We start from the raw sequence: 72,089 nt of genomic DNA on the forward strand, positions 1-72,089 counted from the left end.
TTTTGGTTGGTTGGCTATTAATTATTGCCTTAATTTCAGAGCCTATTATTGGTCTATTCAGGGATTCAACTTCTTCCTGGTTTAGTCTTGGGAGGGTGTATGTTTCCAGGAATTTATCCATTTCTTCTAGATTTTCTAGTTTATTTACATAGAGGTATTTATAGTATTCTCTGATGGTAGTTTGTATTTCTGTGGGATCGGTTGTGATATCCCCTTTATCATTTTTTATTGTGTCTATTTGATTCTTCTGTCTTCTTTATTAGTCTTGCTAGCTAGCAGTCTGTCAAATTTGTTGATTCATGTCATGTTTTTTGTAAAGATCAACACGACATAGTTTTTAACCTCCATTTGACTAAATTATTCTTAGTCGGTATGAAATAACACATATCTGAGCATTGTCTAGAGAAATTTAAAGTTTAAGGAGAAAGACAGGCCAAAGAATTTATAGAAAACTGAACAAACTGCATAGACTATAAATAAACTGATCTAACTATTCTAATGGAGCTTTAGTTTTTATTAACAGTGTACTAATCATCTACTATTTTTGTTGTTTCACTTATTTCACAAATAATTTTGAGTTCTTTTTTTTTTTTTTTTTTTTTTTTTTTTGAGACGGAGTCTCGCTCTGCCGCCCAGGCTGGAGTGCAGTGGCAGGATCTCAGCTCACTGCAAGCTCCGCCTCCCGGGTTCACGCCATTCTCCTGCCTCAGCCTCCCGAGTAGCTGGGACTACAGGCACCCGCCACCTCGCCCGGCTAGTTTTTTGTATTTTTTAGTAGAGACGGGGTTTCACCGTGTTAGCCAGGATGGTCTCGATCTCCTGACGTCGTGATCCACCCGTCTCGGCCTCCCAAAGTGCTGGGATTACAGGTTTGAGCCACCGCGCCCGGCAATTTTGAGTTCTTAAAAGGTCTAGGAGCTCTTCTAGGTGCTGGACAGAGGGGCATTGGTAAGGAAACAGTATCTCTACTGTCCTGAGTTCATAGAGTGGTAAAACAGTTTAAAAACATGTAAACAGATTCATACAAGACTATTTAAGCCAACAACAGGTGTTTTGAAGAAAGTCAAAGCAAAGTGATAGACATGATAGAGAGTGACTGGATAGTGCTGAGGTTGTCTTACTGTAGAGTCATCTGACAGGACCTTTCTAAGGAGGAAACCTTTGAACTGAAACCTGAATGATTCAGAGTCAACATTACCATAACTGAGGAAAAGGGTGAGTATTAAGTTTTCTGGTTAGATGTAAGGGGGAAAGGAGCTCAATAATTTGAGGAACAGATTAGGGCATTGTGCTAGAGGGTAAGAATGGGGATTGGAAGTGGATGGTAGGAGATAAGATCAGAGCTATAGACAGGAAATGTTATTTCTAGATAAGGAATTCATATTTATTTTTAATGTAGCAAGAAATAAGGGGAGTGACATTATTTGTCTTCTATTTTTAAATTGTGATTCTCATTTGTCTCTCACATCTGTAGACATGTCCTATCGCTGAGCTTCCTATGAACAACCCTTCTAATTAGCTAGCTGAATATTTTCATCTTTCATCCAGATATTTTGCTATTAAACTGCAAGGAGAGGACAGGTGATAAAGAAAAATAACATTTCATTGAGATATTTTAAAAATATTCTATTTATTGTGATAATGATTTGGGAGCCTGTTAAAAAGTCATCCAAAAATAATCACTGTGCTTGTGATGTCTCAAATGAGAATAGTTTAGCACCTCTGATATTTTCACTCACAGTTAAAATGTCTTTGTTTTCATTTGCTTCACAAAGTATAAATTGGTACTATCAAAATTATCACAAAGCTTTATTGATGAAGAGAATTAGAAGTAAATGGAAACTTATTACTACATTATGCTTGATTTGCTTTTGACACCCTAGGTCTTTTGGCTCATAGTACCTTTTTGAGAAAAATATGCTATTAACAGCTTTAGGTAGTTTAGTATAAGTAGCTATCCCCTCAGTGAAAAAAGAAAGTTCTATTTTAGGAATCAGAGATTCAAAAGCTAAATACTTATTAATCAAATAACAATGAACTCAATATTTTTTTCTCAGTGTATAATAGAGATTTTATGTCCCAACCTAAGATGAGTATATTTGTGTGCACACATGTAGGCTTTTCAGGCACATGCAAGGGATTTCAAGCATGATGTTACATGTCACTACCATGGCTGAAAGGAAAGGTAGCAGCAGACTATGCATTTATCTACAGGATGTCAGATACTCTATTAAATCTGTTAACAGTATCAATCAATTAGGTTATTTTGATGAGTAAATCCAGTCATTTACACAAGTAGCTGTAGTGATAGTAATGATAGTATTAGTAGCATTAACTCCTAGATAATTACTTGTATGACTGGCCCTAGGAAGAGTCAAAAATAATCTGATAGAAGACCTGCTTCAGAATCTTTTCATTAGGAGATTTTTACCATATATATTTATGGTGACTAATATTTTCCCAGTGTTTCCTGAAAGTGCTTCTCTACTTAGATCCTCACAAATTTAGAAACCTGGCAAAATATGAACTTTTCCTCGTGCATAATATGATCACGTTGCATAACTTGACTCTGAATTGCTTCATCTAAAGGCATGAAACAGAATATTTAATATCCTTATTTGGTCCCAGCAAAATGTGAAATATTCAAGCCAGCAGCCTTTATCACAAGATAAACAGCATACTTTCTACCAGTTGTTTGTTTACCTTCTGATAAATTTGGATTCCCAGAAGCATGATTCTTTTTATTTGAGTGTCAGATTATGAAGTATGTGTGAATGCAGAAATAATTTGGACAGCTTTGTGGGGAGCTTGACTTGTAATATCATAAAATGAAATAAACAGGTTGATTTGAGCTCTGTTAATGTGATTTATAATGTTTATGGACATCTGTTGGTTCTACTTTTCAGTAAACCTGCCAATTAATTTTAGTAATACAAGAAATATGCCCTCTTCAAAAGAAACACATATACAAATGCATGTATATACAGAAAAAGAGAGTAATTCTCCCCATGTCCATTCTTTAGTGCCCTACACCTAGTATAAGGGAAAAATGACACCATAAAATTCTATTAGGCAGGGAGTTTCAATGTTTATATAAAATTATATTCTCACTACCACCATGACAAGTGGCAGATATATTGTTTCAGAATTGAAATGTGAGAGGAAAAAATTGAGAAATTAGGAATGTTCAGATAGAGTATGCCACTGCTTTGTAATGACTTTATATGACACTGCTAGACAAATTTTACTGGCTAAGAGAAACTGTATTTTATAAAACATCCCGGTTTTTTAAGTTGTAGAAAGTATTATTCAGAAAATTATTAGGAGAGTCTACTTATATACATTTTCAGTTAACAAAAAATAGAGACATAGTAAATTATAGAGATTGGAAGTATGGATTTTGGAGTCACACAAGTTTGAGTTGACAATTTACAAAATGTTCCCTTGGGCAATTTGAATAAATGTTCTGAAACTGAGGTACTGTAAAGCCAATATGAGGCTCGTAATGATGGGATTCAAGGTGATATGTGTTTCATAGGGTTGTTTTGGAGATAAATGAGGCAATTCACATACATCTTTTATTACAATGTCCAAAAATATTGGCCACTATTATTTTAAAGACTTTTTTTTAGAGCAGTTTTAGACTCACAGCAAAATTGAGAGAAAGGTACAGAGATTTCCCATATATCCCTGCCCCGACAAATGCACAGTCTGAACGACTACCAACATCCTCCACTAGAGTGGTACATATGTCGCAATTGATGAGTCTATAGTAATACTTCATTATCACCCAATGTCCACAGTTTACCTTAGGGTTCATTCTCAGTGCTGTACATTGTATGGCTTTGGACTAATTTATATTGATATGTGTCTACCATTATAGTATCATACAGAATAGTTTCACTACCCTAAAAATCTTATGTGGGCTGGGCATGGTGTCTCAGGTATGTAATCCTACCACTTTGGGAGGCTGAGGCGGGCGGATCACGAGGTCAGGAGATCGAGACCATCCTGGCAAACACAGTGAAACCCCATCTCTACTAAAAATACAAAAACAAAATTAGCCAGGCGTGGTGGCAGGCACCTGTAGTCCCAGCTACTGGGGAGGCTGAGGCGGGAGAACGGTGTGAACCCAGGAGGCAGAGCTTACAGTGAGCAGAGATCGCGCCACTTTACTCCAGCCTGGGTCACAGACCGAGACTCCGTCTCAAAAAAAAAAAAAAAAAAAAAAAAAAAACAAAAAAAACAACAAGAAAAAATCCTCTGTGCTCTATTTATCCATTTTTCCCTTCATCCTCAGGAAATTACTGATCATTTCACTGTCTCCATATTTTTGACATTCCCAGCATGTCATATAGGTGAAATCATACAGCATGTAACATTTTCAGATTTTCTTAGTAATAAACTTGCTTATTTCTTTTCATAGCTCATGTCTTAGTCTATTCTGGTGGCTATAACAAAATACAATAGACTGGGTAGCTTATAAACAACAAAAATTATTTCTTACAGTTTTGGAGGCTGGAAAGTCCAAGATAAAGGCACCAGCAGATTTGATGTCAGTGGGACTAGCTTTCTGATTCATAGAGGGCCCCTTCTCATTGTGTCTTCATATAGTGGAAAGGACAAAGGAGTTCCCTTGGGAGTATTTTATAAAGGCACTAATCCCATTCATGAGGGTTCCACTCATGACTTGATCACTTCCCAAAACCCCACATTTTAATGCCATCACAGTGGGGTTAGGATTTAACATTTGAATGTTGACATTTTGGGGCATAAAGATTCAGTTCATTGCAGCTAGGTAGCTAATTTTATCTTTTTAATTTTTTTTATTATTATTTTTTTAGAACGAGTCATGCTCTGTTGCCAGGCTGGAGTGCAGTGGCACGATCTTGGCTCACCGTCCCGGGTTCAAGCGATTCTTTTTCCTCAGCCTCCTGAGTAGCTGGGACTACAGGCACTCGCCACCACGCCAAGCTAATTTTTGTATTTTTAGTAGAGATGGGATTTCACCATGTTGGTCAGAATGTTCTCAATCTCTTGACCTCGTGATCTCTCTTCTCAGCCTCCCAAAGTGCTGGGATTACAGGTGTGAGCCACCGCGCCTGGCCAGTAGCTAATTTCATTTTAGTGCCCTGAGTAATACATTCCATTGTCTAGATATAGCACGGCTTATCCGTTGATCTGCTGAAGGGCATCTTGGTTCCTTCCACATTTTGGTAATTATGAATAAAGGTTCTATAAACATCTTTGTGCAGGTTTTCTATGAACTTAAGTTTTTAATTCCTTTGGGTAAATACCAAGGAGTGTGATTGCTAGATCATACTGTGAAGGCTATTTAATGTTGTAAAAAGCTATCAAACTGTCTTCTAAAGTGGCTGTACCATTTTGCATTTCCACCAGCAATGAAAGGGAGTTCTTGTTTCTCCACGTCGTTGCCAGCATAATCAATGTTCTGGTTTTTGACCATTCCAAAACGTATATAGTAGCATCTAATTGTTGTTCTAATTTGCATTTCTTCTGTGATATATGATGTGGAATATCTTTTCATATACTTCGTTGACAACTGTGTATCTTCCTTGGTGAGTTGTTAAGGTTTTTTGCTTTTTATAAATTGGATGGCTTACTTTTTGTTGAGTTTGTAAAGTTTGTATGTATACTTGCATAACATTATTTTATTAGATATGTCTCCTCAAATATTTTCTGTGGCTTATATTTTCGTTCTTTTTCCATTGTCTTTCGCAAAACAGAAAATTTTAATGTCAATATAGTACAGTTCATCAATTTTTTTAAATAGAATTTGCCTTTGGCTTTGGATCTAAAAAATCATTGCCAACCCCAAAATTATCTAGAATTTCTCCTATATTTTCTTCTAGGAAGTTTGCAATTTTGCATTTTACATTTAGGACTATGATTAATTTTGATTTTGTTTTTGTGAAAGTCTAAGGCCTATGCCTAGGTTCTACTTTTTTTTTTTTTAAATGATGTTGTGTTCAGTTACTCCATAACTGTATGCCTTTTGTTAAAATGGCTATCACTTCTTCATTGTATTGCTTTTTCTCTTATATCAACTACTATTAGTTTTATTTTTTCAAGCATACTATCAAATACTATTAGTCCATTGGAAACTACTTAGCATATGAAATCGTGTTTTTGAAAACAATTGTTTTCTAATTTTCTTCTCATTTTATTTTGCTTTCCCTATTATCCATCTTTCTTGTGAAAGATATTAATTAAACCTATTTTTGCTGGCACTTATATGAAATTCAGGGAAATATGAATTATCTATTTTTTTTAGAATTTTGTGATCTATAATATATTGTATAAATCAATTATACATAATAGTTGGTCCTTTCATGAAATTAGCTCATTTGACTTTGAATATAAACCCGAACTACATGTTTGTGTTTTCCTTTCAATTTAGAGTTGTGGAAACTAAGGCATTGCTTGGTTATGCAGATAGTAAGTGAACAATAGTAAATGTAGTCCTTCAGATGTCAAACCTAAACCTTCCTAATGTGATAAACTAAATCAATTTAGGAAAAATGCCATTAGATTAATAATATCAATAAATACTTTTTTTTTTTTTTTTTTTTTTGAGACGGAGTCTTGCTCTGTCACCCAGGCTGGAGTGCAGTGGCCGGATCTCAGCTCACTGCAAGCTCCGCCTCCTGGGTTTACGCCATTCTCCTGCCTCAGCCTTTTGTGCACATTGAATAAAGTAATGATTCATATATGGTATCAGTGCTTGGGTTACCCCTCCTTGCCCAGATTGATAAATGCAATAATAGGTGAGAAAATTGAAAAGGAAATTTCCAAAAAGCATAATATTTTCATTAATCATATGAGACTGTTAGTGCTTTATTTTATGCATATTCTATTATTACATTCAACTCTATGGTGACAAAATCTGCAGTAGAGCTGAAATATGTAATCAGGAATAAGTTATTCCAATTCAACTAATTTTTTTAAAATTTTTTATATGCCACTACATTCAGAAACATTTGCGTTACCAAGTGGATATTTAGCCTCAGTTTTATGATATTATTTCTATTCATCTATTCTATTTAAAATTACGTCTATAATTTTAAAATCACGTGGAGTATTGTTATTATCATTGTTTCAACAAGATCATTAAATAACATTTATTAGGTGCTTATTGTATGTTCAGCAATATTTATCAGTGCCTGTGTTTCAATTGCTAAGTATTTTACAGGCATTATGTTCTTAAACTTCATTACATCTCTCTCAAATATAGATTAATGCCAGTAATGTCAGAAAATATCAGAATTATAAGCAAGAAAATGTGTAACTCTAAACAGGCATTTAGCCTTCCTAAGATCTTCACACAGCTGGTAAGAGACATACACTGGAATAAACCGTTGTGACTTTGCAGATATAGATTTTAATTGATTTATCTGTTGTTCATCTGAGTTACCCCTTGCTTTCTCAAATAACGTATTTTGTTTAGCATAATTGGTGCTAACAGGCAACTATAATGGATTAAAATTCAAATAATGGCATATTTTGAGTTGTCCATTTGTTAGATAATAACTTGGCATTTATTATATTCTCTCCATAGAATTAATATAGTGGCAGATAGAAAAGTGAAACATGGATTGTCTTTGAGCAACATAGACAGTGGACATAAAGTGGGCATTATATATATATATATATATATATATACACACACACACACACACACACTCTCACACATATATGATGACAACATTTGTAGTAATTAGTCACTTCAAATTTTTATGTGTTGCTAGGAAGGTTTTTAAAGTACTGTGGCCTCTTTTTTTATATAGTCACATGGCCTTCAGCCACACATTTCAGAACTTTCCACATATTAACTCTTAAAAGCCATCTAACTTTGGGTAAATCCAGTATTGACTTTATTCCTATGCTCCAGTGACTATGTTGCAGCAGTAGTCACAGAAAGTAGTAATTAGCTCCAGCTCTAGAACGTGATTTCAGGGACCATGATTTAATTACCTTTGGAAACTGCTCTGCTTTGTAGTTTTATGTGATTCAATACCTGATTTAATGAGTGATTCATGCCATCAACTGAAATGTTCTCATAGACCAGCTGCTCTGGGAATCAAACATTTATCAAAATTTAATCCTATATCTAACTAATGTAAGTGAAAGACAGGGTTTTGTGAAGTTCAATCCATCCAATAGGCAGAATAATGAACACTGATAGCATGCTTTCCAAAATGAATACTAGCCTCTACGTGTTCCTTTCTAGAGCACACATGATGCAACATGATATAGGAGAGAATATTTCCATTTTCAGACCTGCCCATAAAATTAGTATGAATTTGAAATTTATATACATACATAACAAAAGGATTAAAAAAATACATTATGTGTATTAATTTCAGTTGTATGTGTCTCTGTGTGTTGTAATATTCTACACAGTACACATTAGAACAAAGAAGGGAGAGTGATAAGTGGATGTTTGCAATTTAAAATAAACTAAATAGACCGGGTATGGTGGCTCAAGCCTGTCATTCCAGCACTTTGGGAGGCCGAGACAGGTGGATCGCTTCAACTCAGGAGTTTGAGAACAACCTGAGCAACATGGCAAAATCCCATCTCTACAAAAAGTACAAAAATTAATCAGGCTTTGTGAGTGCACTTATTGTCTCAGCTATTCTAGAGGCTGAGGTGTGAAGATCACTTGAGCTCAGGATGTGGAGGTTACAGCATGTTGTGATTTTGCCACTGCACTCCAGCCAGGGAAACAGAGAAAGACCCTGTCTCATAAAATAAAATAAAATAAAATAAAATAAAATAAAATAAAATATGCAGAACAAAATATAATTAAAGATAATTATTGCTTAAAGAACAAAATTATACATGGATGCATTTGAATGAATATGCAGCTTTTATTTTGTATCTGGCATCTTTTTAAATCCCTTTCATAATTGTTAATACACTTGAATGAGTTAAAATATTATAAAATGTATAGAATGCAAAAGATTAAACAGAAGATGTAGTTAAGATAAAGAAAATATAAGGCCTGAGTTAATAAAACAAAACATTTAAAACCTGGTAATATGAGCCCTAAAATATAAAGGACAAGCATTAATTGATAATAAGCTTAAAATGTGTAAACGTTAACAAATGAAAGATCATTTAAAAAATGGAATGCAAATAAAAATAAAATAGGTATAACAATAAGATGAGGAAGGATAAGTAGAATCTAGTGAATGCAACTTGAGTTCTTTTGGCTTGAATATCTCCTGTAGGAGGATTGAAAAGGAGAAAGAAAGTAAAGTAGTCTAAGTTGATAGGACAAGGTTTTAAGTCAATGGCTTATATCAAGGAGAAAAGGGAGAGGAAAAGAAAGGGATTCTAGCATTCAGAATAGAGGAAAAGGTTAGGAAGAAAAGATTGGGCCTCAGGTCTGAAAACACTGCAACTGTACTTTCTATACTTCAGTCTTCAAGCTTCCCACAGCAACTTGTAGGGTGCACTGTCAGGGAACTAGGAAAGGAAATCAGGGCTCAAATTGCTTCTTGAGTAAAAACAAAGTCCTGAGAAACATAAGAAAAATTGTTCAACCTTATTAATAACTTGAAAAATGGAAATAAAAATAATGACAAAATTCACATTTATCCCCAAATAGAAGTATTACAGGAAAAAAAGCATCAGGATGTTTTTGTTTGTTTCTTTAGATTTTATTTTATGTTTTGTTCTTAACAATTGCATGAAATACCAAAATACAGATATCAAGGGAAAAAAAAATGCAACCACTAAAAGAAAGAAATAGCTGAAAAGATTAAAGACCAAATGAGAAATCAGAAGAAGGAATAATACAAAGTTATCTGAGATTTTGACTGGACCCAGGAGTCTCTACAATGTAGGGCCCTTGTCTGATGATAGCACAGGGTAGCCAACAATATAAAATCTATTTATCTTTTGTTCATTTCCTCAGACCTATTTGATCATTCATTCATTCATTCAATAATATATTAATTGAAACTTACTAATCAATTGTGATTAAATATAGGGGATGCTATGGTGAACAATAATGATAAACAAATTATTGTATAAATGTAACTTCAAATAGTGATAAAAATGGCAGGGTGTAGTGACTCATGCCTGTAATCCTAGCACTTTGGGAGGCTGAGGCGGATGGATTGCCTGAGGTCAGGAGTTTGAGACCAGCCTGTGCACCATAGTGAAACCCTGTTTCTATTAAAATACAAAAAATTTAGCTGGGCATGGCGGCGTGCACCTGTAAACCTAGCTACTCGAGAGGCTGCGGCAGGAGAGTCGCTTGAACCTGGGAGGTAGAGGTTGCAGTGAACCAAGATCGTACCATTACATTCCAGCCTGGGTGAGACAGCCAGACTCCATCTCAAAATAATAATAATAATAATAATAATAATAATAACAAAATAAAAATAAATAATGATTAAAAACAATGAAGAAGCAAACAGAGTCTTATTGAGTGGCAGAGAGAATGGAAACTTAGATTTTGAAGTCGAAAATTTCTATAAGGAGCACCTACTTAAATTGCAAGTAAATGGTGACTCAATAATGAAAATTTTGAGAAGTAGATTTTCATTAAAAGAGGATTTTAGTAAAAGGTACAAAAGCTTACAAGGTATTCTGAAGAATAAAAAGACATTTGGCTGGACTATAATGATCATGATGGAGTATAATAAACTAGAGGGAGAGTATTTTGAGATGAAATCAGACAAATGGGAAAGGATTGATAGCTACGAGGCTTTAATATTAACTAGCTTGAATGTTTAGTGTTGTTGATTATTTATTTTTCTCTTTTCTGATTACAGTGGAAAGTTAATAGAGCATCTTTAAGCGGGGGAATCACATCATGAGATTTAAGTTGCTAAATTAATGCTTTGACTTATATGTGGAATTTAGATGGTAAGCCAACTAAAGTAGAAGCATTTAGGAGGGTTTTGCATGGTGGTGCCTTGGGTTAGCATTGTGACAATGGAGATGGGAAGAAATGTAAAAGGGCACTGATGAATCTATTTGGGTATGAATGAAAGGTACATCTTCAGGTTACACTATTTTACTTATCTTTATGTTAGAAATGGTTTTCTTTACATTGAACATTATCAAAACAAAACATAGATTTGCCAGTCTATATTTTATTTCTGAGCCAACCTCCTTTTTATTTTTTTATTTTTTTGAGACAAGGGCTCATTCTGTCACCCAGGCTGGAAAGCCATGTGACAGGAACTTGGCTCACTGCAACTTCTGCCTCCCAGGTCTGGGTTCAAGTGATTCTCCTGTCTAAGCCAGGAGTAGCTGGGACTACAGGATCTTGCCACTGCACCTGGCTAATTTTTGTACTTTTTGTAGAAATGCAGTTTCACCATGTCCAGATTGGTCCCGAAATCCTGGACTCAAGGTATCCACCTGCTTCAACCTCCCAAAGTGCTGGGATTACAGGCGTAAGCCACCACACCCAGCCTTAGCCTGTTTTCATGCAAGAAGAATATCATATTGTTTCAGAATGTTCACTGGGGGTAAGCAGATGGATATATACAAAAGCTAGTGTAGTTCTCCTTGCAGATAGCAAGAGACACTCTTATGTAAGCTTGCTTTGTTGTCTAGTGAGTAATATTCAGGATTTGTTTCGTCTGCAAGTACTCATTTGTTGAGTAACTGAGTTACTACTTCTTACATACATCCCCAATTAACTGAGCTAATCAGTCATTAGATTTATTTTTCTAAGTGTTGCTGGGATAACAGGCTAGCCATATGCAAAAGATTGAAACTGGATCCCTTTTGTACTCCATATACAAAAATTGGCAAGATGGATTAAAGACTGAAATGTAAAACCCAAAACTATAAAACTCCAGAAGACAACCTAAACAATACCATTCTGGACATAGGAATGGACAAAGACTTCATGATGAAGATGTCAAAAGCAGTTGCAGCAAAAGCAAAAATTGACAAATGGGATCTAATTAAACCTAAGAGCTTCTGCAAAGCAAAAGAATCTCTCAACAACATAAACAGACAACCTGCAGAATGGGAGAAACGGAAACGTTTTGCAAACTATGCATCCAACAAAGGTGTAATATCAAACATCTATTAGGAACTTAAACAAATTACAAGAAGAAAACAAATAACCCCATTAAATATTGGGCAAATGATATGAACAGATACTTTTCAAATGAAACCATATATGTGACTAACAAGCATATGAAAAAAAGCTCAACATCACTGATCACTGGAGAAATGCCAATCAAAACTACAATGAGATGCCATCTAACACCAGTCAGAATGGCTATTACAAAGTCAAACATAACAAATGCTGCCAGAGAAAAAGAAATGCTTATACTGTTGTGGAAATGTAAATTAGTTCAACCATTGCAGAAAGTAGTGTGGTGATTCCTCAAAGACCTATAAAACAGAAAAACTATTTGACCCAATAATCTCACTTCTGGTTATATACCCAAAGGAATATAAATCATTCTGTCATAAGAAACATGAAAATGTATTTTCATTGCACCACTATTCACAATAGCAAAGACATGGAATCAAATTTAATGCCCATTAAAGATAGATTCGATAAAGAAAATATGGTACACATACACCATGGAGTACTACGCAGCCATAAAAATGAATGAGATCATGTCCTTTGCAGGCACATGGATGGAGCTGAAGGCCATTATCTTTAGCAAACTAATGCAATAACAGAAAACCAAATGCCACACATTCTCACTTGTAAGTGGGAGCTAAATGATGAAAACACATAGACACATAGAGGGGAACAAAAAACATGGGGTCTATTGGAGGGTGGAGGGTGGGAGTTATGTCAAGACAGTACATGAGTAGGATTTAAATAAACCCTCCAACAGGAGAAAAGGGTCAGAAAAAAATGGGTGAGTACTAGGCTTAATACTTGTGGAATGAAATAATCTGTACAACAAACCCCCATAACATAAGCTTACCTATATAAAAAATCTGCACATGTACCTTTGACTTTAAAATAAAAGTTAAAAAAATACTTATTATTCCTCTCACTGCTCATGGCTTTTAGTTTTCTTTGCTTTTCTCTAATGGCTATTAAAGGAATAAAATACATCTAGGTAAATTAAGGAACAAATACCTTCTGAAGAGAAGCAATGATTCTTTCATTATTTGAAATTGTTGAACATTTTCATGATAATAGTTAACATTTTCTGAATACTACCAGTGTGCTAGATACTTTGCATGTGTTTTCTTAATTAGCTGTCATCAATTCTGTGAGGAGCTTGTACCATTATGACCTGTACTTGCACATAAAGAAACTGAGGCTCAGAGTAACTAAAAATCTATCAAATAACCGAAAAGCAAATAAGTCAGCCAGAATTCAAATTCAAACAATTCCAAGTCAATGAGATCAAGTCTATTGCCTCACCATGTTAGATCCCAGCATTTATAGTATATTCAACATCATTTCTATGAATATACATGCATGTGATTGCAGCATTTCTCTTCTCTTAACAAAGACATTTTTGTCCCTTATGTTAATGTTGAGTTCAAATATTTTCCACAAATACTTTGAACAAGAGAGTGATTTCTCCTGTCAGAGGGTTTATTTGAATCTTACTCATGTACTGTCTTGATGTAGCTCTGCTTCTGTCGGTGCTGGGTTAGCATGCTTTTATACAAGTGGAATTGGAAATGAAATGCTATGAAATTGAGACTTGAACCCCTTCTAGACCTTCAGAGCACTACTTTGTGCTAAGATATCTATCATATGAACTTCAATAGTAGTTTGCAATTAGGCTGACAGTCAAATGTGAGGTCTTGAATAAAAAACTCATGTTGAAAGATGTTTTTAATCTTGTAGGTTACAGGCTCTGGAAGGTTTGAAATTTGTCAGCCACATATAATAGGATTATAATGCCCTTTGGTGAATGCTGTTTGAATGCTAGGTTCTTGTCATGTACGTTTAGAGATGAGGTGCCTTGTGTCTCACCAACTTGGTTGCTTACATTCAAACAATGTCAATAAACATTTATAAACAGTCCTTTCCTAAAAAGTTCAATTTCAGTCTTTGCTCTTGCATGTCAAATTTCATTATTATCAGTCTGAGTTTACTGTGATGCTCTTTCTATTAAGGTTTATGTATCCATAGTCACTTTTGATTTTGACGACGGGATTTATTAAATTGCTATAGTTAAACAGTCTAAATATCATTTGTGATGAACCACTAAGGACTTGACCTTAGGATATTTTGTTAAATGTATCTTTCATATGCTTATTATTTTATTATTAATTATTTTGAAACAGGGTCTCACTCTGTGGCCCAGGCTGAAGTGCAGTGGTGCAATCTCGGCTCACCGCAACCTCCACCTCCCAGGTTAAAGCGATCCTCCCACCTCAGCCTCCCTAGTGAGTAGCTGGGACTACAGGCATATGCCACGATGCCTGGCTAATTTTTTTTTTTTAGACACGGGGTTTTGTCATGTTTCCCAGGCTGGTCTTGAACTCCTGAGCTCAAGGTATCTGCTTCCATCTGCCTCCCAAAGTGCTGGGATTACAGGCATAAGCTACCACACCCAGCCTCATATACTTTTAAAATCCTATTGATTATTTTGATAAAGTCACTGCCTATTTTTACTGTGACTTTGTGACATTTTTATTTTTTACAAATTCTTATCTTTTACACTATCCTCACATTTATTTTTTCATTTGATCCACCCTCTCTATGGGTATAAATACATCTCTGAAGCAGGCTGAGTGAGGCAATAGTCTATTTCCCCAAGGCTAGAAACATAATGAGAAACCAAATGAGCACTGGAGTCCAAGTATTCTGGCTATATGTTCACATGCTTAAATTTCTCTTGTTACTAACAAATGATCACACTCAAGTGTGAGAAACAATTGAATACATTTCCAGGAAAATTCTGAGCTCTGTCACTATCTGACTTTGGGCAAATCATTTAACATTTTTATGACTATGCTCTTTGGCAGATGATGAGAGTTGTAGTCAGTGATTTTTATGGTTTCTGTATGCTGTAAAAATCTATGATTTTGTTTCCAGTTAAAATGAAAGTCAGACAATAGTCTCAAACTTGAAATGAAAGGAGTAGAAACTGATAAGAAGTGCTTAGGACTGGAGAGGGAAACAGGGCAACTGGAATTCAGGAATAAGAAAGATTTACTTTTAATTTATACTTTTTTGTATAATTTTATACCTGGTACAAATAGATGGATTAAATTATTTAAATAATAAATATTTTAAAACAAACTAATAGAAATGAAGAATGGTATTGCTACTGTTTACTATATTAAAAATACATTAATGCAGTCATAACAAAAGTTTCATGAATCTAATTATCTGACTTGAAATGCTTCTGCATTAAAGACTATATCTATTTCTTTATGTTATAATAACATTTCCACTGGATATTACTTGCCGCATAATGCAATTGAGCTGTAAGGAAGTTAGTTATTTCTTAAATAGTTCTGTTTGTATTTTTAATATATCATTATAATAATTGCATTATTTAATATGTGAAAGGTGAGCAAGAATCACAGTGTTGGGAATTGAGACTATGTCAGTAGGAGAAAGGTGTAAATCCAGATAATTTCAAGCAAAGTAAGATATATGATCACTATAAATATGTGGGATATTGTACACAATTAGCAGTAGTTACATGGCATGAAATTCTAGTGATGTAGCCTTTCTTAAAGTGAAAATTATGAAGCAAAATTATGGAAAAGCATTTCATACTATTATTAGAAACATTACTGATAACCAATGCATTCAATGTTGACAGTACTACAAATATGAATTATTATCATGATAAGCTGAAGAAATTTGCAGTATGAGAAGTTCTTGAATTTGCATCATGAATTTGCAATACGAAAAGTCCTTGAAAACTTGAATTGACTTTGGGTACTGTAGGATTTTCAGACTGCCTACGCAGGAACCATCAGTTATTCCTTTTGGCAATATATAAAAGAGATAAGAAGGGATTTTAAGGAGAAAAATAAAGCATAATGTAGAGGATATATCCTCAATGTAGAGGATATGCCAATACAGCTTTGGAATAAATACAGAGAAATAAAGCCCATAGGTCAGTGTTTTGCTTTCTTTTGATGCACTTTTAACTAAATTTATCATAAAGAATGTTAATAATAATTACTGAACTATATTGGACATATACAAGGTACTTCATTATTATATTACAAACTCTCATAGGACACAAGCTGATAGGACAGTGTTTTGCTTTGTTTTGATGCACTTTTACCTAAATTTGTCATAGAGAATGTTAACAGTGATTACTGAAATCTATTGGGCATTTAATATACAAGGTACTTTGTTATTATATTAGAACATCTAATTAGATACAATTATCAGTCTCATTAGTGTTGCTAACCCATAATGTTGAATGAAGTTGGCCAAAATCTCCTATCTTGCAAGCGGCTAAACTGAGAATCAAACCTAGGACTTCTAAACCTGAAAGCTCACAAATAACTGTCATTTTTTTTTATATGGGTTAAACAATACATCCCATGCACTGGAGAATAATGTTGATAAATATTTTCAAATGGACATAGTGTTCCCCTTCAATTATACCAAACTGAATAGACTACATAAAATCTATCTAAATATTTTGTTTCCCAAACTTCCAGGTAAACATATTTGTAACTATATTGGAAAATAGATCAATGACTGCAAAATATACATTCAAAAGACCATTGAAATTTCCAACTAAAAAATCAAAGGGAGCGGTAGAGTTTTTAAAACTCTGTTTCAATGCAAAATAGTCTTACCTGAATTTTGCAAAATTGCCAGGAATGTCAGCATGTCAGCAGATTTTCTGCTAGATGCAAAATAGTGATACAATTCTTATTATTATTTAAGATACAAGAATGTCATTAATATTTTCTTTATTCAATATAGTAGGTTTAGGAAAATTTAATTCAAATAGATTTTTAAATTATGAAAACACTGTTTTATAAATTAACTAACCTGTGCAGTAACCACGTCTGTTTGTCTGTTTTAGTCAAGATTTTTTTTATTACCTACCACATAGCTGCCAATAAATAGTTATGTTTTCAATAAATTAATACATAAAAAAATGAAAGAGTTCTCTATTCATGTTTTTTCCCAGCCCTGCACTTTTCTCCATGAGGCTATTAAAATATAAGATCTCCATAATCTTTATTTTTTTTTTCGTGAATGCAGCCTCCATAATCATGAAAAACTAAGATGTTCCTTTTTTTGTCTGAAAAAGAGATGTAGCTCAACAGTCAGTTTCCTCACTGCATTTCTGAGAAGAAAATATTTAAGCTTTCATGTTGTCTAAAGATGCAGTTTGTGTGACTGAAGTGTTCGTTGCATACTGTGTTCAGGAAAGTGACATGTACAAATAAGCCCAATAACCCAATGCCCCTATTGCATATAAAGGCATTATTTTTAGTGCTATATTAGAACTTACTTTGCAGTTCACAAGCCGAACAACAGCTTGGGTCCTTTGAAGATATAAACAACATCAAAAATGTAAGACTTTGTGACCACAAGACTAAGAGTTTCATTTGAAAATTTATTCTGATCATTTGTACTCACTCTGGAAAGTCACTCTAAAAGTGAGGAAATTTGAGTGGGTGAGTGCAGAAATGGTCTCTCTGTCTTAGGCTGTTTTGCAGCAATTAGAGCAGCATGACTTAGCATGTAATAAGTGTTCACAGTTACTTGTTAAATAAACTATTGTATAACAAGACAGACTCACAATGAATGAAAACAGTACAAAAGCATGAAAACTTCTATTTATAACCTGTAAGCTCTTGCTTTTTACCTTACATATAAAAGGGATATTTCTGTGCTGAAATGAATAAAAATTAAGCTGTGCCAAAAACTGAAATAATACAAATGCTGAAAGGTAAAATAAATATCATTTCTAAGTTTAGAGGCAGTTACACTGAAATAAAAATATATTACTAAAAACCAGTGATAAATATCCGCTGATTTAAAATTAAAACTCTGTGTAAAAATGGCTTAGAATATGTGTTTTAAATCTATAAAATTAGGAAAAGTACAGATTTGGGTTAAAAATGGCCATGCCACACCACTTGACTGAGAGTTCACAAGATGCAATTAAGATATGTTATTTTCTCAGTTATGATATTGTGTAACTTTTTAAAATCAATTAATGCTATGAGAGGCATAAAGTTTTCTATAAAGTGTTATTTGCTTTATTAATTATTTTATCTATCTACCATCTCTATCTTTTCCTACTATTCTTTCTTAAAGTATTTACTGGCCTTAGATAGTTTTTTCTATTGAACAAAATTCAGGTTCAAAGTTTAATGCATTGGGCCATATGTTTATTCCTTTATCTTATAGTTTTCACTGACTCTCCTTTAGAAAATGTTGTTCTTTCTTATTTACCGGCCTTGTATAATTATTTCTATTGAACAGAAGTCAGGTTGAAACTTTAAAGCATTGGACCATATGTTTATGCCTTTATCTTATAGTTTTCAGTGACTCTTTTAGAAAAGAGACTTTTTTCGTGATTCTCCGCCTTTTTTCTTAAAAGTGCAAGAAGTATCAGGGCATTCAAAGTGCCAGTATTGATGAGCACCTGTTACTTTATGGTATCTTTCTTCAGCTAATGTGTAAAATACTCTTATTTAAATAGTAACCCTGCATAGTACTTATAAGCTATTGCTTGTAAGATGAAGGTTTAGCTATTGGTTACCACTTTTCAACTTAGTAACACAATCAACACACTTATTTACTGATTAAAATGTATCCATGTTTTTATTTCCAATACCAAAGAAAATAAGTTTCCTACTAGATTTCTCTGATAACTGAAATTATGATGAAGGTTCAACATGGAAATTCAGATTCTAAAACTGAAAAAAAAAATGTAGGTTCAGAAGACATTCCATTAAAAAATAAAAAGGAAGACATTTATTTTTTTGGAAAGTAGGGGAATTGTATGATAAAAAAATGTGACCTACAGTCAATTTCCCCATCTCATTCTCCATAAATACTTTCCTATTCAAACCTCCTAAAGAACCCTTGTGTCTCTCCAAACCTTGGTGCTTGTCACTTCCCCCTCTTTATTCCTACTTTTTCCTGACTACACTTTAATTTGTTGCTTATTTTTCCTCTTCCCAGTTAGCTATGAGTTCTTCAAAAGTAGAAGTTACTTTTATAAGAAAATATCTGAAATACGGAGGATAATATATAAGTTTAAGAGCAATCTGATCTGGTTAATTCAAATGAATTGAAGTCTTTACATTTAAGCAACAGTTACAAAGTATTTACATAATTTTATTAATAATCGATGTAATGGATATATTTTGCTCTACTTATAATACTTTAATTCAAAGATAATTTTAATTACTGTTAGTAACCAAATTTTTTATATTGATATCTATTTCTCTTACTATATATGAATGAATCTTTGCTGTGTACCAAGAATTAAATAGTATTAAATATTTCAACCATACTAATAATGGACTAGCTTATTCAAGTTTAAATACAATAGAGCTTGACACTTTTGATGAATATTTATCAGATAACATTTTGTTCCTTCATGTAATTTTCTAAACAATTTCTAATTAATCTTAGATATTCAACTGAAGCATGAGACTGTCTAGAACGTAAACGAGATTAAAAAAATGCTGCAAGCTGTCATGTTTTTACTAACAAGAACAACATTGAATATAGATGAATATGTAATTTTAAAAGAGTCATTTATTTTTGCTTTCAACCTCATTACTTTAAGTTAATAATGTATTGAGATGTGATCTATATTAGCCTACTCATATAAGAGTCTGGGAAATGAGTGATGTGATGTTTTAGGAAGGTGATGAGGCCATGTGATAAAACTGTGCGCAAGAGATGCCATCATTTATGCACTGCTTCCTCACATTATCTTCACTTCTATAATTGTTTCAATTAAATTTCCACAAAAATGTCAAATCCAAAGTGGTTTCAGATTCCTCATCTTCCTTTTGTAAAGTGATTCAGTTTGTGTGCTGTGGGAGCTACTTATTATGAAATGTTGCTGAGCTTGCAACTCCAACGCAGTCAGCAGTCTGGAAATTTTCTCAGATCTATATCATTTAATGTAAATTATTCTCTGCCTTTTCATAACCTTATTTTTAATTATGTGCTTGCCAAAATTAGGGTTGAGTCCCTCCTTTAGATCAGGCCCAATGTCAGTTTCTACAAAATGTATAATGAAGTTGAAATTTTCATTACCCAGAGCCTTACAGGCCAGTTAAAAGAGATTTTTATTACCTTTTTAATCTATATTTAAAACAATAGTACACACCATTCAGATATCACCACGTGGTATTTGTGAAATATTTGTGAGATTTCTTTCATTTTTCGTATCCCTGAGGAGCTTTGAAGCTCCTCTTTGGGGCTGCTAGATACAATTTTCCTCACAAGCAGGTATCCTTCCAAGGAGGTCAGACTGTATTTTACAAGCCCTTTTATGGCAGAAGTGAAAACGATTATTTATAATTGAGCACAATAAAAATCTGTTTTGCTTAATTTGAGGAAGCTACAATGAGCAAATCCCTCTGTGTGCTTAGTATTATTAAACAGAGGCTGGCAGAATTTGTGAACAAGAATTTCACTAAAGTACTTTGCAAACATTAAATATACCATTTGATGCAACAAAACTTACATGTCTGGGAAAGTTTCACACATGTTTTTATGAGTCCTACTGGAGAACAATTATTTTACAGCTACATTGTATATTTCTACCTTTTTTTCCAAGAGAAAAGTTGGGGGGAAAGGACATTAACCTTGTGGTGAGAGTCATGGTGCTTCAGGATGACAGAGGAAAATTATCTCCAGTATCTCTGAATTTTTCTCCACCACCAATTGACATTACTGGTATTACTTTTTCTGAAAATGCTCTATCATGAGCTGCTCTTTATAAGAACATGCATTAATTTTATCATTCGTTTGTATGTGCCACACTGCAGAATTTTGTTCTCGTAAATAATTAAAGAAGTAGATAGTATTGGTTAAACTATATTGGCCAACTTTAACCTAAATGGCAAACCAGTTATCTTTAGTAAATTCAAAAACCAATCTGAATATTGTGAACAAAAATAAAACATGCAACATTTGAAGTAAATATAAAGGTATGTCATGATTGTGTATCCACAAAGATCTTATGAAACAGATTGACTTCTGAATAAAGACTCCTCCTCCCTATATTTCTCATGCTTTATTATAGTACTTAGGACATGAATAAGTTATTTGATTTTCAATTACAGATTATATTAACATTGACATCAAGGAAGTGTAAATTTTTCCACAACATCTGACACAGACCTAAGAAAATGTTTGTTGGATAAAATGAATAAAGAACAAAATCAATGGTAAAACGTATATTGAGTCATCTAAATTCTATAAGACATGAGGCTTGGGTACAAAGGAAATGCAAAGATCAGTATGACATCAATACTTTGAAATACAGTCAAAATGGGGGAGGGATGAAATTAAATATACAAGTAATAATTTTATCAGAGAGTTTAATAAGACAATATTTGGTGGTTTTAGAGCAGCATGTATTGTATCTAATAGAGAAATATCAGAAGATGTTTTGTAAAAATGTGTCACTTAAGAGGTGTTTAAAGAATGAGTATGATTTGCAGGCTTAGATATGGGTCAGGTAAGCCCAGTAATAAAAAAATTAATATTTTGTGAAATTATTCAGCAATATTCAACAGCTTGACACTGATAAGGCTGGGGAAGCAATGGGTATCTAATGTTATCACTGGAAGATGAGTCCACTGAGGGTGGGGATTGTGATTTGCTCATTCCTTATATTTCTAGGACATTGAATAACACCTGACACATGGCAAGCCTTCAATATGTATTTGTTTAGTGATAAAATTAAATTTTGGAAAACTTATACTAGGCATTTTTTAATGGGAATTGGAAGGATCTAGTGTAGACTCATGTACAGAAAAATAATGAGCAATAAACATATAGTACATAATTAAATTTTGAATTGTGTAAGGTAATTATAGTTTATTTGATTGCAGATCTCATGGGAACTGAACCTTTTACATTGGCTAAGAGTCTAGAGAATGTATAGGTACGTCAATACCTCTGATTTCCTATGAATTGGCATGATATGTAAAATTAATATGGAAGTAGCAGGTTTTTTAGGGAAATCGCTAGGCTAAAATGAACTAACTCATTTTGTTAAATACTGAAAACAAGTGAAGTCACAATGTTGAAAACCTTAAATGTTATCATATGTGTTAGGTTTTCTATCTGATACTAGCAGGTTATTGCCAATTGTTCAAAGAAGAAAAATAAATTGAAAGTTGTGTTTATTTCTGTGACATGACTACATACACAGAATAGATTTGTAAATTTAAAAACCGGTTAGCTAAAAACTAAAGACATCTGAAGGAAAGACTATGGTACAGTTTTTCTAGTAACTCTGTGCAATGGTGGTGGTATTACCATAGTCGTTCTTGTGTATGAGGAGATTAGCAACTGCTTCTGGACATTATCACCTTGTTTAGGCATCAAAAATGTCCTTTCATATCTCCCTCACTATACAGGTGTTGAAGTTCCAAGATGTCTGATCAGAGAGACTTTTAAATATCTTTGATGGATAGTGGGCTGTCCACAAGCAGTTTGTTATTGGAGGATATATATTCTGAGTCTCTTTTATTATTTCTGGTCTTTATATCAAATGCTCTTTACCGTTCAATCTTTGATGTATCTTGTCTATATTTTTTAACCCATTCAAATACCCTCTCATAACCCCCCTCTTTTCTGCTCCTCTTCCCATTGCCATCAACTCTTTGCTATCCAGATAGTCTTTACCTGCACTCACATAAGAGGTTTCTTTGAGGGGTTTTTCTTTTTCTTAATCTTTAATTAATTAATTAATTAATTAATTTATAGACAGGATCTCACTTTGTCACCTAGGCTTGAGTGCACTGGCACAATCATGACTCACTGTAGCATCGAGCTTCCAGGCTCAAGTGAACCTCCCACCTCAGTCTCCTGAGTATCTGGGATTACAGACATGCACCACTGTGCCAAGTTAAATTTTTTATTTTTATTTTTTATAGAGATGGGATCTCACTATGTTGCCCAGGCTGGTCTCTAACTTCTGGGCTCAAGTATTCCTCCTGCCTGTGTCCTCCAAAGTTCTGAGATTACAGGTGTCACCATGCCCAGCCTTTTGTTTTATTATTATTATTATTATTATTATCATTCTTTTATTTTATTTTATTTGAGACGGAGTCTCGCTCTGTGGCCCAGGTTGGAGTGCAGTGGCCAGATCTCAGCTCACTGCAAGCTCCACCTCCCAGGTTTACGCCATTCTCCTGCCTCAGCCTCCCGAGTAGCTGGGACTACAGGCGCCCGCCACCACGCCCGGCTAGTTTTTTTGTATTTTTTTTTTTTTTAGTAGAGACGTGGTTTCACCGTGTTAGCCAGGATGGTCTCGATCTCCTAACCTCCTGATCCGCCCATCTCGGCCTCCCAAAGTGCTGGGATTACAGGCTTGAGCCACTGCGCCCGACCTATTGTTATTATTTTTAATGTACACAAAGAATACTCTTAAGAGAATCAGCAAGAGAACAGAGAAATTAGTCAGGTGAGTGCATCCAGATATAATCCTGCAACTCAACTATAAAAAAAGGACAGATGACTCCAAGATAAAAATCTTGTGGAAACTTGAAAATAAGGTAATAATAAAGAAACAGTAGGAACTGAGAGGAAAGTTATGGAAATGTATTGGCTTCCATGCAATATTCTACTTAGAAAAAAATCTACTTCCCCCTCACCAAAAAAAAGTTCTACACACAAACAAACAAAAACAGAAAACAAAGGTTCTAAAAACATTCTTTAGGAGCAACACATAAGATATTTTAGATTACCAGCAAAGAGGTAATGAACAAAGTCATGAAAATGAATGAGTTCTCAAAACAGAATATAGACAAGACAAACAGAATGTCAAGGACTGACATGCAATACATACACACACACACACACACGTAAAATTATTTTTAGCTTACACATATAGACCAACCACGCATTTAATTTTCATTTAAATTAAATATGGCTTCCAGGAGTCTTTAAAGATCAAAATACATTAAATAAATTTATATTGAAAGACTGGAAGGTAGATCGTACCATGGGTTTGTACAATTATGTCAAAAAATAGGTGGCCTCTTCTCTGTCAATGCTTTGATCCAGCACTTCATTTTCTTATCCAGTTAGTGCCTGTGCATAAATTCACTGAAAGACATGACTTTGAATGACTTTTAATTAAAAAAAATATATATCCCTTTGACTTGTTTGGGTCAAAACAACAACCATTAACACTAATGTATTTTGAATTATTGTATGACAGAGTAGCATAACTTGAAAAGACTAAAAACATGCCTCAATACAGAAATAATGTCTCTTACTTTTAATCCAGATTTATGAATACATTTATTGCAGCAAAATATATATCACTAAATCTTTCTTTCTGTTACATATCTCGTTTTACTGCAATGATCTCACTATATACTGTATACTTCATCTCTCCTCCAACACCACTTCTTATCAACTTTTCTTAAGCACCATACTCCTTATATTTGCAATATAATTTGTTGAGCTCATGTTGTCACCACCCTACAAGGTCAGCATGCCTATTCTTCCTTCAGAGGGTTATAAGTGTGGTTTCCTTCACTCTGAATTTCCTAGAGTATCATCTTCATGTCTAAGAATCTTACCATTTGTTAAGACCCAGCTCAAATCTTAGCTCAAATACTCAAGAACAGCTTGCTCACCACACTGGCTGTGCTAACTCTTCCCCTCTTGTATCTGAATAAGCCTTATGGTAGAGTGAAGACAAAATTAAATCATGAATAGTAATGCACTGTATAATATTATTTTGGGTATGCTAGTGTAGTATGTTCAGTTAAATGAGGCAGTCTCATATAAGAATGATGATTTATGTATTTGTATTCTATTTAGCACCCAAGCAATGAGTGCTCACTGTCTGCTCAGTTTCTATGAAGTACTTGTTTATAAGTTAAAAAAAGAAAAAATAAAATCTGGTTTTCTAAAAATATTTTTTTTCTGAATCCCAATTCAAGCAAAATTATGTTGGGGCACCACAAAATTAATCCCAATGTATTTATATTCTCAAATAAGAAGATGGCAAGTTATTAGACGAAAGTTCTGTTTAACCAAGACACCAGGATCAAATGAACACTAACCAGTATTCCCCCTTGCTGTCCTATTTAGAATAGATTTGCCTGCTGCCATTCTTAAACATTTATGATTCAGGAACACTCCAAACAAAAAAAAAAAAATCAGGACATTTCACAAGATTGCAATGTGATTGCTTTCAGAAAATATCAGGAGATTTCTATTTTTCTTGTTGATTTTGGAAGTAGGGTATTAAAGACTTAACGAATGCAATTTCAGTTGTATTTGGAGTAAGAACCCTTCAGATTAATGATGATTCCCTACATGATTCACACATTTGTTCTAGCTCCAAAACTAGATGGAAATTTCCTTGAAAGATATAGATGCATTGTTTTTGTCACTACAACTTTTAGCACTGCTCTTGATAAGTAATTTAGCTAGATTTTCATTACATATTGAAAGTGACTACTTGCATTTTTGCCTTTCTGTTATGGTGAAGATGGTGAGAATACATATTTTACTTTAAATAGCTGATATGTAAAATGGAAAGGCCTTTAGTCATATTGGCTGCTATAGGATGATAGACATGGGGTTATGGTTAAACATTAGTAAAATAAAATATTCTTAAACATATTATACATTTTTCATATACAACATAAATCATATTTAAATGTAGGTTTAATAGTATGAGAAAAATATTTATCCTGTAATAATTGGATTGCTAATTAATATAATCAAGGAATCTACTGCCATTTGTTCTTTATGTGTTTCTTTGAATTTATTTCAAATTATTTACATAAAGAACATGGTTATTACTTCACAATGTTGATCTCATCTCTCTCTGCAGATAAAAATAAAGTAGAAATGGAAAATAGAAAAAAATCATACAAGTAGAACTAGATAATCAATTTACTTTAGTGTTACAGAACATGAAAAATAAAATAAAACTATTATATACTGAAATTTAGAAATATTTTTCTTTGCCTCAGACATTATTGTCTAAGTAAGTTTTTAAAATAATAACATTGTTCTTAAAGATTGTGTGTATGTGTGCATGTGAATGTCCATGCATATGTTTAAATCACAATTTTTGAATATGTACAGCATGGTCAGTCTTCCCTATGGAAAAAGAAGGCAAGAAAATATAGAATGCTAATCCCTTTTGAATTCCTTTTAATATTCTTACCTTCCTCCTATGTTTTTTTTTTTTTCTTCTACTTTTTCTTTTTATTCATGTCATCCAGCTGCCTGTCAAGTCACTCACTGCACTGGGAAATCTCACTGCCCCTTAGACATTTAAATGTAAAACAAGGAAGAAGAGTCTGAGCCTGTAGTTCTCAGTCAACCCCATTAAAACAACCAGGAGAGTATCCACCATTCTTTCAAGCCTGTGTCTGCCTGTCTGTTTTCTTTCTGGACACAGCTTGAGTGTGTAAAATATCCTTCAGTTACATATGAAATTCCTATTGCTGCCATTGACAAATTGTAGCCTACTTATTGGCTTTTAAGAGCACAACCACAAGACCACATGATCTTACAGTTCTGGTTCTGTAAATTAGACACTCAGTAAGGGTCTCAGAACATTATTTCTATTATTATTGCCATGAGATCTTATTAGAGTATTTAATGTATTTTTATAATTTAATATTTTTTTCTTGGTTATGTTAAATTTGGATAATTCTGTTTACAGCCATTTGCTCTAAAACACTATGGATGAATGCTCCATTACTCCTTTTCCACCATATAGGATACCTATGGTTTGATGGTGGGTTTTTTGTTTGTTTGTTTTGTCACTTTTATGTAGACTTGATACTTACTGAGTGATGTACAGAGTTCTGTGCTTTTTGTCTGGTCATTTATTTCAAAGTCACTTCACTCTAAATAAGGAATTGGCATAATTTACTAAATCATTTATAAACACTGTAACATATCACTCATCAAAACTTGTCTTGGATTGTATGATTTCTCCTTTTCACTAGTTTATCCACACTTGCCACCCTTACTTTCTCTTCCATCTCCCTCAAATTTTTTCAATACAAAAAAGAAAATCTGCTTGGTGCATCTTTGTTAAAACTTCTCTTCCAATTTGGAAGTATTCATGAGTTTCTCAGAATTTGCCTTAATCATAGCTTCTGAGAAGCAGGCAAAGCATTAGGAACTATGTTAAAATTATCAGCATCTCTGTTCCTTTTTATATGCATAACTACTGGAAGAGGAATATTCTTAGAATTTGCATCACTCTTTCAATTTTCCTGAAAATTGGTAGCCCTTATTGATTTATTTAAAGATTCATTTTTTTTCTCGTCTCTTTAAACTAGTCATTGCTCATTTCTGCTCATGTCTTTTTTTTGTTTTAGTCTCTTCTTCAGGAACACAATTAAAATAAGCGCTTTCTGATTCTGACTTCAGTATCTCACATCTGCTTCATTTTTTTAGCTTTCTCTTTTTTTTCTGTATTCTGGGAGATATTTACACTTTTTTTTTCCAATTTAATTTCTAATTTAGTTTTCTGTAGTGAGGTTTGGATTGGAACTTGGGCAGGGGGTGGAGAGAGGGAATATGCTGGTGTGGATGGTAGAGAAGAGATGTTGAGATATGGGGTAATTAATCAGAAAATTTTAAAAAGATAGCCTCATTTAGAATTTAGAACTGCACCTATAAGAAATGAAGAAAATAGAAATAACAATAATGAAGAAGTCTATATAGTGGTTAAGGTGGACAAAGCAGAATAAACTATTCTTTCTTTACTCTTTTATTCCCATTTCTGTAAGATCAGAGAATTTTTACATTGTGGAATTCTCTTGTTTAGGTCAATATGGCTTCCTACAGGTAAGATTTCAGTAATTCCTGCCTCCAACCTTGAAATATGATGATCATAGTGAATCCCTTCCAACACTGTTGCTTTGAAAAATTTCAGAAGGTTTCACCACCCAAATTGGATGGACATGCCACTCAGCAGTGGTGATCATTACTACTGTAGAGTCCCTGTCCCACAAATGCCCATCAGAACAGATGATCTTGATGACCCAAATGGTTATTAAGGGTTTACTCACTTCTCAGAAGTTTAATTAAGGGAAATCCTGATATAACCAGACTTATATCAAAAGAGTTAAATTCTGCCTTATTGAATATTTTCTAGTTTTGCCTCACTTTAAGTGTGACCCACAACCATTGGTTAGCACAAGAAAACAAGTTAGCAATTTTTGATTCTCCTTGACCAGTACAAAGTATACTCTGATCCATACAGGTTTAAAATGTTACATTTTAAAACAAAATAGGAACTGTTGCAGGAAGTCAGGGACCCCAAATGGAGGGACTGGCTGAAGCCATGGCAGAAGAACATAAATTGTGAAGATTTCATGGACATTTATTAGTTCACCAAATTAATACTTTTATAATTTGTTATGCCTGTCTTTACTGCAGTCTCTGAGCATAAATTGAGAAGATTTCATGGACAATTATCACTTCCCCAATAAATACGCTTGTGATTTCCTATGCCTGTCTTTACTTTAATCTCTTAATCCTGTCATCTTCGTAAGCTGAGGAGGATGTATGTCACCTCAGGACCCTGTGATGATTGCGTTAACTGCACAAATTGTTTGTAGAGCATGTGCGTTTGAATAATATAAAATCTGGGCATCTTAAAAAAGAACAGGATAATAGCAATTTTCAGGGAACAAGGGAGATAATCTTAAACTATGACTGCCGGTGAGTTAGGCGGAACAGAGCCATATTTCTCTTCTTTTAAAAGCAAATAGGAGAATATCGCTGACTTCTTTTTCTCAGCAAGGAACATCCCTGAGAAAGAGAATGCGCCCCTGAGGGTAGGCATCTAAAATGGCTGCTTTGGGGGCAGCTGTCTTTACGGTCACAAAGGGATGAAATAAGCCTGGGTCTTCTGTAGTGCTCCCAGGCTTATTAGAATGAGGAATTTGCTGCCTAATAAATTTTAGTCAGAACAGTTGTCTGCTCTCAAACCCTGTCTCCTGATAAGATGTTATCAATGACTATGCATGCCCAAAACTTCATTAGCAATTTTAATTTCGCCCTGTCCTGTGGTCTTGTGATCTCACCCTGTCTCCATTTGCTTTGTGATATCTTATTACCTTGTGAAGTATGTGATCTCTGTGACCCACACCCTATTCGTACACTCCCTCCCCTTTTGAAAATCACTAATAAAAACTTGCTGGTTTTACAGCTCAGGGAGCATCACAGAACCTGCCAACATATGATGTCTCCCCCAGACACCTAGCTTTAAAATCTCTCTCTTTTTACTCTTTCCCTCTATTTCTCAGACCAGCCAATGCTTAGGGAAATAGAAAAGAACCAACATTGAATATCGGGGGTGGGGTTTCCCCTATAAGGAACTAAGATTTTACTTCTATTTGTAAGATTGTGTACTTTAAATATCTATTATGAATTATTTTGCAATTTATAGAAAAGTTTACTCTTGGAGAAAATAAAAGTTTTCTTACTTTGAAATTATTAATCAAATTCCAAAGAAGACTATACTCACATGCAAACACATAAGCATAAATGTTTAGTTATTTTTTTGCTCTTTTGAATATGTATATAGATAAATATGGTACATATATGTGTTATGTGTGTATAAACAGGTAGCTCAGTGGCTACTGACAACCATATCATAAATTCAGAATAAATTATAAGTAATTTGAAATCCAGATGGGTGTTTAATATATTTTATCTAGATAATTTCTGTGTTGTTGTGTGGCCACATTATACTCAATTTAAAATTTACTTGTGGGCTTTGCTTTTTAAATTTAATTTAAGCAGAATAAATAATATGGGTACAAACTTGTAAAAGTCACATGCACTAGATATCACAGAAGATCAACATGATAATATATTTAATTCCAAGATAACACTATGATAAGAATAAATATATTATGTTCAAGATGACAGATAATTATCTTAATGCTAAAACTAATAGATATTGAACTAAATAGTGTAACTGTAAGACAAATCATTAGGGCAAACAGCACAAATTTTAAGAGTCACAAATAAAGAGTAACATTTCCATGAGTCTGCAGATATTTTACAATCTTCAGAAACAGAACTTTCTAAGCTAATACTTCAGCTAGTTGTCCTTAATTTCAGATCCATGATCTCAAATACATATCTGTAAAGATATTTTTCTATGGTTTTCAAATACATTTATGATTTCTTAAAAATTAGGATGTTGTTGGCCAGGTGCAGTGGCTCACGCCTGTAATTCCAGCACTTTGTGAGTCTGAGACGGGCATATCACAAGGTCAGCAGTTAGAGACCAGCTTGGCCAACACAGTGAAATCCTGTCTCTACTAAAAATACAAAAAATTTGCCAGGCTTGGTGGTGGGCACCTGTAATCCCAGCTACTCGGGAGGCTGAGCAGGATAATTGCTTGAACCCAGGAGGCAGAGGTTGCAGTGAACCAAGATCACACCACTGTACTCCAGCCTGGGCAACACAGCGAGACTCCATCTTAAAAATAAAATAAAATAAAATAAGATGTCATTAACAATTGACCTACATATTTAAAACTGAAAAGATCAGATCCTTTATGATATTTTTATTCTTTCTATTGGGAAGGGATAATTAGTTTTGATTAGCCTGAATTTTATCTTCCAACACTGTGGAAAATAACATTATGTCTTCTGATTCTATGATGGGAAAAATGTCTAACTATTTCTCTTCAGGGGTGACAGGTTAATTTTCAATTTTCCATGTTTTTGATAACCAGAAGTTTGATCTGAAAGACAAAAAATTATGTTGAGTGAATATTTAATTTTTTGAAAGCAAAACAAAACAAGCTTGCTCAAACTAGTTCCTAGGTATACTAACACAGATAAAGTGCCTTTTAATTTCTCTCATACAAGGTGAATTTTATACAATCCATCTAAAATAATAGATGGATATTTCATCTAAATTCATTAACAATATGCTTGTTTTTTAAGTTTATTGTTTATAGTTTAGATAAATATACAATATATTTTTTGAAAAACATATAGAATGCTAAAGTTACACATTGGTTAACAGATCTTCTGAGGACAAATATCCTTTTATGACTGGATGCAGCAAAAGTCAAGGATATTGTAGTTCTTTTCAGAGTAGAGAAGTTGAGAAGGAGTGGCTTAGGAGGGATATACTGCCACATATCTTCCACAGGCTGGTGCCAGCTGACATGTGAACTAGACCACAAACACAGAGCTCATATTTTCTAGTACCTGGAATGGATCAAATTTCCGTACCACAGAGTAGGGAACCAGAATCTGTCTAACCTAAGACTCTTATACCAGAGCTTGTCTTATCTGGGGAAATTGTACATTCTAAAATAAACCAGTATGGCTTTAGTGCAATTTGTGCATAATAAGTATAATAGTTATTTCAGTGTGTTTTGTGCTGCTATAACCAAACACTACAGTGTAGGTAATTTATAATTAACAGAAATTTATTGATTCATGATTTTGGAGGCTGGGAAGTCCAAGAATAAGAGGTCAGCATCTAGCAAAAGCCTTCTTGCTTCATCATCTCATGGCAGAAAGGAAAATAAATGGTGATATACAGCAAGAGACTGAACTCACTGTCCCAAGTCCTTTCACAATGGGCATTAATCCTTTAATCCACTGATGAGAGTGGAGCACTCTGACCTAAAGACCTCCCATTAGGCTCTACCTCTCAACACTGTTCCTTGGGGATTAAGTTTCTAACACATGCCTTTGGGGGGACACATTCCAACCACAGCAAGATGTACAATTAACTAATAGTTAAGTGAATAAATATGACCAATACTTTTATTCCTTCTCAATTCATCTATTTAATCATAGGTCATGACCAACATATTATTAAAAAAATCGGACATTCATACTCTGGCTACCCCCTATGGCCATTAATGAAGCATTTTTCTCTTCTATTTTGTTTACATTAGCACACATATTTATATAATTTATGAAAAACTTTTTGATGTTCTTCCGTTCAGCCAAAATTTAAGTAATGCCTTTGGCTGTTTGCATGATTATCCATACCTCATGTACTGAATAAGCATTTATTGAGCATCCTCCTTTTCTAAGTATCTATAATATTTTTTAAAATGCAAAATTAAATGCAATGTTCCTCTTGTTTTTGCTCCAAGAAAATCCCAGAGTACCATGAATAGTTAAATTTATTATGCTGTAATGCATGCTATAGTAAGATTATGAACATATTGGAGGGAACAAAAAATTTATTTGGGTCTCAAGGGAAGTCTTTACAGAGGGAATAATATGAACTGGGCCTTAAGTTAGTAAAAACTCACAAGTAAGAGAAAGGAACAAAATGGTCTTCTGGAAAATGGATCAGTATAAGGTAAGACAAGATAGACTATGCCCAGGAAGTTTTTATTTGGGACAGGGTAATGGGTTGTATGAAGTATCTTTCAAGCAGAGAATGCAATGCTAATTGCATGCAAAAAGAATACTATACGCATATAATTTATTTTTTAAATTATCCACTCAACATGCTAATGTTTACTCTTCATTTTGAAATTAGGTTTAAATGAAGATCAGAGTTCTTTTTAAAAGATTTAGATTACATACCTTGATCATTATATTAAGATTCCCTATATTGGAGTTAATTTGTAATTTGAAATAGTATCTATCTATTTCATGTAAAGATACATAAAAACATTTCTTTTCTGAAGACACTGGCCACTAGGGTTTGTGCTTAAAAGAAAGCAACTGTATCCTCCCAGATCATGCCTCCAGAGAAACTGGCTATTATTATCAGCATCTTCTCTCATATTCCTCATTCCAATATCTTTTCAATTATTTTGAGCTTAATTTGGAATCTAAATTTTAGATATTTATATGAAGTAGTAAATTTAACTAACATGTAGAAAATGTATTAATAAATATAAATACAATAGTTGAAATATAAGATTTCAACAAAAAGGGTGTTTATCAAAATGATATATCACAGGTTTTTATAAAATACTATTGCATTTTTTAGAATGTCTGTTTACTGTGTTTCATTCTAGAAATTAAATGCAAATGATGTATTTTATTTATTCTTATTGATTTTTAGACTCTAGAGTCTCCTTAACCTTCTAAACAGTGCTGACAGGAATTGATCCACTCATGCTTTTTATCTCCAGTGCCTACTTTGAGTTTGTGCCTAAAGTGAAATAATTGTGTCCTTCTACTGGTTGGCGTGTAGAAGGCAGTCAAGAAACGCATGCTTAATAAATGGTAACTTACAAAGAAAAAAAAAAAAACATGCCAAAGTAATCTAAGATTTGTATACTTGTCTCAAGTTCTTGATTCTGCTCTAGAGTATCTGTAATTGATAATTTTAATATTGTCAGTGACGGGGCACATTACCTTCCTATTTCCTGAAATAACATTCAACTCTCACTGTTAGGAATGCTTTGTCACTCAGGAAAAATAAATCACACTGGAAAAAGCATTACTTTTATGCATTATAACTCTTCACTTGTTGGGTCAGTGGGTAATCTCTTGCTTCCTAAAGAAAAAGTAGTTTAAGAAAATATAGTGTATTTATCAGTTTGAACTCTACTTGTCTCAGTTCTTTTGGACTGCAATAACGAAATACCACACTGGGTAATTTACAAAAGCAAAACAATTTTTTTTTTTTTCTCAGAGTTCTAAAGGTTGGGAAGTCCAAGATCAAGCAACTGGCAGGTTTGGTTTTCTGGTAAGGCCACATCCACGAGAAGGAATGTTGTACCCTCACATGGTAGAAGGTGGAGGGACAAAAGGGACAAACTCCCTCCGTCAAGCCCTTTAATAAAGACATCTAATCCCATTCAGAAGGGAAGAGCCCTTATGGCCTAATCCCTTTTTAAAAGCCCTACCCCTTAATACTATCACATTGGCAACACCTGCATTTCCAAGAGGACACATTGAAACCATAGCATTATATCCCTAGCTCCCTCACAGTCATGATTTTTCTCACATTAAAAAAAAAAAAATTCATTTATTCCATCTTAGTAGCTCCAAAAACTTTTTACTTGTTTCAGCATCAACTTCAAAGTCTAAGTCCAAAGTCTCATCTAAACATCATACAAGCGAAATTCAAGAGTGTTTCATCCTGAGGTAAATTGTTCTCCAGCTCTGAACCTGTGAAAGCAAATTAGTTACGTGTTTTCAAAACACAATGGTAAGACAGATACAAGACAGGCATTTATATTCCAAAGAGGAGAAGTAGGCAAGAAGAAAGGGGTAATAGGTCCCAAGTGAGTCCAAAACACAGTGAGGCAAACCACATATGAACAATCTTTGACTCCATGGCCCATTTCTTGGACACACTGGGGTAGGGTTGGGCCCCCAAATGCCCCAGAGGACCCTATCAGCATGGCTTTGCTGGGTCCATCTCCCTTTAGCTCTCATGGGTTGGAGTTCAGTGCCTGTGGCTCTTCCGGGCTTTGGTCTCTGGAGTGGCCCTGCTCCCACAACTCCATCAATCATTGCCCTAGTGGGTGCTGTCTGTGATATACCAGCCCCCCACACCCCGCCCCCTCCTGCACTATGCCTTCCCCAATTCTCTGCCTAGAACCTGAGGCTCTCTGAGGTACCACCTGAAGTCCAGGTAGAGATGACTTGAAATCCAAGCCTCCACAGCTCATGCGCTCTGCTTGACTGAAGATTTAGCACCATGGTGGCATGGTTAGGGCTCAATGCTTGCACCCTCTGGAACATTGATTTCAGGCACAACTGGGCCACCTACACCACAAATGAAACAATTAGCACTGCACAAAAACAATGGGTGCAGAGACTTGAAGCAGTTCTGGGCTTCAAGAACATTTGGAGTACTGAAGTTCCACAGGTACCCTGAGCTCCTCCTCGCTTGGAACTGTTCTGCCACCAAGGCCCTGGCACTTTGGACCTGTGTTGGGCATCACAACATTAAAAATCTCCAAAATGTCTTCAGAGTTACTCTCCCACGGTCTTCATGAATAGCACCAGGCACCCATCTAGCCAAACTAATCTCCTCATCTAATAGTAGATGACCCACTCCCTTGGTTTTCTCTGCTAGACAGATTTTTATTTTCATTGTTTATGTGGCCAGTCTGGGAATTTTACAGATTTTTACATTTTGCTTCCCTTTTGATTTTAACTCATTTATGCCAGATGTGGCAAATATTTTTGACAAAAATCAGACCTTGGTGATGACATCGAGAAGTAGGATATAAATAACCCCCACAAGCTTAGCATTCCAATAATGGAACATGAGGTGTAAATGGGTTAAATTCTGTCTTTAATTTTTTTAGCTCTTCTCACATTTTACCGTAATCAGTTAACAAAACTCAGGTATCTCCTTCAGCAATTTGCTGCTAAGAGATTTTTTTTTCTTTGTTTTGTCAGATATCCTAATTAGTCATTCTTAAGTGCTGCCTTTCACAAAGTCCTAGGACACAGACAGCCTACCTAGCCTTTGCCACTTTGTAAACCAGGATAGCCTTTTCTCCAAATTCCAATAAGATATTCCTCATTTCCATCGATGACCTAATCAGAATGGTCTTTATTGTTCATATTTCAACAAGCATTCTAGTCATGACCACTTAGCTAATCACTAAGACAACTGAGGCTTCCCCTACAGTTCTTGTCTTCTGAGCCCTCGCTAGATCCCCCTTAATTTTCAGTTTATAGCAATAGAGGCTTTTTCCAGCAATCCCTTCAAAACTGTTCCAGTCTCTACACATTACCCTGTTCCAAAGCTTGCTTCCACATTTTTAGATATTTGTTACAACAATAGTCCAATCCTCGTACCAATTTCTGTCTTAGTTCATTTGTGTGTGTGTACAGACTGGGTAATTTATAAAGAACAAAAATGTGTTTTCTGATAGTTCTAGAGGTTGGAAAGTCCAAGATCAAGGCACTGGCAGGTTTGGTTGTCTGGTGAGTCCTGCGTCCTCCAGAGGGGAGGAACACTGTATCCTCACATGGTGGAAGGCAGAATGGCAAAAAAGACAAACTCCCTTAGTCAAACCTTTTTATAAGGGCACAGTTCATGATTGGACCTTATGGCCGAAACACCTCTAGAAGACCTCACCTTCTAATACTATCACATTGGCAACATCTGAATTTTAGAAGGAACATAATCAAACCACAGCACCTCCTTTCCTGAATTTGACACCAAGCCCTACATTTGTCTTTTTAATGCCAGTCTGAGACTCATGCCCACAAAGTTGAAAGGCTTTGACTTTTGATGAGGTCTTGAAATAACCAATTTAAACCAAATAATCCTGAAGCCTACCCTGCTTCCTTTTATAGAGATGATAAATTTCTCTATTTTTAGCTAATTTTATTAGTGATTGTCTTATTTTTAGCTGGAAGTAGTCTAGCTAGTACAGAAACTATGAATACAATGTACTGAGGTCTTGGGTTTACACATGGAGTTATAAACTGTATACCAGTGCATTTTTTATTAAATCTTTAAACATTGTTTCCTAACAACAAAGATTATGATGAATTTGCTCATTTAGAATCAGCGTGTAAATAAAATACTAGCTTCAAATATAGGTAAAGATGGATTTCAAATTCAGGTCTTTCTGCCTTTAACCACTGAACTACAAGACAGGTATAAACAAATCTACAATGTCATCAATTTGTTTGGGATAAAGGACTTCCACTAGGCAAGGTCTTGTGTGCCTACTTTGAGCATTTTATGTGATTGAAACAAAACCTGTATTTCTTTTCAAGGAATAGCATTATTTATAGTTTTTTCTAATTCTCTTATCCTGTTATATTTAATTAGTGTATTTTTGCATTAGCGTTATTTTGGAAATTTAAATTTATAGCTTACTTCTTTTATTATTTATTTTCTATACATATAATTATTTTATCTTCCCCTAACTTCTGCAAACATTATTACTCTGATCCATTCCTTTGATTTGCTCCCATTATTTCTAATGGATTTTTTCTACTCATGTGAAAATTCACAGAATGTTTCTTTATTGCTTCAGCAGATGTAGTATGGTGACAATTTGTGATTCATTGTAAGTAATATTTATTAGTTTAAATAAACAAAACAGAACTTTCTAAGTTTCTAATTGGATGTTTTATTTTAAAATATAAATTTAAGAACTGTGATATGTTTCTCTCTCACTTGATTGATATAACTTTTCCAAAAAGATTTTGTTGTATTTAATTGTTTTTCTGTCTTTCTAATTATTTTCTGAGCTCAGCATCCAGATTGTTTCTCTTAAGTCATGACAATTTGCTAAGCCTTGTATTATCCAGGAATCTTTTGCAGCTCATTTTAATCTTAGAAATATTAGCTGTGTTTATTCTTTTTTTTTTTTTTTTTTTTTTTTTTTTTGTGCAGTGGCCAGATCTCAGCTCACTGCAAGCTCCGCCTCCCGGGTTTAGCCATTCTCCTGGCTCAGCCTCCCGAGTAGCTGGGACTACAGGCGCCCGCCACTTCGCCCAGCTAGTTTTTTTTTGTATTTTTTAGTAGAGACGGGGTTTCACCGTGTTAGCCAGGATGGTCTCGATCTCCTGACCTCGTGATCCGCCCGTCTCGGCCTCCCAAAGTGCTGGGATTACAGGCTTGAGCCACCGCGCCCGGCCTAGCTGTGTTTATTCTACAAAATATCCCTCAACGTCACCACTGTAGAAACCTCTCAAGAAAAATCAGACAGATGATTTGAGGAAACTGAAACTCGTGCTGTCTGTACGATTCCTCAGCCCTCTGGCATGTGTTGAGATCCCACACATGATGATAATGGCTGCTCTGTGGTTCTCCTTTGCAGTAAATACAGCATTGCAATGTAAAGAGAGGCACATGTTGGCAACTTTAATTTATACCAGCTGCCTACATATGAGTGTTTATATTTTTGGAAAGTGACTTAATTTCTATGTGTTCAAAATATTATAAAATTTTAACCAGCTCATCAACCTAACTTGTGTAAGTTACAATATTTTAAACTCACATTCTGTCAATTTCTTAAAGAATAATTGAAGAAATGATAATAATGTTATACTTAGGGTGTGAGCTTTTATTCACCTCTTTGAAATCTCGTGTAGAATCACATCATCACTCTCTTGTTTTCGGATTAGGAAAATTCAGTTTCTTTCATCACCATTGGCTGTCTTTTCTTTCTCAGCGTCAAGTTCTTTTAGGTCTTGGGCAACTGGCTGCTTCAACTTTTGTTGCTCTTTAGCTAGTTTCTCCTTTCTCCTTAACCACATTCCCTTAGCCATCATTGTCTACATAGAAGTGTCAAGAATTAGAGAGAAAAGTTGGTGCAGCACTTATACAAATTCAAATACACAAGAATAGACATCAGGAATAGAAGGAACAGGCAGTTACCATTGATTGAACAATACCACATTAGGATGCTTTTTAGGCCATTAGTGTTGTTTTGTTTTGTTTTTTGTTTGGTTTATATTCCCCCCTAATATTCTTTACCAAAGTTTTCCTGTCTCTCTTGTTTTGTCTTATTTTGTTTTATCTGTATTCATTTCACTTCCGCTCAGCACAGAAGTGTTATTTGAGTCTAGTGTACATATAGAAGAGTTAATCAAATATTTGCCTTTAGAAAACTACATTGTTTGTTAAAACCTGATTGCCAGCACCATACTACATCTGCTGAAGCAAAATTACTAGTGGATAGGACAATTGAGTTTATATACATACATGCATATTCATATACATGTATATATATATATAAAATACACACATATTTATATAAAACATAACAAATGTTATTTTGGGTATTTTGGATATGTATAGGGAATAACCTAACATTCTTATACTGTGGATATTTGTTCTAGGTACAAGGACAGAAAATATGGCTGGGAATTTCATTTAAATAACGATGCTGAAGAGTAAGAATGATAATGCAGAAAGATTTATTCTTAATTACAGCCCTCGATTTTCAAAAGTACAGGGCAACTTACAGCAAGTTACTCAGTCACTCAAAGTCTCACTCTCCTTATTGGTACAATGTAGTGTTAATAATATTTTAATTGTTTCCCAAGTTCATGTAAACACTCAAAAAACATTTGAATACAATTTTTAAATGGTTAAGTAAATATTTTCACTGTGATTACATAAAAAAGAAAAAGCACTTTAAATCAGAATATGGATTAATATTTAACATTGTTGTCAAATATGATATATGAAAGTTGTTGGTGAAATGTAGTTATCTACCACTAGAAGCAGATAAACATGTACAATGTTTAAAAGTTTCATGTAGCATACAACACCAGAGAAAAAAAGGCTGAAGGCAATTTGCCAGAGAATCTTAGACACGAATATGGTTGTATCTGTATGAATTGTCAATTCCTTTTATGCTCAGATGAGCATCACTGAAAGATGAAGAGGTAATGATCACATTTCAAGAAAAAAAAATGTGAAGTCAGGATATTGGCTAGCCTTGTGTTCCATATTTTTGCTTTTAATATTTAAAATTAAATGTAGCTGTTTTATAAGTCACAATATGTTACTGAATTTCCAAATTCTAAAAATTTGTCTTTGTTATAAAGATAAATGCTTTCTTTTTCAGGTACTATGTGTTTGTGCACGTGAGGTCATTTTGTCTGTTTGATTTTAGTTTTAGACGTGTCATTGAGCTCAGATGTTATTCTTACTGACAGTCATTCATCCTTTGAAATTTTCTTATTAGATTTACTTACTTTTTATTTTCTTTAGTGTTACCTGAGTGAAATAAACCAATTTGGGAATCACAAAGTTTTGGTTCAAGTTAGCTCCACTATTTTTAGCCATATATCATTAGCAATTTACTTAACCTCTTTTGTTGGTTTCCTTTTCTATAAAATGGGAAAAATAATAATACTATGTCATATGGTTAACCTGGGGGCTAAGGAGATAATATATGGAAATATTTAGAAGGAAATGTATCCCAAAGTAAGTGATCAATAAATGAGCTCAATTACTTTTGCTGATATTGACCTTTGCTTGAGGTTTTAAAGTAAAATCTGGCACAGACTGAGTTTTTTGAGGTTGCATGTAAAACTAACACTTGTTATCACACTGAAACATCAAAGTAACATTCTATATTTCCTCCCCAATGCTTAATACAATATTGAATAGGAAGAAATGCACTTAATAATTTTTTGCTGAATCAATCAGTACATTGGAAAATATTAAAATATTGACAAAAAATTGTACCACCTCAGCTACTTGGGTGATACAGGTGCTATGGTAAATTGCAAATTTAATCTAATTGAACAAGAATTATAAACACATCAAATAAACACCAGATTGGTATTTTAAAACTACTCCTCTAAAATTGAGTCCTGTTGCTATATTACAAACTATGATCTATGCATACTGAATACCTATGACGGGGAGAGAAGTTGTGAGACTCTATTATGTAATATTCTTTAATTCAACTTTGATTGTTCCTTCTCACATTTCTCATATAGACTCTTAATAAACATTTTTACCCCAAATAGAAGCCCTCAATAACAATCCAACTTCAACTACTTTTCACAGGACAGAAATTTCTAGCTGTCAAGGTTGGGGAAGTCATTCAACAGTAACTTCCCACCCCCTCATTCACCTCTGATATATTATTGGTTTACTCGTTTTTTGTCAGAAAAGAAAGTAGATCTCTTTAAATGTAGACAGTGTGACTTTGCTCTTAATCTCATTTACTCCCTTCTGAGATCCCACTCTGGCAATTTTTTTGTTTTTCTCTTTGCATTTTTAATATTTTGATTGCCAACTAGTTCTTTCTGTAACCGTAAAGCATGTCAGCCTCCTGTCCTTGACCGAAAAAGAAAAACACAAAACTCCCTTGTACTTTTTCACTCTGAAGTTATTGCATTATTACCTTATTTTTCATGATTTAAAAACTATTTTAAAATTTTGCTTGTTATCTCTGTTTTACTACTACCAATTAACCTGTCATTCATTATACTGTGCCTCAACTTTCACATCCTCCTATCCCGTCCCTCTCTTATGCTCCAAATGCAGATTTTCCTCAATAATTTATCTTTGGCCCATGCCTGTTTTTTTTATATGCCCTTTTCTTGGACTATAATGACTTTAATTATCATCCCAATATATACACTTTCCAAAACAAAATGTGCAGTATTAAGATGTCATTTCTTTCTTCTCTCTCCTATATTCTTCATTCCCTTAAGTTCAACTTTTATGTTTTAAACTTCTAGCTGGATATTCTTTTGATACCTGAAAGTGAAAACTGACTATGCCATCTGTCTTCCCACAAAAATATCCTCCAGATATTGACTCCTCCTTCAAGCTTTCAGGCATTTTCAATTCCTCCCCCCTCATTCTCTCTTTAAAGCCACGACTACCTAAGTGATATAACTTCTGTCATCTATGCTTTCCCACTTACTATAAGGCTGTTTTCCTGGCCCACATCCATATTGCTCATAACATTAATTTATCCCCCTCCTGGCTTGTACTGTATTTCTATATTCCTTTCTTTATAGTTGAATTCCAAATAAGTTACAAAGTACTAGTTTTGTGAATATGTAGTTAAGCCAGCTAAGTCAATGTCCCCATCTGAAAACCAGTAGGAAAACACTAATTCTTAGTGAATTTTAGTATTAAGAATGCTTTCTTATATAACATATGACATAATATTATATACATAATGTTAAATATGTGTGCATTTCAGTCAGTACATATCTCTTTGGCACACTGCTTAGAGTACAGTTAAACATTCGATAAATATTGGTACCTAATGTCATTATCATAGAATAATTATTATCTATGTTATCAGTTGCCTCCATAAATCTGCAATCTATTTTGTATATAGTTATGAGAGTCCATCTTCCTGTTTAGCAATGTGAATCCTGTCTTCCATTTGTGGAAAATATTGAAACGACTTACATTGTGCAGTAGAAAAATGTGAAATCTTGTTAGCCTGAAATTCATACTTTTACAATTTGATTTTGACCAATTATAAACTTATCTCTTACTTTTAATATTTTTTGTCAAAACTTCATTCAAACTAAATTTTACTCCAGGTATTTTTTTTTCATTTTAATATTCTGCCAGTTTAACAAAGTATTGTGAAATGACTTATAAATAAATAAAGTAAAAATCAAATGTAATCTTATAATCTTTACTGACTCTAAAGTACCCTTACACTTGATCTGTACCTCAATTGTGTGAACCTTTCTGTTTTATGTTGTAGAGAGCATTTAATGTATACTAAATATCAAAACCATCATGAAACTTCAATTTCTAATCACATAGTATTGAATAAAATGTATTATATTTATGTAACTCTTCCATACAAGTATAAATAAGTTATAAAAAGCTATTATTACATTCTAAGAGTATAGTATTTGATAAAATATACGTGTTGTAACTCCTCTAATATATATAAATGTCATAGTAAGCGATAATCTGTATATGTCATGAAGTCAATATTTATTCACAGAAGATTTATAAAATAAGAATGTAGGAGTTCTAAAAGTAACTGACTATAATAATTTTCAAAATGATTAAAGTCAATTTGTCATACGGTTTTAAAGAATGGCTGCAAATAGATGAGGTGGACTTTAAAATGAAACAAAAACTATGCAGTTCTCAAAAAATCTTCAATTGTGTCATGTAAGACTAGATTATTTCTCTAATTGCAAAACACACATGGCAATTGAGAAATTACGGAAAACAGGAGGGAACACAAAGAAGAACATAAAATCATCTGAAATTTCATGAGCCAGATCCAAAAGTACAATTAAATTTAGGTTTCTCTGTCACTTCATTTCTTCTCTTTCTCTGTCTCTTCATCTTTCCATCTCTCTCTCTTTGTTGCTGTTATTTTCTCTCAACACACATATACAGTCTCACACACATGCATACATACACAGAACTACTAGAATTGGGGTATGGCTACAACATAATGTATGAAAAGAGACATTAAAAGGTATTAGAGATACAGGGAGAGAGGTTGTATGCCTCCTAAAGAATTTAGATTTTATCCCATGGACACTGGAAACCTTAAGTAGAAGAGTCATATAATCAGATTCCGCTGTCAAGGAGATGTTTAAAAATCCTATTTTGATTTTTTTAAAAAATGGTTTTACCACAGCCTGGAGAATGAATTAAAGAGGAACAGCAGTGACTACTGGCAAGCAGCCAAGTTAAGAGGCTGTCACTGCAATCTAGAATAGAAATAATGAAGGCATGAAATAAAGCAAACCCAGTAGCAGTGAGGATGGCAGGAGGGGATCACACTCATGAGTGTATAAAGGTAGAGCTGATGGGAATGAATAGAAATAATGAAGGCATGAAATAAAGCAAACCCAGTAGCAGTGGGGATGGCAGGAGGGGATCACACTCATGAGTGTATAAAGGTAGAGCTGATGGGAATGCATGCCAATTAGACATGAGCTTTCAAGAATATGAGGAAGTAAGGATAATTGTTAGATTTCTAAGTCAGTTGACCAAATAAATAATAATGCTGTTTCTTGAGATGCGGTACATAGAGGAAGAAAGAAAGAGGAAGATGAGTCAGTTCTAAACCTGTTAGATTTGATGTGCTAATGAGATATGTACATGATATCATTGAATACACATATGGACCTGTGGGTATGGAGTTTACATCTGCATCAGAGAAAAAGATTATATATATATAAAATATATATATAATATAATATATAATCCCTTTATCTCTTTCTATATATATATGAAATCTCTTTGATTCAGATATATATCTGTGTACACACACACACTCATATATATACACATATATATTTCTTCCTATATATAGGAATATATATATTCCATCCTATATATATATTCACATATATATACTCCTTTCTATATATATATGTGTATACAGATATATATGAATCAGAGAAATAAATATATCTATTCCTTCCTATATATATATGAGTGTATGTGTACACAGATATCCATCTGTATTAGAGAAAGAGATTTTATATATACATATATAAAAAGATTGTACATATGAGAGACAAATATTATATATATATAATGTATATAAAATCTCTTTCTCTGATTCAGATGTAAATTCCAGACCCACAGGTCCAGACATATACAGACACACACTCATACATATATATGAAGGAATATATATATAGGCATATATATATATATATATGAGTGTGTGTATATATATATGAAGGAATACATATATAGGAATATATATACACACATATATATGAGTGTGTGTGTACACAGATAGACACACAAACATAATATACATAGGATATTTGAGACACTGTGTGTGGATGCAAATAATCAGAGAAGCCTGTGTTTATTGTAGCAGCAAGTAAATAATTAGATTTTAAGAAGGCAGGAAACAAATAGGTCTGCCATTTCAAATAATGAGATATAAATAGCAGAAATACAGCTTTTCATCTTAGCAAACACTTTGTGTGTGTGTGTGTGTGTGTGTGTGTGTGTGTGTATGTGGTGAGGAGGAGTAATAGTTGATCTAGAATTTGTATACTAGTTTATATCATGGCATCTTTTAAAAATTCATGCTTATTTTATTGTAATTACAAAACTTATCTAGACTTTACATGTAAAATTGCAGGTTTTCAAAGATGTTTTGTGTTAAAATTAAATATTAAAATGTTTTTCTATCGACAAGCGTTCTACATTGCCATTGGGATTTTATCTACACTGCTTTTGTTTTATTTGAATATTACTTTTCTTCACAAAACAAGAGGTACACACTTAAGTTACTCTTTTATAAATTCAGTAAACCTATGACCATTATGGAAATCAACTGTCACTGTAAGCAATAAAATTTGTTAAATTTTCTTTAACAATAAACTGGGCGTGGTGGCTCAAGCCTGTATATCCCAGCACTTTGGGAGGCCGAGACGGGCAGATTACGAGGTCAGGAGATCGAGACCATCCTGGCTAACACAGTGAAACTCCGTCTCTACTAAAAATACAAAAAATTAGCCGGGCATGGTGACAGGAGCCTGTAGTCTCACCTGCTCTGGAGGCTAAGGCAGGAGAATGGCTTGAGCCAGGGAGGCGGAGTTTGCAGTGAGCTGAGATTGCACCACTGCACTCCAGCCTGGGTGAGGGAGCGAAACTCCATCTCAAAAAAAAAAAAGTAACATTTTCTTAGTCTTTAAAAATAGAATTCATATTTTAGCAGTTTATCAACTAACATCTTAAAAAGTTCTTTTTTTCCTGAGATAATGATTTAAAATGTGTATTTTTAAATTGACAGAAAAAATTGTATGTTTTATGTAGAACATAATGTGTTGAAGTAAATATATACTTTGGACTGGTTAAATCTAGCTAATTAACAAATGCAGTACCGCACATGATTTGCATTTTGTGGTAAGAATACATAATATCTCTTTCCTTTTTTTTTTTTGAGACAGTCTGGCTCTGTCACCTAGGGTGGAATGCAGTGACATGATTTTGGTTCACAGCAACCTCTGCCTCCCAGATTCAAGTGATTCTCTTACCTCTGCCTCCCAATCAGCTGGGATTTCAGGCATGTGCCACCATGCCCGGCTAATTTTTGTGTTTTTAGTAGAGACAGGGTTTCACCATGTTGGCCAGGCTGGTCTTGAACTCCTGATCTCAAGCGATCTGGCTGCCTTGGCCTCCCAAAGTGCTGGGATTGCAGGCAGGAGCCACCGAGCCTGGCCTACCTTTTTGAATAATATGATATATCATTACTAATTATAGTTACTTTGCTGTAAAATAGATATTTTCAAAAATTATTCCTATCTAACTTGATACATCCATTGACCAGCACCTCCCCATTCCCCTGCCCCACTAACTACCCAAGCCTCTGGGAGCTATCATTCTACTCTCTACGTTTACGTGATCAATTTTTTTAGATTCCACTGTGTGACTGAGATTATGAGGTATGTGTCTTTTTGTGCCTGGCATATTTCATTTAACGTAATGTTCTCAGGTTCTTCTGGGTTAAATGGCCTTGATTGAAACAAATTTACTATAATAAAAGAACAGTTAGCAAATATGCAGACCCATTTATTACTTCTTAATGTGCTTTTCTTCACAAGTGACAGTATGTTTTTAATTGATGTCCAAGATACATATAGAAAAGTACACAGATTTACATCACTTACTGGATTTTCACAAATTGAACTTGCCCATGAACCCGGCATCTACATCAACAACCAGATATTTATGCTATTGTTTTGAAATAAAAAATATCTATACTTTGATTTGAGATTTTAAAGTTTTATTTTAACATATTATGCATATATTCTAAAGGGCAAGACTCACTTCTTTCAGGGGTAATCAGGGAAAAATATGGTTGAGGAAACCTTCAAAGAATTCTGAAAGATGATGGAGAGAAAGACACCCAAACACATCCTATAACTTACCATTGGGACTTGCTCCTCTCCATCCCTTCTTACTTCGAATAAAACTTTCAAACTTGTACATTGTATTCAGTAACTTTTTGGTGGAAAATAACAGTAGTTAATGTGAGAAAGCTAAAGAGGGAAGTCATTTTGTGAGGTTCTAAATGTCCCCCATCAGAGAAACACCATGTTAAGTCTTTTGGAGAAAAATAATACCAGAAAGTGATGGTTTAGTAACAAATATGTGGTGGAAGAGTAACAAGACCGATTGAACGAAGGAGGTTAGATATAAAGAATGGCCCGTTAGAAGAATGTTGACATTGTCAATCAAGAACAATGACGCAGACAAATCTCAATTATTTCAGGATGTTTATTTGCCAAAGTTAAGGACACACCTGGGAGACAGGTCTACGCTTGTCTCTGAAGATGATTTTGAGGGCTCCAAATTTAAAAGGGAAATGGCAGGATATTGAGAAATAAACAATTTTCATGTAAGAGCTGGGTAGGGCGCAATAGTCATTTATGCCTTTGTCTGGTTCAGTGAGTCTGCATTTTTATATAAGGTAAGATAGACAGTGGGGCAAGGGGAACAGTCAGATATACATTTGTGTCAGGTGGGCAGAGAGATGACTTTGAGTTCTGTCCTATGCACCTGCAAAGATAAGGTATCAGTTTACATTGTCATGGTGAATTTTAACAGAAAAGTTTTACGGTTAAGGTCTGGGAGCCCACTAGAATTTTCTCATCTGTAAAATATGAGGGAGGTGTATATCTTTTCATCTTGTAGCCATCTTATTTAGGAATGAAAAGGCGAATGCAGATTTGTGTGACCCAGTTCCTAGCTTGACTTTTCGCTCTGACTTAATGAGTTTGGGGTCCCAAGATTTATTTACCTTTCACAAAATGATCTAAGGATAAATAAAAAAGTGTAGCAATAGATTATCAAATAAATTCCTTAACCATATATCTGTTTTTCCCTTTGTTTTGCTTGTCTTTCTCTCCTATTACAACATATTCATTTAAAATCTAATCAATGCTTTCAAAGCCCATTAAAAAATTAGCATCCATCTTCCAGGTGAAATCAAGTCTTCTCTTTTTTGCATTCTCATTACTTTATATTAATCCATCTTTTCAGCATTTACTACAATGTGTGTTTCAATTAATTACTATTACATGCTCAAATCCCCTCATCAGCTGTTTGTAGAAAGGGATTATTTATTCTCTCTGTTTCCCTAAGTTATTTGCATGGAGTATTGGCATAGTAAGTGCTCAATAAAAGTGCTTGAATCAAAGCTTATTCAGATTTATTAACTGAATATTATAGGAAGAGTGGAAGAAGGATAAGAAATTATACATATGCATAATTACACACACACACGTATATATATATGTGTGTGTGTGTGTGTGTGTGTGTATATATATATAGAGAGAGAGAGAGAGAGAGAGAAAATCCATTACTCTTTGAGAAGAAATAAAGACACTCAGTATGACTTACTCTGTTGAAAATTTCCAAAAATGACATAGCTCTTTTGTGACTTCTTTCTGTTACCTTGATTTGGCTGGGGTTCAAGAGTAGTAAAGATTTTCTTTTACTTCCCTTCTAGTAATGCAATTTATGTTTGTCTTATGGTTATTTTTATTCTTAATATCTATTCTACTGACATTGTGTTGAGTATTGAAACAGAAATAATTCCACGTCAGTATGCTATTACAGATGACTTTAAATTTAGGCTTTTAAGACTGGATTAATTTATGGAAGTGAGAAGAAGTGCCAAGAACTCTGAAGGGTATGAGGTGTTGCTCTACTTTCAGACTGACAAATTAGTTGGCCACAGTTTCATGATTACTGGCAACAGATGCAGGATTCCTGGGTCAGGGAAAAAGGGCAGTTTATTTCTTAGTACAGCAGGAGTTACAGCATCAGAATTTTTGTGTGATTCTCCAAGTCCCAGTTTCTAAAAGTTAACATGAAGAGGGCCAGATGGCACTTGCACACAGTGCAGTTTGTTACAGGACTAGACCCTGAGTTGAGGGAACTCAAGTCTTTTATAATGGGCAGTTGGCATGGCTGTCCTGTGCTCCCAAGGGAAACATTTTTATTACTATACTGGAGAATAAGCATGCCTGGAGTAAGTATGGAGTGAACCACTATTTTCTCTCTTTAAGCTGTTTGCTATGAAAATGAACTTGATTTTCTGTTCTTGTGATAGTTTGCTAAGAATGATGGATTCCAACCGCATGTTCTCACTCATAGGTGGGAACTGAACAATGAGATCACTCGGACTCAGGAAGGGGAACATCACACACCGGGGCCTATCATGGGGAGGGGGGAGGTGGGAGGGATTGCATTGGGAGTTATACCTGATGTAAATGACGAGTTGATGGGTGCAGCACAGCAACATGGCACAAGTATACATATGTAACAAACCTGCACGTTATGCACATGTACCCTACAACTTAAAGTATAATAATAATAAATAAATTAAAAAAAAAAAAAAAGAAAATGAACTTGAAAAAATCTAAGGAAAAAACAGGATAGTCCATGTCTCATTTGAAAGTCATGTAAAATGCAAGAGAACCATGGAGAATTGCCTCTAAAAGATAAAGGTGGCTTGTTAAACCAACAAAAAACAAACAAACAAACAAAAACACATGAGATCAAATGTTGTATTATGTTTGAAGTGAGAGAGTTAAATATCTACATGTAAATTCTGGGTAAATGTTTAAACTTAGGAATTAGAATTTATTGCATTAACTTCTTGATGTAGTATAAGTTCAGTGGAAATAAATGTATTTGTTTGTAATAAGAAGGAATTGACTATTAGGTCATATACAACTTTAAAATCTCATGACTTTGTGTTAGATTGATAATGTAATCTTATAATAAAAAAAGATTTAGAGCATTTATTTAAAGGTGATAAAGAGCTGCAAAATAAGATATTTTTGAATACAATTAAAAGAATAAAATTACTTATGGGATCTTGTGAATTGATAGCATTATGGTTTTTGTTATGACACTTGATAATGGATGTTTTCTGCTGAGAAAAGAAAACTACATTAAATTATGCCATCTATTATATTCTAAGATACACTAGAGAAATCCACAGTATTTTATTCAATATGAAGTATATATTTTATCACTGTGATAAAATAATTTGGGAATTCCACAACATCTAGCCTCAATGTCAACAAAATGTCCTCGCTGCTCTTGAAAAACAAAAGATATTTATCACATTATTCTAACTTCTATTTTTATAAAGCACTTGACTCCCAAACCTAAAAGTTTTAGAGATAACAATTGTTTCATTTCTTTAAAAAGTTTCTTCAAATAGTGCTTCTTTTCTTTATCCCCTACCTTATCCTCATTCAGACACATTTATTTCCTTATTCATAGACTATTGCAGTACAGTTATGCCTCAGTATCCCTGGGATCCACATCTGCTGATTCAATGAACCACGGATTGAAAATACTTGAAAATGAACAATAAAAAATAATGATACAACAATATAAAATAATACAAATAAGAATAGAATATTACAATTAATTACAAAATGTCTTCATTGTATTAGGTATTACAAATAACCTAGAGAAGATTTTGAGTATAAGGGAGAATGTGCATAGGTTAGGTGCAAATACAACACCATTTTATATCCATGACTCAAGCATCCATGAATTTTGGTATCTGTGATGGTCCTAGAATCAACCCTCCCTCTTTGTACTGAAGGACAACTGTGATTCCCTAAATGTTCATCATAGATCAATTTTTTCACATTGATTTTTTCCAGATTATACTACAATGCAAAATTAATCTTAAAATATTACTGGCCTCTCAACATCAATAGGTTAATGGATAGATTAAAATTGGTTACTCTTCAAGGCAAATTTATTCTTACTTCAGGTTTATTTCAAAATAAATTGTCACATTCCCAATTTCTAGTCTGTACTGCTGTTTTGGGGTACAAACATAAATATTAAATTGATGCTTACTTTGAGGGTTTTTTAATACATTAATTTGGCCATTATATGAGAGCTAACAATAAATGTTGGCTAATTCAGAGCTAAGAGTGTCAGCTGACCACTGATATATAATTAAAGTTTGATAATTGCAGGAACATTTTTCCCGTCATCTCACTACCGAACACAGAACAATTAGTTTATAGACCACTGAGTTTTTATTCACCTCTAATAGACCTTTGGAGGTATACTACCCCATTATAATTGTCCTTAAAGATTACTGTATGTTATATATTTATATTTCCTCAAAGTCAAAGCTTACATATTGTAGCCACTAGATAATAATTTATTGAATACTTAAAGCTCCAGAGACATATTATTGTATAATTTCTCTTGGGCATATAGAGGATATTCTACTGTTGAACATGCTTATTCAATAATACATGTGACTTACATATTTGGATTTAAGCATCCATATATTTCACTGTCAGGCAACAAAATGTATTTTTGATGGCAGAAATGTTTCCAGTTATTATTTTAATTAGCAATCATTTCTTCTTTAATCTCTAGAGAATATTGAACTTTAGTGCATTCATAAAACAGGAAAAAGTTGCCCAACATATATAGATGGGAGGATCCTGTGTTATTTTTCCAAACTATATTTTACACATATAATACACTCCCATTAGTATCATCATGTGGGTTAAACTATATTAGAACAGCAAGAAAGGAAGAGTTATGGGAGAGACTAGAAGGAGGCATGATTAATTTGGGTTTGGAACGTAGATTTCTGCATTGTGCTGAATGGAAGTGTTCTATTTCCTCCTTTTTTCTGTGGCCGATTTGTAGGAACTGCACAAATGCGTTTTCCGGTCTTTTGAAATTTAGTTGATTCAGCCAACAGGTAATGCCAGCAGTCTTAAGAAAAGGAAGAAAGTAAATTTGGGGTGTCCATTTCCCTTTTTTCTCTTTGTGATAGATGCATGCACATACCTTCTTTGACTAATGTTAGAACTTCTATCTGATAGCTTTTTGCACTCAGTTCTCTCTCTCGCTCTTTCTCTCTCTCTCTCTCTCTCTCTCTGTATGTGTGTGTGTGTGTCTGTGTGTGTGTGTGTGTGTGAGAGAGAGAGAGAGAGAGAGAGAGTTCTTGTAACTGCTTTCTATTCTTACTTATTAGGGCTTAGGGGTGTATACTATTTTTTTCTCCCTTGAAGAGTTGAGAAATACATGAGTAGAAGGAGTTTATTAGAAATTATCCCAGAATCATCAAGACAAGACAGAAGAGAAAACCAATAAAATGTATGTTACTGGATTATATGGTTCATATGATCCAGCAATCCCACTGCTCAATATATATCCAAAAGAAAGGAAATCAGTATATTGAGGAGATATCCACACTTCCATGTTTATTGCAACACTGTTCACAATAGCCCAGATTTGGAAGCAACCTGTGTCCATCACCAGATGAATGCATAAAGAAAATCTGGCACATATACACAATGAAGTACTCATCCACAAGAAAGAACGAGATCTTGTCATTTGCAGAAATGGTTATGATGATTACTGGGTTAAGTGAAATAAGCCAGGCACAGAAAGACAAACTTTGCATGTTGTCACTCATTTGTGGGAGCTAAAAATTAAAACAATTGAACTCATGGAGATAGAGAGTGGAATGCCAGTTACCGGGGGCTGGGGAAGGTAATGGGTTATAGGGAAGAGTGGATGGTTAATGGGTACAAAATATAGTTAGACGGAATAAATAAGATCTATTATTTGATAACAAAAAAGAGTGATTACAGTTAACAGCAATGTATTGTACATTTTAAAGTAACTAGGAGAGTGTAATTGGATTGTTTTTAACACAAAGAAAAGATAAGGGCTTGAGGTGCTAAATACCTCATTTACCCTGATGTGATTATTATGCATTGTATGCCTATATCAAAATATCTCATGTTCTCCATAAATATATTCACCTAGTGTGTACCCACAGTCTTTTTTTTTTTTTTTTTTTTTTTTAAAAAAAAAAAAAAAAAGGTTATTGAGGTGGTTAAAATTTGGTCAACTAGAGTTGAAGTCTGCTGAGAACTTTCTAAGGAACCATGTAGAATATTCCTCTGGATTTTTCTCTCTGAAAGATGGAAAGAATTAGGTACTTACAAATTCCCAGCCCACCCCATTTATTTGGAATATTAACTCTTCTGCTCTTCTATACAGTTTTTACCCTCATAGATCTCCTGTGACTTCTGAAAAATTCCAAAACACAAATGAAGAGGGGTTGCAGTATGCACAGAACTGTCAAGCATCCCTAAGCTGAAATCAGAGGTAGGTTAAGGGAACATAAAAGGCACCAAGCGCATCTGCTGCAGGACAATCAGAACTGGGACACTGTTACTAGATGCAGGAAACAACCTTCCCCTGTGGTTTCCTCATTCTCTGTCCAAATCTTTCAGATAGTTACTGTATTAAACTCTTCACAAATTACCCAGTTTTAGTGGACTTTCTGGTTTCTGCCAGGACCATAACCGACACTCTCTTTGTGAGTAAAGGTAGACCATATAACATAATCTTGCCAAGGACCCAGCAATTTGACCTATCTTTGCTTATTTTTGACTGAACTTCCTAAGTACATTGAACAGCGCTCAGTACTCAAACCCACCTCCTAAATACACTGCTGGGAAAAGTGGGTTGATTGTATTTTGTAAAAGTATGTCTGTGTTTGCCAGGCATTGTGTCTCTATAATGAATAAATAATGCAAATGAGTTTAGTGAGGCATTGAGGTAGAATAAGTCCCTGTGGTAGGAGATAGACAGCAAATGTGTTCTCTATGGAGCCCACTGTCCAAGAAAGAAGACATAGACTAAATAGATTTTAAATGTATATTTAAAATTTATTTATAATCTTTCATGGCCAGTAAAAATATATATATATATATATATATACACACTATATATGCATACACACACACGTGTATATATATACACACACGTGTGTGTGTATATATATGTGTGTGTGTATATATGTATGTGTGTGTGTGTGTGTGTGTGTGTGTATCACTCAGGCTGGAGTACAGTGGTGGTATCTTGGCTCACTGCAGCCTCAGCCTCCCAAATAGCTGGGCTCAAGTGATCCCCCCACCTCAAACTCCCAAGTAGCTGGAACTACAGGCACCTGCCACCACATCAAGCTAATCCAGCTAATCAGTTAATTTTTGTATTCTTAGTAGAGATTGTGTTTCATCATGTTGCTCAGGCTGTTCTTGAACTCCTGACCTTAAGTGATCTGCCCGCCTTGGCCTCTCAAAGTGCTGGGATTACAGACATGAGCCCTGTGCCTAGCCAGAGATAGACAATATTAAATTGAGAAAATTTTTATCTGACACAGTGGAACTGAGGACATGGAGACACAATAGTTTTAAGTATTTCTTATAAAAGAAACATTTTATATAGTATGATTATTGGAGGACTAATTTCAATTAAAATGTATTTTCACAGTTATGCAGTTATTAAATATAGTAAAGTAGCCTGTGTCTCTGGTAAGGTATCTGATCAGAGTAGTCTGAAGAAACATTTTTTTATTCATTACAATCAATTGCTGATTTCTTTGTTATTCAAAGAATTAGAAAGACAAGACTATATATTTTGCATTGTAGCTTGTAGCAAAATGAATATAACATGTTCTAAAATATATTTTTATTTCTCTGATCTTTTCATTTTTTCACTGTATAGAAGTGCTGCTCAGTAATACAAAAAATGTTTTATTGCAAAGCAGCTCTCTGGTCTAGTTATAAGCATCATTTCTTTATATATTTTGCAAATAAGAGCAGAACTTGCCATTTGCAATGTAATTTATTTTTCCCCAGAGAAGTGGAAAGTGAGGCCCATAGAAAATGACTGCAAATATTGTAAGAGTGGTGCCACAATTAGCAAAGCCGAAGAAGTAAGTTTATGCATTGCACATCACCTAATTTTTTCCCTATAATAGACACGTTTATTTTTCTTTTAAACAAGTTGTAGCACAAGTTATTGCTATTAAAGTTCCACTTTGTAAGTATAAAAAAGAAAATCTCAAGGTGTTTTCCTTCTTTTGAGAGAGTTAGTATTATCCAGTCGTCTTTTAAAACACAGAACTACTTTCTCATTTATGCAAAAATGTAAACATATTTTAATGGTAGTATATAGTTTCTTCTTTTGTCTTTGCCTTAACTAATTTTGTATTATAAACTGTTCAGTGTATTTTTATATCACAATACCTAAATGAATGCTAGAATCTAAAAGAAACTTCAATGGTGAGATTGAATTCATAGAGAATAGAAGATTCAATGAGATTAAAGTGGCCTAAATTTTAGGAATATAATTAATAGTTTGAAAATACTGTTCTAGGGTTGAAATTTTATATTCATTCATTCAATTTATTATTCATTTGCATACTCACTGATTTTAAAATGTTTAAGTACCTATTTGGAACCAAGCACTATTTTATTTCCTATGGATAAAGTGTTAAGCAAACGTCTTGAATTTGGCCTCATGAATCTTGCAATTTAGTGAGAAAGACAGATGTTAATTGAATAGTCACACCACAATTTAATTATACATTAATAATTTATTTAAATAAAAACATGGGTATATAAGGAAGCACGTTACAAGGAGAGTTGAAATTATTTCCAGGATCACTGAATCGAGGTCGGTGTTAGGTACCGCAGTTTACTAAGCAGAGGGAGAGGGAGGAGGGTTGCTGAAATATTCTGAGTTAAGGGAAAGGCAGATGTCCTGCTGTGAGATAAATCATGGTCAGAGTGGTGGGAACACAGTAATTGAGAGAGAAAAAGAGGTTCAAATTGCCTGGTGTGATAACCAGGTGCCAATTCTTGCAGAAATTTTAGATTTTGATAAGAATTGTGTTTTTTTATCTTAGGAAAAATGGGCAACACGTATCCAAATTTGCATTTTCAAAATATTTTTTCAGGTACCCTGCACAGAACTCTTGGTGGAGCTAATAGATGATGAAGAATTGCCCATTAGGGTGCAGTTTCATATCTCATGTGAAAGGCCACATTCAGATGGGAAATGTAGACAGAGAACACATGGATGGATTTGTGAGATATAGTTTGAAAGTAAAATCAAAGGGATTTAGTGAGAAATTTAATAAAGACGTGGAAGTTATCAAATATGATTCCTATGTTTCAGCTTGGGGGCAATAAATGCGTAATATCCCAACCATGATGTTTGAGAACTCTGGAGATAATTTGATTCCCAGAAGGAGATAAATTATGTTTGAATGTAGGATATATTGAGCTTGAAGTAATTTTGACACATGCAAAGAGATGATTAATAGGCAGTTGGTTATATTGGTACTTAGTTTAAAAGAAAAGTCTGGACTAGAGCCATACATTGAAAAGATACGCATGCAAATGTCAACTTTATGGTTACCTTTTTCTAAGGAGAGATTCTGAAGAGGAAAGATAAAGGGGCCTTGCACTGTCTTGACATATGTTAAAATTTAATGGTTGTTATGAGTAAATTCATCTTCAAAGGAGTCAGAAATTTAGAAGGTATAAATAAAAAGACATGGTTTAGTGGAAGCAAAGAAAAGTGTTTCAGAGAGAAATAGTGAGTGGCTCTCACAAAAACTGAAGAAAGCTCAAGACGACAATTTTATAAAGCACCATTGAATTTAGAAATACAGAAGACATTTGATGACCTTGATGTGGAATGTTTTCACTGGGCACAGTAGGCTACCAACTATATTAGAGCTGAGGAAATGGAATCACTAAGTGAAAACAAATTTTGAAACATTGGCTCTATAGAGGAGAAAGATATGACCACAGTTAGATAGCTAAATTACCTTTTGACAATAAAACCTGGCAAAACAGATCTTAAACATTTTTTTTAAATATCTAATTTTTAAATTGCTGTTATAATCAAATTTCCTAACTTTGAACATTTTAGAAAACAATTATATGTATTGCAATACTGTATTCTCAAAATTTCTATGACTGAGTTCTTAAATGACCACACAATAATTTTAATATCATATCTTTTATGACTGCAAGCATAACCTTCATATCTATGAATAATAAATCAAGAAATAAAGTAGTTAATAAGTATCAACTTGATTATTTTTAAATAAAAGAGGAAGAGATACAATACAAAGTAACTTTCAGAAAAATTAAGACCTACAAGGAAGATGGAGGTGTTTCCCAAAATTGGCTTCAGAAATATACTTCGTGCCAATGGAGAAATGGTTTTCAAGAGGCGATTTTTAATTGGCTCTTCCTGATGTCAGAAATGGACCAAAAGATTTAGTATTGTTTGGATGTTCTGGAGACATCGAAAATTGATTTCTCATCTTAGTTTTGAGTGCTACATCTGTATTAGTATGTTGTTCATACACAGTGGCTCAAGCCCTTATTATGCCATTTTTTGAGTTAATCTGTAATACGACTCTTCATCATCATTTTCTTGATCCCTTTTTTTTCATTTCAATCTTTAAAATTTTCTTCGAAATTGCATTCTGTCTTTCCACTATTCTTATTGACATCATGACCTATTAATATAGCTCTATTTCTTCCCCATTATTTCCCAGGTATTGTGTCTGTTTTGTTTAAATTGAAAAATTGAAGGAAAATGAAAATGTCTTATAATTCTTATGTTTCAATTTTTTTCATTTTTAAACCATGAATAATTTAAAGTATGTAAAATCTTAAGTCAAACAACCTAGAAGTCCGTCTATATAAATCTATGTATCAGGGATTGAGAATAACACAATCACAATTAGAAGAGACCTTAGTTTTCCGTTTAATAAAAGACTCCATAGCAGTTTCATTAACTAATTTCCATGGCTAAGTATATTTGACATTAGAAATGTCTTCCATATTTTAATTTCATAATTTCTTAAGCAGCTTTGCTTTAAGCTTATATTCTGTCTCAATTTTAGAAGCAGAAGCACCGATCATTTGGTCATTTGTATGTTTCCTTATGTCTGGAATCTTAATTATACATTTTCTGGCAATTTCTCCACTTTGTCCACTTTTAATAAATTTAACATTTTTTTTCAGTATGTGTAGTTATATCTTTTTCCATCTCCTGCATTCATTATATCATAGTTCTGTAAAATTCATGTATGTGTGTGTGTGTGTGTGTGTGTGTGTGTGTGTGTGTAACAAGAAAACCTTTTGAGATATTTGTGTTTACTCTCTTGATTTATTTTTGTCCTCTTTCGGTTATTCCTCTTCAAAAATTGTGTAGTTTCTTTGTATTTTGTTGATTCAAGGGAGCAATATTCTTTAGGGTTGAAAGTATTAATCTTGTATTTCTGGCTTTTGTGTTTTTGAATGGGTTTTGCTATGAAAGAAGAGAACAAAGGAAGCACTATTGCTAACAACAACCTGAAAAGGAGAAAGAGTCCAGAGACTAGAGAGATGGTATAATATGAGATGGATTGTGATATAAATGCCTTTGTGTGTGTGTGTGTGTGTGTGTGTGTGTGTGTGTGTGTGTGTGCTGTGTTCCATGGAGATTAAGAAACCTAGGGTTAGTGGTCAACAAAAATGGCTGTAGAATATCTACCTTTTATAACCAAGCAACAGGTTTCCGGACTTGACAGAGATACTGGTGCCCCATATACCTGTATATGTAACTGGACCTTAAGGAGTGAACTGAAAGAGTGGGCAATCCGGTAGGAACCACCGAGAACCCAGGTATAAGAATCTCACCGAATTATTGTATGCTTCAAAAATGACAGTAAATTTTACATTATCCAAGAGTAATAGAAGATATGAAATCACACTTAATTTCATCCAGTTAAAGAAAGAAGCTAAAGTCTTATTCACTACACACTTAATACTTTCCAAGGAAATAACAGAAGAGTTGAAAACATAATAATGGTGAAATGATTATGAGTCTCTTCCCTGCATTTGCCATGCATAAACAAGACTGCCCTCCTTCTGTTTTTATTTGTACCATTATTGTATCTGTGTAAAGACTTTGGACCTGTTGTCATCTCAGCCTGAATGACATGGTTGACTTCTTGTCATTCAGGTCAGCCTCAGTTGACATACCACTGCCTCAGAGAGCTATTCATTGCAAGCCAAATTTACATTATGCCTCCTACCCAAAGTCCCTCTTTATCTTTATAGCACTTATTCTAAATGAATTTATCTCATTAAATTATTGATGGGCTTCTCTATTGTTTAAATCACCCACTAGAAAGTAATTTCCATGAGCTCAGAGGCTTTGCCTGTCTTTGCTACTTATGTTAGCCAATCACATAGTCAGGCCTCTCTGCATATTTGTTAAATTAATGGATAATAGCCCCCTAGTCTATCTGCATACTGGAAAACTCCATCAAGGTATTCATTTATTTATTATTTCTCCCTTTTTTATTTTTTTACTTCAGATTGTACAATCTTCTTAGACTTTATGGTGCATAATTGGTTTCTGTAATGAGTGATTGGTCCATTGCTAGGCTTATTGCTATTATAAGGTCCTGAACAATAGTCTTCTCATTTTTTTTTCTCCTATTATTTATATAAACTGTATCAGAATACTAAAACGCTAGACATGTATTGTTAGTAATGCAGACTTAGTGAAAGACTGATTAAGACAAAGAGAATACAAGATTTATCAAGACTTTAAAAGAAACATCAACACATTTTGTGCAGTTTTCCAAGGCAGGATGCTGTTTAGAAGAGTTAATGAACTAGAGGTATGCAATTCTGAGAAACAGATACAATTAAGCGAAGTATTGATTTACCCATTAGAAGACAATTAATCATTTTTGCCGTAAACAAAATGAGAAACTTTGGTTGTTAATCAAGGATTCTGTTTCACTCTTTAGTTTTTAATTGCAAAGTTAAACTAGATTTCTTTTCATGCTTATTAATAGAGCTATTTCTTTTAGTCTTGGAGCAGGTGACACTTAAATAATAATAATTTTTGTAAAGAATCTGAAAAATGATGAGATATAAAATGACCATTAATGAAAAATTGAAATTATACATAAAAAGGAATCATAAAAGATAATAATAATTATTAATTTTGCTCACAGTCTTGATAAATGAATGTGGCTTCTATGAATTTTCTCTAACTTTACAACTGTCGTCAATAAAATATTTTATAATCCTAACATTTTGGTGGTAGATGGCTTTTACTAAAGCCCTTATTCTTCTTAGGGTAGTAAAAGCAGAAAAAGTATCTAGTCTTGTTAACGCTGTTATCCTTTCAAGTATTATAACCTTCAAACTTTTCCTTACTGTATCCTAATTATAAATTTCCATTGCCACTTGGCACACACATAGGCACACACACAAACACACACACACACCACATATCTGTGTGTGCAATTAAGAAAAAATTTCAGGAAATAATTCTTGTCTTCATAACACAAGACTGTTTCTGTTAAGGTTGATGCTATATTAAAAATTGCTAGAGGGATAACATGAAGTTTGAAAAGGTCTGTCATAATTTAAAGGAAGGCTTTGTTTTATATGTGGTTCTGAGTGGGTGTTTGTGTACATATTATTTTACAAAGCACCGGAGTATACAGAATTATTTTGGTGTTTGGAGGTCTTTGTTGTTTTCTTCCAGAGTGAGACAAGTATGGAGGATCTAAGGTTGACAATTCATCAGAAACACCTTTTCTACTAATATGAATCATGAGGGTTTTTTTTTTAATGAAGATCAAGGAATGGGTAGCAGTAACCACTGTAGCTGTTGATGTTTAGTAATTTCAGCATTCATTTATTCCAAATAACTATGTACACCTTTTCATAAACTATTTGACTAATCACTAACACAATGACAATATATGAAAGGTGGTTCTTCGGTTTTAGTAGCTGGCAAGGGTTAACTGGAGGCCTAAATGCCTTTATCTCCACTGATTTACTTGTTGCTGGGGGTATTATGCCCTAAGTCAGTTAGATATCCGATGATATTTTTAATGACTTTGAGTTTGAAATAGTTACTCTGCCACCCTACAGATACTGCAGTTAGCAGGGCTGAATCACATAATCACTCATCTTACAAAGACCAATGTACATCTTTCTTTGGGCTGTAGTGAGAGAACAGAGGAGTGCAGAGGATTGAGCAAATATTTAAATTATCCAAACTTGTATCAAGTAATTCATATACAAGAAAAGAAAATAAAGGAGCAACATGTCCTTATAAATTCCCACAGGAAATCATCCAACTGATCTCAAGATTCTGCTTACACATCCTACTTCTGTGATTAGTGACACTAAGCTCATTACTGACATGTGCCCATAGAGTTAAACATAAAGAGAAGACTGAGAACTTTTTTTTTTTTTCAGAGATTTATCTACATGGTGCTCCAGAATATATCAGTGGAATATCTATGCATAAATTATCCAGTTCTCAAGTAGACTATTGTCTTGAGTAGTCCAGATTTGCAACTTTAGGCATTTTGAAATTTACTATTTAAACTGAGCAGTCATAGACTTTCAAATATGTGGCAAATATTTATTCAGATGATGTAGTGTTTTGCTAATATTAAGAAATACTGGGAAGTAATCACTACTTTAAATACTAACATTTTTTGAAATAATGGATATTTTCTTTGAAATAAAGGAAAATATTCTAAAATGCTTTTTATAAGTTATAAAACATCATTGAAGCAGGATCCAATTTCATGAATAGTATGCAGGTTTTTATATTTAGTTTTGTCTGTTTAGTCATATTTATGGTTAAACAGTCCTCTCCCCTTATTTATATTTTTAGGCCATTTACATTTTGAAGAAAGAAGCATTGATTGTCTTTTAGAACGTATTATAATTTAGATTTGTTGGATCACTCTCTTGTAGGGTTTTTCAAGTATTCTTTCAAGCCAGAAGTCAATAAAATATGACCTGTGGGACAAACCCAGCCTGTGATTTATTTTTAAACAACATTCAAACTAAGAAGAGTTTTACATGTAAAGGAACAACAACAACAAAAAAAAAAACAAGAAAAAGAACAATATGCAATATAGACTGTATGTGACTCAAATGCCTAAAATATTTACTACCTACCCTCTAGATAAAAACTTTGCCAACCTCAAATACTGTTACATTCATGTTAAACATTTTGACAATATTAGTTTATCAGTTTAGTGGGAACTGCATATTACATTACCTCAGGAAGCAAATTTGACCTGATATAAATATGTTATTTATGAGAATTTGACTAAGATGATAACAGCCACAACACTATTTTGTGAAAGTATGTTTTCTCTTTGAAATTAGCAAATAATGCTATTGGTAATAGGCACCTTGGAAATCTCATTTCCTGTCTATCTTTCACAAATTGGTTTTAGTATCAGTATTAGGCTGTTACTGCATTGCTATGAAGAAATACCAGAAGCTGGGCAATTTATGAGAAAAGAGGTGTAACTGACTCTCAGTTCTGTAGGTTGCACAGGAAGCATTGTGGCATCTGCTTCTGGGGAGGCCTGAGGAGGCTTACGATTATAGTGGATGATGAAACAGGAGCAAGCACATCACATAGCAAAAGCAAGAACAAGAGAGAGAGAGAGACATAGAGATAGTTGTGGGTGTTGGGGGAAAGTGCTAAACAGTTTTACATGACCAGAACTCAGTATCACGAAGACAGCACCAAGCCATGAAGGATCTTCCCCCATGATTCAAACACCTCCAACCAGGCCCCACCTACAGCATTGAAATGGAATGTATAGGCATTGGGTAAACAGTCCTGTTTACCCAATAGGGAGAAATAGGTGAAAAGAAAGAGGCTACAGGCCTCATGGAAGTTTGAAACTCAACAGGGCAGTCATTAAATATTAAAGCTCCAAAATAATCTACTTTATCTCCATGTCCTCCATCCAGGGCACACTGGTATAAGGGTGGGCTCCAAAGACCTTGAGCAGCTCTGCCACTGTGGCTTTGCAGGGTTCAGCCCCTCAGGCTGCTCTTACAGTTTGTTGAGGTGCCATACATATTTAAAGGACCAGACCTCTTGAAAACTCACTATCATAAAGACAGTATCAAGCCATGAAGGATCCACCTCCATGAGCCAAGAGGAATATAATTCCTCTTGACTCTTAATCCAATGTTCCCTCTACCTTTTAGCTTGTAACTATACCTTGCATTTCCTAAATATGTCCAAGTTAAAACATGTCTAACAACCAACTATAATGACCCTTAAACAATTAAAGTTTTATGTACTTTAAATTAAATATTATTTTGGTGGTTGATGTGGATGACTTAATAATACATTAAGGGAAATTTAAATTAATAAATCATAGAAATAGACTAGAAAGGTAGTAACCAAAAGCTGGGGTTGGTGTTGGGAGAAGAAGGAGTGATAAGGACTTCAGAGATATTGATCAAAGGATATAAAGTTTCAATTAGACTGGAGGTATAGATTTAGTGATCTATTATACTGCATATTAATGCAATTAATGAGAATGTATTATGTATTAGAAAATTGCTAAAATGATAAATTTTTAACATTCTCATTACCCCAAAAAAGGATAAATTGGTATGGTGATGGATAAGTCAATTACCTTGATTGAATCTTTCTACAACGTATATGTAGATCATAACATCACATTGTACATTGTATTTATATAAATATACATACATATTATCAATTAAAACAACTCTGAATGATGCAGATAATGTAATATTTATAGATCAAAATAGTTCTGTTCTAGTTACCATTGTTTTGTTTTGTTTTTGCTTCAGGATAATCAAGCTAGATTTTAAAGTATTGATAAAAATCTTACCCTATATATCTATTAATTTTTTTTTGTTTTTTGTTATTGCATCAATATGGCTTTAGAAATGCTGCTATAACTGTTCATTAGAAAATAAGAGAATAAAATTAGTGCTAATGACACTGAGTGTTAACAATAAATAAACTTACAGAAGAATGGAGAAAAATAGTGTGGAAGTCAAAGTAGAGAAGTAAAATAAAGTTGCAGCAGCTGGATGACTGGAAAAGAACAAATCTATGAGATAATAAAAGATAAGTCCTTCAGAAAATGGTTTGTCTCCAGAAATCAATTAGTGAGGGATGCGTATCCACATAGATACTAAGAACCTTGGAATGAATATCTTGATAAACATAAAATTGAGATTAAAAATGTCTTAAAGTTGTTATCATCTGCTAAAAGAATTCAAATTTATCTTATTTTTGATTAAAATAATTGATCTTAGAACATGTGAAAACCTACTATGGAAGATAATGTATGTAGAAATATAATTCCTCTTGAATTGGAGAGTGATGGCCATATATTGGAGGGTAATGGACAATTTGGAGTACAAGATAAAAACAGAATTCTACCAAGAGGCTCCATTTATTATTATTATTATTATTATTATTATATTATTTAGAGACAGGGTCTCACTATGTTGCCCAGGCTTGTCTCAAACTTCTAGGCTCAAAAAGTTCAGCTGATTCAGCTTTTCACCTAGCTGGGACTGCAGGCATTTACCATCACCCCTGGCTGCATTGATTATTATTGATAGAACCTAAAAATGGTTTCAACACTATCTTATTCATTTTTTATCAAGTCTGAAAATTTCAGCCTTTTCATGGTCCCAGAAGGTTTTGTATCATTGGGACACCAATATGTTCTTTTTGAGGGGCTACACAAATTTTACTACCCATCCTGATATAAAAAAAAATTGCCACTTTTTTTCTTGTTTTAAAACTGGAACTATCCCCATATTTCAAAGTTATTGTCCTTAGCATACAGAGGTAATAAAAATTATAACTGTTGTTATCAAAATGCCAGAGATTCAGTGTAGGTCTTTCTGCTCACTGCACAGAAAGCCAGTCATTGTTAGGGAAGAGAGTAATTCAAGTGCTACAGCTGAGGAAAACAGGAAATCAGTATCAAATCCATCTCTTCAACTGAACTAAAATTAGTTATTTATATAGGAGGGAAGAAATGTAACCATGTACAGGAAAACAGAAATTAGGGAGGGTTAAGCAAGAGAGAAGCTGATCAACAGTAAACAGATGGTGGGTAAGACAATCATGATAGGCGAGGGGTCTGGTGTCTCCAGATGTTGTGATCTGGTAAGTTTCAATTCTTTGATACTATCTGGAGGCCTGGTAGTTGTTTTCCCGAGAAGGGAACTCAGATAAGACAAATGTAAGTTTTGAGACATGGACGGTAAATTTCTATGTTTATTCAGAAGAAACCATAAGCATCAGTTCTATGAAACAATTGGGCCAGTTTCAGGCCACCTATTGCTGTTTACCAATTTCTCAATTGTGAGAAATCTCATCGTGGATCTTTCTGCCTACTTTATGCTGAGAAGTCTTTGTGGGCAACTTCATACCAGGAGTGGCCACTGGCCACCCGGGAATCAACAGTTAATGTAATTACATAGTTTTCTTCTGAAATGCAATTTCTCTCTCTCTATTCCCCTACTTCCACCAAAGACAAATCACAGCTGGATAAACCTACCTGCAAAATAAACTTCAGTCCCATTACACTTGGCCTGATTACTCACACAAAATATAGCAAGTATCATTTTCTATATACCTCTCCTCAATTGGCTTCATTGGAACCTTTCAGGAGGAATCTTAAACTTGGCCTTCAAAGGCTTCCCGAGCCCAGCCAGGGATCTATCTGCACCTGCAGATACCTGCATATATTCAGTGAACCCTTTTCTCCCAGGCCCTAACTTGAGAAACTTGAGGTGCCTGGACCTGTCAGAAAGTGAAATTGTCAACTTACCACGGGCCAGAAACCCTGCAACAGAATGTGTAGATAAGGTATGAGGCCAGTCCTTCTAAGAGGGTCTCATCAGCTCTATAAAGTTAATAGCAATTTCTCAAAGCAGGCCGCTCATATCTGAAAACATGACATTTCAGTCAAAGCCCTGGGAAAATAATCAGTTCCTACAATTGTGTCCTATTATAACATAAAATATACTCTTATTGAACTTATGCAAACAACCACATTGTCCTGAATAAAGAATATTCACAGATTCTGAATTCTGGAGAAATCAGGCAGAGAAAGAAACATGCTTCAAATTGTGTTTACAAAAGTATAGTCTTCTCAGTTGTTAAAGGCTGTAAATAGTTCAAAGGAAAAAAAATTCTCTAGACTCTGAAAAAAAAAATCAGCAATGTTTCAATATTATTTCAGTCCTCCATTAGTTCATTCTATGCAATCAACTCCTGATCTACTTCATGTTGGGTTAGAATCTTTATGAAAACATAAGCCTTTTAACTTGTGTCCTAGAAATTTTCTTTCTAGTCTAATGGCACAATCTCAAACATTATCAGAAAACTGCATTCCGGAGTCCTTTTCATGAACTCCCTGAGAGAAGCAAGCCCTGGACCGTAGCTAATTATAAGCTGCTCTTTAGAAGAATCAAAGCAAAACAATTGTGGATAACAAAAGTCTTAGGACAGACACATTTGACAATAAAGTTTGGTTATTTCTGTGGCATATAAAAAATTTAGAATAATAATGATAATCATTACTGACAACATATGTTAAAACATATCAGAATTTCAGAAATCTCATACAATACTGGAATACATATTAACAACACATCTATATAAATACAACTCAAAGAAAATTAAAACCACCTCACATTTGAAATTAGTTTGACCATAAGGTAAGATTTTCATAAAACTTTTATAACTTTTGTAAATTTGCTATTAAAGATCAGATCAATGTTCCAAGAAAATTCTGTTATTCTGACACAGAGACCTAAATGCTGGCTTGTATCAGTGTACTTTTGATTTTAATTTTAATTTATAGAAAAACTCTGAACTACTTTTATCCCTGGAATTTGCTCTTACAATCTCACATGCCCACTTCTTCCATAATAGTCCTTGGGCCCACAGGGACTGAACAGTGTTGGTTTCTTGCCCTGAGTCTCTCGAAAGTAGTCCATTTTGATTGTCACCTTTTCCCTGGTCTGAAGAGAAGGCTTTGGCTGCTGTCAATGCTCAAGTTTTGCCAGGAGTTGTTGCCTTTTCTTAGACAGAGGACTCAAAGTCCTGTAACTGAACTCATAAGGAATAGTTAATAAGACATTTATACTGAAGAAAGTCCTGTCATTCTCTCTAACATGTCACAAATTAAAACACTGTGACTTGGTGTCTAGGCAAAACATTGTATTAATGTGGTGAAGTTACTCCTTGCATATGTCTAATTGCTAGCACTCTAGTAAAACTACTGTGAGCAAAGCATTAAAAAATATGATAGGTTGAATGAAAACTTGCCAAGTGACACAATTAACTTTTCTTCATCATTAAAAAATGGTAAATGCAAATATTGTTTTTGGAAATTCAGCATGAAGGTAAATAATCTTTCACTTTAAAACTATGCAGCAAAACAGGGACAAAGGAAGAATAACCACACAATATTTTCTTTTAAGCTATTTAAAAGAGTATCATCACACATTTCCAAGATCAGTTTCTAGATACAGTACTAACAACTAATTAGGTAACTTCCATCAATAGAATCTTCAAGCTAGTGTGACTTTTGTACATACTTTGTTTTCGTGAAGACACAGGAAGGTCCATCAGTGATAAACATCTTGGGATCAAAAAAATTACCAGAAAGTCTCACATTTTTTATTACTACTTAATCCAATTAAATATCACATAATTTTAATAATGGTAAATACAAGTAAAGTAATTTAGAGAAACCCCAGTCAATATGATTGTCAGAGGATCCTTAGGGCATTGCTTTTCCAGCCAGAAACCTCTGTGGCTGGTGGCATCTTTGCCTGAGTTTTGCTTGGGCTCATTGGCCTCGTTCCACCCACTTGACCTGACAGGCTGTGTTTGGCTCATGCTACCAGCCTGGATCCCACACCTTCCATGGGTGTGCCAAGTAGGGATCAGTGAGGGCTGTGTGAGTGAATGGCTGTGGCAGGGTGGGCATCTCCAGGTGCCAGCAGAGGTGCAAGCTCTGTGCAAGGCTGTGGGTGGAACAGGTATACCACCCACAGCTTTGCTTAGAGGCTTGGAGATGTCAGGAACCACAGAGCCCCAATGAGGGTATCACAGCCATGCCTTGGGGAGCCCCTGGGTCTGGAATCCCTGAAGGGCCTCAGCTACTCTCTCCTTCTCATTACCCACAACGTGGCAAGTGTGTGTGTGGAGGGTGGGTATTTTAGCCCTGTTTGTATTACAGCTATTTCAGTTCCACCATTCGGCATGTCCCAGGTTCTTGTTCTGCATCCAGGAAGAATAAGGCACACAAACAACTGGAAGGTAAGGAAGGGAGAAAAGAGACTTACTGGGCAACAGAACATCTCTCAGGAGACCCGCAGTGGGTAGCTTCTTTCTGCAGGCAGGTCATCCCAGTGAGTGTCCAGCTTTCAGCAGAGAGGAGACCCAGAGTGGGTAGCTCCTTTCCACAGGCAAGTTGTCCCTACAAGTGTCTAGCTCTCAGAAGAGAGGAAAGGAGAAGATGCATAGTGCATAGCTCCTTTCCTCGGGCAGATAGTCTTAAAGAGTATTTGAGTCTAGCTGAGCCTGTGGTTTTTAATGTGCTAAGAATGAAGGAAGTGCATGCTAATTTGTCCAAGGGTGACCACAAACGGACCTGGAAAAAGCACCATCAGATTGGCCGAGCAGTCATCAATGATGTTCTCACTGTGGGCCCCCAAGAGTTCAAGGATGATGGAAACTGGACTGTGACTGGACAGTTGCTGCTTCACCCAGTAGTGTGACCTCCTGCCCTGCCAACTCAGTAGGGTGCAGAGCTCTCACCTGTTCCTGGCTCCCACCGTCTGTATGAAGCATGCAAACCCAGCAGCCCCGGCCACACCTCCGACATTGCAGCCAGCATCCTCGCAGCAACCACTCCAGACACACTATCACAGCTGTCATAATTATCTTAAGAACAAGGTTAATCTTTCCTGAACATTAAAACTTTGTACTCATATTGAGAGGTGACAACATGCTAGCAGCCCTTGCTCTTGGTGCCTCCTCAGCCTTGGAGTCCACTCTGGCGGCACTTGAGGAGCACTTCAGCCCACCACGGCACTGTGGGAGCCCCTCTCTGGGCTGGCCGAGGCTGGAGCCAGCTGCCTCTGCTTGCCAAGAGGTGTGGAGGGAGAGGTGTAGGCGGGAACTGGGGCTGCGCCCTGTGGCACTGCGCCCTGTGGCGCTGGCTGGCCAGCACAAGTTCTGGGTGGGCATGGGCTGGGCAGTCCCTGCACTCGGAGCGGCTGGCCAGCACCACCACCAGGGGCAGTGAGAGGCTTAGCATCCAGGCCAGCAGCTACAGAGGGTGCACCAGGTCCCCCAGCAGTGCCAGCCCACTGGCACTGCACTTGAATTCTCCCTGGGCCTCAACTGCCTCCTCACAGGGCAGGGCTGGGGACCTGCAGCCTGCCATGCCCGAGCCTCCCCCACCCCACCCGGTGGGCTCCTGCCCCGCCAGAGCCTCCCCAATGAGTGCCTGCCCCCTGCTCCACTGCACCTGGTCTTATCACCTGAGGACTGCAGGTGGATGGCACAGGACAGGCCAGTAGCTCTGCCTGCAGCCTTGGGGTGGGATCCCCTAGGTGAAGCCAGCTGGGCTCCTGAGTCTAGTGGGAACTTGGAGAACCTTTATGTCTAGCTGTGGGATTGTAAATACACCAATCAGTGCTCTGTGTCTGGCTCAAGGTTTGTAAATGCACCAATCAGTGCTCTGTATCTAGCTAACCTAGTGGGGACTTGGACAACTTTTCTGTCTAGCACTCTGTCTAGCTAGAGGATTGTAAATGCAACAATCAGCACCCCGTCAAAACGGACCAATCAGCTCTCTGTAAAATGGACGAATCAGCAGGATGTGGGTGGGGGGGTGTCAGATAAGAGAGTAAAAGCAGGCTGCCTGCCAGAGCCAGCAGTTGCAACCCGCTTGGGTCTTTTTCTAAGGTGTGGAAGCTTTGTTCTTTTGCTCGTTACAATAAGTCGTGGTGTTGTTCACTCTTTGGGTTCACACTGACTTTGTGAGCTGTAACACTCACTGCAAAGGTCTGCAGAATCACTCCTGATGCCAGTGAGACCGGGAACCCACTAGAAGGAAGAAATTCTGAACACGTCCGAACATCAGAAGAAATAAACTGCAGACACACCATGTTTAAGAACTGTAGTACTCCCCATGAGGGTAAGTGGCTTCATTGTTGGTCAGTGAGACCAAGAACCCACCAATTCCGGAGGCAATATCAGTTTTTCCTCGTTACCTAAAGGAAAAGATCAAAAATCTACTCAAATTATGGATTGAATTAAGTTACCTTGAAAATAAATACTATTTAAACATTTCTACTCCTACTTTTCCAAGTAACAAAATAATGTGCTATCCCTGTTCAGAACTTTAAAAAGAATAAATCTTTTATTTATGTATTTCCAGAATCCCTAAAGCTCTTGAAGTTTTCTAGATCATTAGAGGAAAGCAAAACATACTGAATTTTAAATATTTAGGTTGTCCTATGTTTGACAAAGGTGACTTAGGGACTTTTGATAAACAGAGCAAATGATGAATTGTTTGAAATGTGTAGAAAACAAAATGACTGTTCAAGGAGCCAAATACGAGCATTCTGTTAGAAACCAAAAAGCAAAACACAACAAAAAAGTGTTTTATATATACATATATAAACTAAGGAAGAAAAAACAGAAAATGAATACAAATTAAAGCAAAATTAAACAGGAAAGTAACCCCCAAATTTTATCTTACTCAGTTTACATTGGAGGCTACAGTGTTATCCAGGGCCATAGACGTGGTGTTGGGAGGCCGAGGCGGGTGGGTCATGAGAATGGGAGATCGAGACCATCCTGGCTAACACGGTGAAGCCCCATCTCTACTAAAAATATAAAGAGAAAAAAAAAAAAAAATAGGCAGATGTGGTGGCGGGCGCCTGTAGTCCCAGGTACTCAGGAGACTGAGGAAGGAGAATGGCATGAACCCAGGAGGTGGAGCTTGCAGTGAGTAGAGATCATGCCGCTGCATTCCAGCCTGAGCGACAGAGTGAGACTCCATCTCAAAAAAATAAATAAAATAAAATAAAATAAAATAAAATAAATACACATGGTGGATATTTTGTTCTTGATATACAACTCAATATATTTAAGTCTACAAAATACCACAATGCATTTTATGCAATTAAGAAATTCTCTTCAGGCATTTGACAAGTAAATGTTGTAGTGCTGTTACTAGTAAACAGAATAGCAAATTTAGTGTTAAATAAAACAAAGCAAGCATTTATGTGAAATTAGGCTCCATGCTAAATCCAGCTTCATGCTTAACAATATTAAAAAAAGAATTGCCAAATTGCCAGTGTATTTCTTTACGGTATTTCTTATTTTACCTTCATAAAGACTAAGAGCTTTATGAAAAATGTTAGTCAAAAGTCTCCAATTATCTATTGGGCTTCAAAGAATATTTTATTATCTAAACATTTTTAATATTTTATTTTCTCTGAATGGCCATGAAGATTGACACACAGAGAAACAGGAAAAAAAAATTATGACTTACACAGGCAATCATACTTGGAATTTCTGTTTTATTCTAATTTTATTTTAAAGTAACCACTCATTTTATTTTATGGCAAAACTTTGCCATAGTCCATAATTTGAATTAACCTTTAGATGACTTGTGAATTAGACAAAATTATTTTTTTCAATAAGAACACATCTTCTTTGGCACATTTTATATACAGAATGATATATTAACTAGAATTCTTATTCTAAGTACTCTTACATTTTAGTGAAAGCCTAGGAAGCAAGAAATCCTAAACTTCTACCAATTATTGGATTTTATAGATGAGAACATTCTACAATTTTAAAAAACACATTTATGCATATCATAACCCTTTCTTGATTGGAAATGACCCAGATATCAAAGGAGCATCTAAAATAATTTTAAGGTTTTATATTCTACAAAAAGTTCACCAGCAAGCACTAATACCGTTTACATGTACTAAAATCTTTCTTTTTTTTAGCAGTTTATCTAGATTATTTATAAGAACTGAGGTATTAGACAAAACCGGCATTTCCTTGTTAACCATTTTATAACCCGTAAATATTAGATTTTTAAAGTAAGAACCTTAAAATTAAATACTTGGATTATTTTGCCAAAAATTCCTAAGATTTAGCTGTTTTTATTAAACCAAAAACATTATATTAGTTTTATTGGTCAAATAAATTTGCACAAAGATCATTGTGGTTTTTTTGGTTTTATAGTTTTATAGCCTTTTGTGCCAAACTCTGATACTTCAAAATATCTAGCAAAGAAAAATACAAAACCCAGATGAAAATGTATGCTGGCAATTCCTAGGAAACTTTTATTTTAATTTTACTAATAATTGTAAAGCAAATTTGTTTATTTAAGATTTAAGTCACATGAATTTGAAGATGGCCTGGACTTATATACTTATGAGCACTCTTTTATTTAAAAGCCAATTTGGTAGATGCAACATATGATAAACACATCTAAACATTTATATACACACACAAAGATCCAATAGTTTTTACCTTGAACTCTAGCCATCAGATAGCAATACAAACTCATCAGTTTACAAATATGGTCACATAACTAAACTTTGTTTGTCCCCATAGGTAATCCAGTGAAGGTTTTGAATCAATATTTTGGGTGTAGCCGTTTCAAAGGCAGTTTGATTTTTTTTTTTATCTTTTTTTTTTTTTTTGAGACAGAATTTTGCTCTTTGTTGCCCAGGCTGGAGTGCAGTGGTGCGATCTCGGCTCACTGCA

This window comes from Macaca mulatta, chromosome 9 (genome assembly GCF_049350105.2).
Source record: "Macaca mulatta isolate MMU2019108-1 chromosome 9, T2T-MMU8v2.0, whole genome shotgun sequence".
Taxonomy (NCBI): domain Eukaryota; kingdom Metazoa; phylum Chordata; class Mammalia; order Primates; family Cercopithecidae; genus Macaca; species Macaca mulatta.